The following is a 72,089-nucleotide window of genomic DNA, read 5'->3' as shown; positions in this document are numbered from 1 at the left end:
ATACCAGACACGGCTGAAAAATACCATAGTTAGTACTTTATAAACCTGAATGTCTAAATTCGGGTTAAGGAATTTTCTTCATCATATGGTTAACATTCAGTACCTTGAACTAAGCTTTGTGATGTTTTCTAGTATTTCAAGCACCTTTTAAATGATAAACATTTTAAAATAGCATTCTGTTGGTTATTGAATTACATGAAAAGAGTGGCATATGACAGACAATATTTGTAATTTCAATTTCTGGAGGAACCGTTCCAATAATCCTTTCTTTTGTGACTGTTCAAACAAGTACATGTTCTTTGTTCTCATTTGAGCAGGAGAGCTAGTGTTATTCCAATATCCTGTGTGACCAGTGGTTTGGGTTCTGGAGGTGACAACATCTGCAGGGGGTCGGAGCCCAGAGTTTGAAAACTTAGCATGTAAACATTGATTGATTGTTTCCTTTTGATCGTAATGTAGCAGAGAGGTGATATAGGAGGAAAACTGTTCTTGGATTCTTCTGTTCCTTTGTTCGGACAGGAAGAGGGAGAAGATCCTCCTGTGGGGCAAGTTTGCATTTCACAGTAGGAGACAGACCTTCTGACTCCATTGACTGGTGAAACTAGTGTCGTAGGTCAAAGATCAACTTGGAGGATTTGGTTCCCTACAATGTTATATGAACAGTTTATTAATGCACACATTATTACATATTATACGCTTTATAAAGTGTTTAATAATTAACAAAGGATTAGTAAACCTTGATTATGTTTTATAAAACATCTACAAACATTACAGACACATGGACCAGATATTTGTTAATGGTTTATAAATGTTTTATAAAGTATCTATTATCATTATTTGGATGTTATTATAGAGTTGGAACTGAAGATTGTAATCCCTTACTAATGCTTTATAAAGCATCTATAAACATGTTTTAGATAGATAATTCATACTTTACTCATAATTAATAATTGTTTTATAAACCGTCTACAATCATTATCTGGATGTTATTATAAAGTTGGAACCGATGTTTATAACACTTTGTAATAAATGGTGTGAAGAGCATTCATAAACATTAGTTGAATTGATCGTTATAAAACTTTAACAGTTGCTTTATACATGGTTTATAAACCATTTAAATATATGTTAATGTTTATTATAAAGTTTCAACTAAATCTTGTAATATTTATAACTAATTAGCCATTGGTTCCACTCTATCATGACTTGGTGTTCTGGTTAGGGGTTAGTTAGTTAGTTAATAATTAATTAGCTATAAATATTACACGAATTAGTTGCAACTTTATAATATTCATTAACATAAATTTAAATGGTTTATAAAGCAGGTATAAAGCAATTGTTATAGTTTTATGAACATCAATTCAACTTTATAGTGACCATCCAACTAATGTTTATAGATGCTCTACAGTATTTATTAACCATTTACAAAGCTTTACAATAACCATCTAGATAAGGACTGTAGAAGGTTTATAAACTAATTATTAACCATAAATAGGGCTGGGATAAACCATTAGTTTTTTAAACAATTAATCTAGCAATTACTTATTCGATGCATCGATTAATCTAACGATTTATTTTTCCAGTTCGATTCGACTCAATTTGACTATCGATTATCTCCCCATTATTGACTAAAAGTAATTTATACATGTTCGTTTACATATCTAAAATGAAAAAAAAAAAAAAAACATAAATTCCTTAACATTGCAATATATGTTTATTGCTCTTCAACTCAAAATTCCAAACAAAGTTCAGTAAGAATATAAAAGTACAAAACAATGCATTCAAAGTGAGAAAAGGCTTTTCCAACAAAAAATAAACTTTCCTTTTACCTTAAGAAATGTCCCAGTGTCACATACTGAGTTTACCGCCATACTGAGATTATAACCCTAACCCTAACATAATCCAATAAACAAATAAAATGCACGTTCATTCACTTTGAAAACAAAAAGTATTTATTTAGCAAAAATGTATTCCGGTAGTGCACATGTGCGCGTATGTGCATATACAATGGCATGACACCGTCTCTAACCATAAGTAAAGTAATAATTATCTATCTAAAACATGTTTATAGATGCTTCATAAAGCATTAGTAAGGGATTATAATCTTCACTTTCAAATCTATAATAACATCCAAATAATGATAATAGATACTTTATAAAACATTTATAAACCATTAACAAATATCTGGTCCATGTGTCTCTGTAATGTTTATAGATGTTTTATAAACCATAATCAAGGTTTACTAATCCTTTGTTAATCATTAACAAACACTTTATAAAGTTTATAATATGTAATAATCTGTGCATTAATAAACTGTTCATATACCATCAATTATATAGCATTGCAAATCATTAAAAAACATTATTAACTATCATTTCATTGTTTGTTAACAGTAAAATAACTATTTACCATTATTTACCCTTTATAGATGATGGTTATTATAAAGTGTTCCCTGAGTTCGAGGTGTCAGCGGAAAGGTCTGCTCCGCCCGAGTCCGAATATATGGATCTCTCCCGAGTAGAGTAAGAACTGCGCCCGCGAGATGAAAACACATAATTGCGGTGCAAAATAGGTAAAATGTGGCACCACTGGACGTGTTTTATTCCCCCCGAGTCTGAATATGTGGTTTGTTTTCAGCTAGGGGCCGAATCGCGCCCGCTAGAAGCCACAGAAGTTTGGTGTGGTTCAGCAGCAGGGGCGGGTTTATGCTAATGATGGCTGATGGGAGAGGCGTCTAAGGCTGCTGCTTGGTGGAGCGTTAGGTGAACTCTCACGAGACTTTGCGCGATATTTAGAAAAGGGCCACTGAAACAGCATTGCAAAAGTTGCTCAAACTGTGGAAAACTTCAATCTTTTAAAGGGTTAAGGAATCATTTATGAACATGTTTAAAAGTGGAAGGTGGCCAGAAAGTGAGTAGTACGCCCGCCGCCTACGCTTCTAGACATCACTGTACAGTGACGTGCAGTCAGGGTTGGCAAGGTAGGCAGTGCCTACCCAAGGGTGAATTGATATTTTGATTATTTGTTTTAATTATAATATAATTATAAATTACTTATTTTTTTCATTTCCAATAGCCTACAGTACTTCACTCCACTGTAAGGCAGGAGAGGCCACACCCCCTTCCAAAGACACATTGCTGCTCTGCCTCTGTTCTCATAACATGTTTTTATGTGTTTGCACATGCTCAGTCAGTTCCCCAAGATGAAAACCATTTACGACCAAAGGCAGCTCTCTACGCTGTGTTTGAACGTAACCGTGCTATGCTAAATGCTATACGTACGTTCACAGTGCATTAGTGAATTGATCCAGCATGGCTGCTGCTACGTTCTCTAGCTAGCGGGCGGGATAACACTACAGTCAGGATGACAGCGCTAGAGATGATAGAGAAACTTTGTTTTGAGGAAAAACAACAGCTTTTAAAAGATGGAGACCAACACCTGAGCTACCAGACCTTCAGCATAGATAAGGTCAGAACATTGTTGGTTCTTTCTACAGTGAATGGAACAAAAGGAAGGATTGACTTTGTGGATGCTCCTCACTGAGGATGTTCTGAGTTGTTGTTGTTGTCATTTTCTCCATGTTTCTGTGTTTCCAACACAAACAACAGATGTGCTGTCGTGTCATGAGATATATGTTGTTGGAGAGTATGGAGGCTATATTAAATAAGTGTTTATGTTTCTTTAATGGTGTTTATGATGTTGATTTTGTTAGATGATAAATACTTGTTCATGTGGCTCTTGTTGGGTTTTTTCTTTCTTATTATGAATTTTATATTTTGATCAGCGCATTGAGGTGACTTTGTTGTAAATTGTGCTATACAAATAAAGTTGAATTGAATTGAATTTACACTTGCCAACAGAAACATGAAATTGTCATTAGTGGTCTCGATTTGCAACGCCCTGCCTACCCAGCCCTAGTGGTCACGGCACGTCACTGTGTCTATGTGTTGAAGTGTCCTTCGACAACACAAAGAACCCCAAGAGTATCCCAGTGGATGATTAGCACCTAGCATGTTAGCTCAGTCCCATTGGTGTGTGAATGAACTGTTAATGTAAAGTTTTGGGAATTCAGTGGTTATAATACAGGTTATAAATCAGGTTCATTTACATATTTGATAAAGCGCTATATAAAATCAAGTCCATTTACCATTTGTACATTTCTGTGTCCTCAGGTATTCGGGTCTTCAGAACTGGGTCCACTCTGAGGAGGAGAAGTCCCTGCAATTGTCTAAACCTCACTAATGTCTCTCTTGGGAACAGAGACTGTAGCTCTGCCCAAACCAAGGGGTTAGAAAGAGAGCTTCAAACTTAGACTGAGGCAAGGGGCGAAGCCTAAACCTCCAGCCTAAACTGAGGCAGCAATGGGAGGAGCCTGACTTTGAAGCTCAGAGGATTATTTTTATGGTGCCAACAAGGGTATTTTATTGCCAAAGTATTTGATACGTACAGAGTTTATTTATGATCAACACATAGAAAAGGCAGGGGTGCCTACATGTTTTCTACACTTCTACTAATCAGCAACATAACAATTTCTTGTTGGTTCTGTTTTTCTTTTGGTCGTACCAAGTGTTCCTCTGTTTCGGTAACTTTATGTCTGATCCCACCACATTACTAACGTCCGTTAGCTTAACTCACAAAACACTGAGACATTTGTTTTACAGGAAAACATACACAAAAATGTGATATGATACCAAACATGGTTTAGTCCGTGTCATGCAGATATTTCATGTGATAATTAGATTTTAAACGAGATTATGGTGAAATTTGGCCTATTCATCCATTTGCTCAATTTACTGAATATTCAGTCATCTTCAGGGAAAAATAACATGTAAATGCATCATTTTCTCCCAAAGAATTCATGTTAGGCATTTCTGTGTAATATTAGATCCGGATTTTAAATAAAGAGAAAAAAAAGAGAAATTCTGCATTTTTTTAAATCACATATAACAGTCTGCATTTGAAACAACTCAGAATTTTCCAACCTCCTACTTGAAAAATTGACCTTGAATGCCACCTGAAGGTGGAGCTCCAACTCAGTAAATAAAAATAATCTGGTCTGCTCGCTGGGGGCGCCGGGCCCTGTCGGTGCCGTGTCTGGGCGGGGGTGTCCCGGGGGTGGGTCTTTGGGTTCGGCGTCTCGGGGCTCGCTTCCCCGCCGTCTGCCCGGGGACTGGCCGCGGCCCACCCCACCAGCGGCACCCTCAGCGAAGGCGCGCCCCAGGGAACCAGGCCAAGGCGCCCAGACCGGCCGGCGGAGCAACCCACGGCAACACCCCGCCACCCAACAACCCAGGACGCAATCGCCGCCTCCAAGAGCAGCCACCCCCAGCGCCACCCCCATCCCGGACCCCTCCGTCCCGAAGCCAGAAACCCCACCACCCCAGGCCCCCAGACGAGCCAACCCCCGAGCTACCCACCCGGCGCAGCAATGCCCGCCCCCCAAGGGAAGGCCACAGCCCCCCCACCAGCATCCCGGGCCGACAGGAGCCCCCCACGCCAAACCCAATGGGAGAGCAGGCGCTGAGTGAAGGCGGAGGAGGGGGGGAGGATGAGACAGGGGGACAGAGAGCAAGAGGAAAGAGTGGCAGAGAGACACGCAGGCCCCCATCACCAAGGGCCACCCAGACGTGCACGAAGGGGGCAGGAGAGCAACACCAAACCGCCCAGGGACCACGAGAGCACCCGAAAGAGACGCACGCCCCAACAGAGGCACCCAAAACACCCCAGCAACCCACTCAAGCCACCCAGGTCAAGGCCACCCTACAAGCCCATGGAGGTCCAGGGCAGTTAGATCAGTGTGTTATTAAAGAGTGGTGCTGGCAGTTGCTTGCAGGCTAAATCATCAGGCTAAAAATGAGAAATTAAGATTCAATGCAATTAGAAAAGGAGTCCAACGCTCCTCAAAGCAGGTTATTTTATTTTTTCTGAGAGCAAACATAAATTCTATGAGGAGATTTTGCCATTGGTTTATGCTTAACGATTTTTTCACTAATATTGTTTTTTTTTGCTATGGCGAGTGCCGCAAGGATGGATTGTGATTGGTTTGCTGGAATATCAAGCATAGTCAGGTCTCCTAACAGACATAGATTTGGAGATAGAGGAATCCTGCAGTCCAAAATGGAGGACAGTTTTTCAGTGATTAGAAACCAAAACTGTTGAACTGGCGAACAAAGCCATACGGCATGTAAATATGAATCAGCTGTTCCATGGGTGCACTGAGAGCAGATGTCTGTTGGGGAGAAGCCCATTTTATACATTTTCTGTTGGGTAATGTGGGATCTGTGGAGGACCTTGTATTGAATTAGCTGAACATTTGTGTTTTTTGTCATTTTAAAAGTATTACAACAAATTTCTGTTCAGAAATCGGTGTTCGTGGTGATTGAGAGTTCAGCTTCCCATTTAGCGTTTGGTAAGTGATTAGAGTTAGTGTTTAAGAGTGTTCTGTATATTTTTGAGAGTTTTTTTGTTTTTGTTGAGATATTTTTCATATATATGGCCAGTTCTGGAGGTTGTAAGGTGATTAAATCTATTGCCGTATTTTTCTTAATTGTCTCTGTTATTTGTAGGTATTGAAGAAAATTACTTTTATTTATATTAAATGTTTGGGTTAGATTGTTATATGTCCTGAGCTTATCATTTTCAAAGAGGTCTTGGAGATGAATAATTCCGCTATATTCCCATGTTTTTAGATAGAGCGGTGTTTTTCTGTTTCTAAAGTCAGGGTTGTGCCAGATTGGAGACAGCATGTTAGTTTTTAATTGAACATTTGTAATGTCCAGGGCTTTCCACCACGCAGTCAGGGTGGAGGCAATCAGTGGCTTTTTAAAGCAGTTATGACGTTTGAGGGTCACAGTGATAAAAGGGAGATCAGAGAGTTTAATATGTTTACAGTCTAGCTGTTCTATTTCTAGCCAGGTGTTGTGGTATTCTTTTGGTTTTAGCCATTCTGTTAAATATAGAATTTGGTTTGCTAGGTAATAATGCGTGAAATTAGGGGCTTCCAACCCTCCCTCGCTTTTATTTTTTTGAAGAGTTGAAAGGCTTATTTTGGGTTTTTTATTCCTAGCATAGAATTTTGTAATTGCAGAATCTAATCTTTTGAACCATTGTGTTGGTGGTTTCAGTGGATCATAAAGAACAGATAGTTTATTTTAGGTAAGATTTTCATTTTAACTGAGGCTATTCTGCCAAGGAGTGAGATGTGGAGATTGTTCCATCTCCTCAGATCTTCTGTGACTTTATCCAACAGTGGGTCTAGGTTCAGTTTAATTAATTCATTTAGGTTTGGTGATATATTTAAGCCTAGATATTTAATTATATTTGTGGGGGAGGGGTATTGTGGGTTTTGGATTGCTGGGTTCCATGAATTTTTCGTTAAAGGAAGGATTGATGATTTTGACCAGTTAATGGAATAGTCTGATAGTTTAGAGAAGCTGTTTATTAGTTTAAATAATTCTTCTAATGAAGATTGGGGTTCTTCTAAATAGAGTAAAATGTCATCCGCATAAAGATTAATTTTGTGTTCTGAGATGGATGAGTGGATTCCTTTAATAACAGAGTTCTGATGAACAGCTGCTGTGAGAGGTTCAACAAATATTGCAAAAAGCAAAGGTGAGAGTGGACAACCTTGTCTCGTTCCCCTCTGCAGTGTGAAGCTTTGGGATGTTATTTTATTTGTGGTTACTGAGGCCTTAGGTTTAGAGTATAGGGTGGAGATCCATTGGATGAATGATTCTCCAAAGCCAAATTTGCCAAGGACAGCAAGGAGGAACGACCAGTTTACTCTATCGAATGCTTTTTCTGCGTCAAGTGACAAGATTATTGTTTTCCTTTTAGAGTTCTGTGCCATGTTGATGAAATTAAACAATCAATCAATCAATCAATCAATCTTTATTTGTATAGCGCCAAATCATAACCAATGGTATCTCAAGGCACTTTACAGTAGAGCAGTCTTAGGGACGGACTCTTCATTTTATGGATACACACATATGCATATATACGTATATACACATACATATGTATCCCACACCCAACATGAATTCATCATGGCGGCAAGGAAAACCTTCTGTTAAGCAGCAGGTTTTAAGTAATTCCTCTAATCTCTCTAGTAGAATATAGTGATCTATAGTGTCAAAAGCTGCACTAAGATCTAATAAAACCAGCACTGAGAGTCGTCCTTCATCTGAAGCCCAGAGTAGATCATTATTTACTTTAACTAAAGCAGTCTCTGTGCTGTGTTGAGCTCTAAAACCTGACTGGAAGTCCTCGAACAGGCTGTTGTTTTGAAGGAAGTCACAGAGCTGAGCCGCCACAACTTTCTCAAGAATCTTTGAAATAAAAGGAAGATTAGATATAGGCCTGTAGTTTGCTAAAGTGCTGGAATCAAGAGTAGGTTTTTTGAGAAGGGGTTTGATTACAGCTACTTTAAAGGACTGTGGCACGTAGCCTATTGATAGGGATATATTTATTGTCTCCAACAAAGATGGGCAGACCAGGGGAACAACTTCTTTAAACAGCTTAGTTGGGATCGGATCTGAAAGGCAGGTCGATGGTTTGGAGGATGAAATAATAGAGTTAAGTTCCTGAAGTCCTATATGTGTGAAACAGTTTAGGTTAGGCCTATTTACATTTAATGGTACAGCAGGCCCAGGTGAAGGCAGGGAGTGGCTAATTTTATCTCTAATCTTGTGAATTTTATGGTTAAAAAATGTCATAAAGTCCTCACAGCTGAGGGCTAGAGGAATCATGGGCTCAATAGAGCTCTGACTTTGTGTTAGCCTGGCTACAGTGCTGAAAAGGTACCTCGGATTATTTTTATTTTCTTCAATTAGTGAGGAGTAGTATGTAGATGGACTATGTCGTATGGCTGTCATGTATTTACTATGGCTTTCTTGCCAAAGTATTCGTGACTCCTCTGTTTTATTGGAGCGCCACATTCTCTCTAATTTACGGGTTGTTTGTTTGAGTGTGTGAGTTTCAGAGCTAAACCACGGAGCTTTCCTCTGACGTTTAATAGTTTTTTCCCTCAATGGGGCAATTGAGTCCAAGGTGGATTTTAGTAGACTAGCAGAGCTATCGACCAGCAGATCCAGTTGAGAGGGGTTATAATTAATATCATAGTTATTTATTGGATGGTGCACTGAGTTTAAGGCAGCAGGAATGGCCTCTTTAAATTTAGCCACAGCACTATTGGACAGATTTCTACTCCTAACTATTTTATTGCACAGTGCGAGATCCTCTAGGATAATGTTAAAAGATATTAAAAAGTGATCTGATAGCAGAGGATTTTCAGGGTAGACTTTTAGTTCATTAATATCAAGGCCATATGTTAGAACAAGATCAAGAGTATGATTTAAACGATGAGTAGCTTCATTAATAGTTTGAAAAAAGCCAACTGAGTCTATTAGGGACATAAAGGCAGAGCTCAGGCTATCACTATCTTTGTCCACATGGATATTAAAATCTCCTACTATCAGTATTTTATCAGAACTGAGGACTAAGTTTGATATAAACTCAGAGAATTCTGATAGAAATTCAGAATAAGGGCCTGGAGGACGGTAAATTATCACAAATAAGACTGGCTGGCAGGTTTTTGATTTGGTATGAGATAAATTTAGAACCAGGCTTTCAAAGGAAGTGTAACTGGCCTTTGGTTTAGGATAGATTAGGAGAGAGGATGATAAATAGCTGCTACACCACCTCCACGGCCTATGTCTCGTGGCATATGAGTATTTAAATGACTGGGAGGAGTGGCTTCATTTAAACTAACATATTCATCTTGATACAGCCATGTTTCAGTTAAACAGAATAAATCAAAGTTATTTTCTGAGATAAGGTCATTTACTAGTAGAGATTTGGATCTCAGTGATCTAATATTTAATAGAGCACATCTAATGCTTTTATGTTTTGGTGTTTCTAGATTTGAGATTTTAATTTTTTTCAGATTTTATAATTGATAGCTCTTTTATTTGATTTTATGTTAAAATCATTGTGAAATATGGGTCGGGGGACAGACACCGTCTCCATAAAATAATATTCATCACCATCACAACAGTTGTCATGGCGATGAACACAGCTATCATAATAGCAATGGGAGGGAAACTGTCCTAAGGCAAGCGCAGAGGGGCGTGGAGGACTCCGCCTCTGTAACATGGTCTCATTCATGAGATGTCATAACAGTGACTGTGCCATGTTTTCTGATAGTAGAGATGCTCCCTCCAAAGTAGGATGGATTCCATCTCTTCCTATCAGGTTCGGTTTTCCCCAGAAGGATCTCCAATTATCAATGAAGCCCACCTCGTTTTCTGGACACCACCTCGATAGCCAGCGGTTAAATGATGACATGCTATAGGCTATACATGTCATCACTGGTCAGATTTGGTAAGGGACCAGAGAAAATTACGGAGTCCAACATTGTTTTAGCATAAGCACAAACTGATTCAATGTTCACTTTGGTTGCTTCCGACTGGCGACGTCGGGAGTCATTAGTGCCGACATGGAGGACTATCCTATCAAACTTACGGTTACTCTTTGCCAGCAACTTTAGATTTGATTCTATGTCGCCCGCTCTGGCCCCTGGGATGCACGTCACGATGCCCGCTGACTTCGCTAGCTTCACGTTTCTCACTATGGAGTCGCCAATTATCAGAGTTTGTTCCCCGGTGAGTGTGTTGTCCTCACGGAGGGGGGAGAACCTGTTTGAGACGTGAACATGGTGGTGTCCCGAGCGGCTTTTTGACCTTCGACTATGCTTACCACGGACAGTAACCCACTCATTGCTGGCCGGGGGGGAGGCTAAGCTAGCGCTAGCACGGTCCGCACCGGCTAGGTCCTGCTTGCTAGCTTCGGTTTTGGTATCAGGGGTGCGGAACCGCTTCTCCAGATTGTTGATCCTCGCCTCCATATCTAACAGTACGCTACACTTTATGCAACTACCATTGTCCCTAAAGGAGGACGAGGAGTAACTAAACATCTGACACACCGGGCAGGAGAGCGGAGGAGAGGAGAGAGAAGCCATAGGTGCTAAATTTAAGCTAAGCTAAGCTAAGGACAAAAGGAAGTTTAAAGGAGATTGCACTGCCTATAGGAGGCGAGATTGCTTTTTACTTAACCTTTGTACGTTTAACTGTACGGTAAAAAATTAAAACAAGTGTTTTCAAGGCTAAAATATCAATGACAACAAGTTTGATTAGAGTTAGCAGAACACAGTAGTAGAGCGCTGCAAGCAGTGGTAGAGTGTAAACAGGAAATGATCGATACGTCACCACGTCCCAGCAGTCTACTTTTTTTTTTTTTCTCCTTTGTCTGCACATGCTGTCGAAGGTTAACACTACAAGAAGTGCAATCTTTTAGCAGCAATGCTTATTTTATTATTGCATTTAAATAAATGTATTTATTTCATTGCATAATTGTGACCATCACCAGCCCTCCCTAGGGAAGGGTAAGAAATACTTTATTAAAGGGAGGATGTAAAAAAGAGAGGGCAGTGTTACACCAAGGTGAGGGGTTGGAAGGGGGTGGGGAAGTTAACAGGGAAGAGGGATAAATGGAATGGGTGGGGAGTAGTCGATAGGTTTCAAGTGATGCGATGTGAAATTGTGGTTGTGTATATTGTGCTTATTGTTGTGTTATCAAGCCAGTTTGGTGACCAGTGTGTGGTTTAGGAATAATGGTGGTGGCTGTGAACAGAGGAGGAAGTGAGTGGAAATTCCATAAAACAGGTATTTGGGAACAACGTGTCTATGGTTGAGCCCAGTATGAGTGTTATCCCACAGCCCGAGGCCAGTGCGTCCATGACAAATGTGATTCCAAGAGCCGCCACTGCAAAACCCACGAGCCGTCCCCGGGCCCGAGAAGCAGTCAGGCCAGCAGCAAGGGCGGGCAATCTAGGGGCCCCCGGCGACCACCCCACGGCCAAGCAGCCCCCCGAACGCCCCCAAGATCCCAAGCCGAGAGGCAGCCATCGCCCCCCCCATACACACCCGAGAAAGCCCCAAGGAGCCAAGGACCCAGCGCACCACGCCACCGATCCAACCCCCAACCCCCATATCATATCTTCAGGGTCAGGGTTTAAGTTTGATGAGTATAGGTTTTAATAATAATCATGAAAAACCTTATTAATGTCCTGAGGTAAGTTTAAAGTTTGACCTGAATTATCAGAAATTGCTGCTATGAAATAGTTTTCTTTGTTGTGTTTAAGCTGATTTGCTAAATATTTGCCTGATTTATTATTGTAGTCAAAGTTTTTGTACCGTAATTGCTGTAAAATAAAATCTTTTTTTTTTAGACAAAATGATATCCAAATTAAGTTTTGTATTTTGGAGTTTTTTCCATAAAAGTTCAGACGGGTTAGCTGCGTGTTCTTCTGTAAGTTTCTTAATTTTTTCTTCAAGTGTTTTTTCTGCTATCTGTTCCTGTTTTTTCTTATAAGAAGAGTATGATATAATCTTCCCTCTGATGACAGCCTTGCCAGTTTCCCAGAGTAAGGACGGTGACACTTCCAGAGAATGGTTTGTTAATAGAAAGTCCTCCCATTCTTTTCTTATCATTTTACCAAATTCACTGTCATTAAGTAAGGAAGTGTTAAAGCGCCACAGAGAGGATACTTTCTGATTAGAGTCACACTTCAGGGTGAGGGATGTGGGGCATGATCGCTAATGATTATAGGATGTATTTTAGAGGAAATCTTATGTGTGATGGAATTATTTGAGAGAAAAAATTCAATTTGGGAGAAGGATTAATACACAGAGGAAAAGAAGGTGTATTCTTTTTTAGTTGGATTGTTCAGTCTCCATACGTCACCTATTCCAAGATCATCCATGTAATTCATTAATACTTTAGCAGATCCAGATGGTTTTGTATTTGGGCACTTACTGGATCTGTCTAATGATGTGTTGAGTGTCAGATTGAAGTCACCTCCGATGATTAATGATGAGTCAGCAGAAAGGTCCGATAACTGAAAAAACTCTGTGGAAGAATTCAGGGTCGTCGTTATTGGGGGCGTAGAGGTTTAGAATTGTGAAACATTTATTGAGTGGCTGTGAAAGAAAAAATATGGTTAGTGGTTGGAGAAGAAAGAGGTGACATGGGGGGTAGAGAGTGTCCTGTGAAACTGTACGAGCCTATACGTGTTTACCAACATCTGAGCAAACATACACACACACACTTACGTATATATACACACATATCCATGATTTTATTTTATTTCTCTTTTGAATTATTTCAATTATTTTAGATGTATATATACATACATTTACATACATTTTGAATTGTTATTTTTTTTATTTCATTTTTCTGTGTTTTTTTTTGTTTTTTTGTTAACATACATACACATATATAGATATACATACACATACCTACATATATATACACACACACTTTACCTTTCAAATAGTGCTACCTTAACTACACCATGAGTGGAGAATTATCCTTTCAATATTAACTCATAAATCACCTGTTTTTTTTGGGGTTTTTTTCTTGTAATTTTTTATTCATTTTATTTTATTTCATTTTATTAACTGTTTTATTTTATTTAATTTTTCTTAGTAGAGCCAGGGGGTGATGTTAGAATCCCTAAATAGTTGGCCATCAATGTAAAGCTTGTCTACGACCAGTTTGGAATTACGGCCTCTCTGTCGGTTTTCTTTGAAGTTAGGATACAGGGTTTTTGGGCGTTCATTTATTTCTCGAGGGAATTAATCATTCATGCCGAATTGCGTACCTTTAAGTTCCCGACCTTTACTTTTAACCTGGATTTTCTGTTAAAAGTGTTCAAATTTGGCAATGATAGGGCGTGGGTGGTTACCTCTGTGTGGACCGAGACGATGGACACGGTGAAAGGTGATGTTTTTCACGGTTTCTGCTGGGATTTTAAGCACAGACGACATGAAGTTTTTCAGCAGAGCATGTGGGTCGTCGTTGGGGGTTTCTGGAATACCTGAGAATATTACGTTGTCTCGCATACTGCGAGATTGGATATCCAGTTATAAGTTTATTATTTACAGTTGTTTCAGAGCACCTCTTTCACCCACTCTGCTCGCTCACTGCGCACACACACACCGGTCAGGAAAACACATTTATCCTGATGAGCTTCTGTGCCACAGGATTGTCTCTCAAAGCAGCTCAATTGTAAATCTGTATGTAGCACTAACAAAGGCACCCCTGCTTCAGGACGTCATCCTAAACAAAATGAGATTCAAATTTAAAATGTTGGCGTTTGTTGCTTTTATTTCCTCACGTTGCTTTTCCTCCTCCAGACAGAGGGGTATGTGTGTGTGTGAACGCAAGAGATACAAGATGCAAATCCCGTTCAATGACGCAGTAAATCAGACATGGACAACAGGCGGTTCGGGGACCACTTGCAGCCCTTTGACTATTTCAGAATCAGAATCAGAATCATCTTTATTCGCCAAGTGTATGTTGTACACACGAGGAATTTGACTCGGTCAACTGTGCTCTCTCCAATAGTGAAACATTCAATAATAAACAATCAACTAGAAAAGATGATAATAAGTATAAACATAAGTATAAATATAAACAGTAGTTAGACTAGAATGTGCAAATAACAAGATGATGATAATAATAATAATAATAATAGTATAAAAAAAATAAACAAATACAAAATAAAAATTAAAAAAAAATAAGATAAAAAGAAGGAAAAAAAAATAATAGAAAAGAAAAGATAATAATAAAATATAATAATAATAAAAGGAAAATAGTGCAGTAGAGCATTGATAAGTAGTGCAGTAGAACATTTAAATTAAAGGTATGTACATGAACATTCTCAGTGTCAGATTGATCCAGGGTTGTTATGTTTAGTTCCAGGGTTTTTTCACAGAAACAGGTCTGACACTCTTTGACTGTTTAGTGTTGATCACAGTGACAGCCTGGGGGAAGAAACTGTTTTTATGGCGGGTTGTTTTGGCGTACAGTGATCTGTAGCGTCTGCCAGAGGGGAGGAGTTTAAACAGATTGTGTGCAGGGTGAGAGGGGTCTGCAGTGATGCTACCTGCCCGTTTCCTGACCCTGGACAGGTATAAGTCTTGGATGGAGGGCAGATCAACACCAATGATCTTTTCTACAGTCCTGACTATCCTTTGTAGTCTGTGTCTGTCTAGTTTGGTTGAAGATCCAAACCAGACAGTGATGGAGGTGCACAGAACAGACTGAATGATGGAGGTGTAGAACATGATCAGCAGCTCCTGGGGCAGGTTGAACTTCCTCAGCTGACGCAGGAAGTACATCCTCTGCTGTGCCTTTTTCCTGGTCGAGTCTATGTGGGAGGACCACTTCAGGTCCTGTGAGATTGTGGATCCCAAGAACCTGAAGGAGTCCACGGTAGCCAATTCCCTATTTAAAATGGTAAGGGGGGGAGTGGGGGGGGATTTCTTCTGAAGTCCACTGACAGCTCCACGGTCTTGAACGGGTTCAGTTCCAGATGGTTCTGACTGCACCAGAGATCCAGCTGTTCCACCTCCGTCTGAAGGCAGACTCGTCCCCATCCCTGATGAGACCGATGATGGTGGTGTCATCTGCAAACTTCAGGAGTTTCACAGAGGGGTCCCCTGAGGTGCAGTCATTGGTGTAGAGGGAGAATAGCAGTGGGGAGAGAACACACCCCTGAGGGGCGCCAGTGCTGAGTGACCGGGTGCTGGATGTGATGCTTCCCAGCCTTACTTGCTGCTTCCTGTCAGACAGGAAGTTGGTGATCCACTGACAGGTGGAGGCCGGCACTGTGAGCTGGGTGAGTTTCTGGTGAAGGATGTCCAGGATGATGGTGTTGAACGCAGAGCTGAAATCCACAAACAGGATCCTAGCGTAGGTCCCTGGGGAGTCGAGGTGGTGCAGGATGTAGTTCAGACCAATGTTGACTACATCCTCTACAGACCTGTTTGCCCGATAGGCAAACTACAGGGGGTCCAGCAGGGGTCCTGTGATCTTTTTCAGGTGGCTCAGAACCAGCCTCTCAAAGGACTTCATGACTACAGACGTCAGAGCAATGGGTCGATAGTCATTAAGTCCTGTGATGGCAGATTTCTGTAGGACTGGGATGATGCTGGAACTTTTGAAGCAGGAAGGTACTTCACACAGCTCCAGTGATGTGTTGAAGATCCGTGTGAAGATGGGGGCCAGCTGCTCAGCACAGGCTTTCAGGCAGGAGGGAGATACTCCGTCTGGTCCTGGAGCCTTTTTGATCTTTTGTTTTTTGAAAAGCTGTCACACATCTCTTTCATTGATCTTCAGGGCAGGTGGGGGGTCAGAGGGTGAGGTAGGGGGGGGGGAGTAGGGGGAGCAGGAAGGGCAGAGTCCAGGTGATGGGCTGATGCTAATGAGCTGGGGGGTGGGTGTGAAAACCTGCAGTAGAAGCTGTTCAGGTCTCTAGCTAGTCTTTTGTTACCAGTAGGGTGGGGGGAGGGTTTCCTATAGTTGGTAACTTCATGCAGGCTTTTCCACACTGCAGAGGGGTCTTTGTTTGAGAAGCTTTGTTTTAGCTTCTCAGTGTAGCACCTCTTGGCTACTTTGATCTCCCTGGATAGTGTGTACTTGGCTTGCCTGAACAGGTCCCTATCCCCACTCCTGTAGGCTTCCTCCTTAGCCTGACGTAGCATCCTAAGTTGAGGTGTGAACCAGGGTTTGTTGTTGTTGTATGTGCAGAAAGTCTTGGTCTGCACACACATGTCCTCACAGAAGCTGATGTAAGATGTCACAGTGTCAGTCAGTTCATCTAGGTCTGATGCAGCTTCAAAAACCCTCCAATCAGTGCAGTCAAAGCAGTCCTGTAACTCCTGCTTTGACTCCTCTGTCCATTTCTTTACAGTCCTTACTACAGGTTTAGCAGATTTAAACTTCTGCCTGTAGGTCAGGATGAGGTGAATCAGACAGTGATCAGAGAGCCCCAAAGCTGCACGGGGAACAGAGTGATATGAATCCTTTATTACAGTCTAGCACTGGTCCAGTGTGTTAGCCCCCCTGGTGGGACACTTTATATGTTGTCTGTATTTAGGGAGTTCATGGGTTAGATTTGCTCTGTTAAAATCCTCTAGAATGATTAGCAAAGAGTCTGGATGTTGTTTCTCCACGTCTGCTATCTGGTCGACCAGGTGCTGTAACGCCTCTGTTACACTAGCCTGAGGTGGGATGTAAACACCGACCATAACAAACGAGGAGAATAAAACGGTTTACAGTTTATAAAAAACTCTCCAGATTAGGGCTACACGTCTGTTTCAACACTGTGACATCTGTACACCAACCTTGGTTAATGTAAAGCATATTCCACCGCCCCTCGTCTTCCCACAGCTCTTTTACGTGGTCCGCTCTGAGGAGCTGAAAGTCCGGTAGATGTAAAGAGCTGTCCAGGATGAGTTCACTGAGCCAGGTTTCAGTAAAACACAGGGCGGCGGATCTGCAAAAGTCCGAGTTTCTGGTGTTTAGGAGCAGCAGTTCATCCATGTTATTTGCCAGTGAGCGGACATTCGCCAGGTGAATGGATGGAAGCGCAGTGCGTAATCCCCGCTGCCTCAGTTTGACGAGCGCGCCTGCTCGTTTACCCCGTCTGCGTCTGCGGCGTCTCCTGCAAATTCCATAGAGAGCTGCTGCTCCTCCGGTGAGAATCTCTGCATAACTTTCTGGTTCAATGAGAACCGGTGAAAAAAGATCAGCAGAGGACTGTCCTATGTTTATTAGTTCTTCTCTGGTGAAAGAGACCAGAGAAGGGGAGCAAGAAACTACAAAAATAAAGAAAAACACAACAACTACGAGAGAGCGCAGTACCGAGGCGACCATCCGCGGCGCCATCTTAAGCTAACGCTAACCCATTTTTGTGCAGTCTTTAAAGTAAACAAACAAAATTACTCCAAAAACATACACGAAATAACAATCAAATATACAGAAAATACACAAAAATAACTCAAAACACACAAAACGACTTCAGAAATACACAAAATTAGTCTTAACACAAAACATACAAAGAAAGTCTCCAAAAACACACAAAACAACAACATAAACATGCAGTAATTTTTTGTTGTTTCCTGTGCTTTAATTGGTCGTTATTCTAAAAGCTCTACACTCTGCTGTAAAGTAAGTGCACACTATTACACACAGACACACACCTTTAGTAAATGCAGCTCTATCAACACTATACCAACCAATGATTCAGATTATTGGCCTTTTATGTTCCTAAGTTTGAAAAAAAATCAGTAGCTGTTGCAGTTTTTGCACATATACTGGTCTACAATGTGGGATGTGGGATAAAACTCATACTGGGCTTAACTTTAGACACGTTAATCCCAAATACCTGCTTTAGGTACTACCATTCACTCATTCCCCCTGTTCACAGCCACCACCATTATAGCTAAACTTCACACTTGTCACTATACTGGCTGGATTACACAACATAATAAGCACAATATATTATACAACTTCACATCTCACCCTCACTGTAAAACAATCTATTCTCCCCACCTTTTCTATTTCCTACCTTGAGTTTCTCCTCCCTGATCCCTTCCCCCTCCCTCTCCACCCAGGTGTAACACTGCTCTCCCTTTTTATATCCTCCCTATAATAAAAGAGTTCTTACCCTTCCTTAAGGAGGGCTGGTGATGGTCACAATTAAGCAATAAAATAAATCAATGTATTTTAGTTCAATAACAAAACATGCATTACTGTCTCATAATGATTGCACTTCTTGTAGTGTTGACCTTTGACATCATGTGCAGACAAGTAGGAAAAAAAATTAAAAAAATCAGTAATCACTAACCCTCTGTGAGTTGTTTAATGTGTATTAAGTTTAGTATTTAAATTAGATTTATTTGTTAAAAATTTAGATTTTATGGATTTTTCTTCCAAACTGTCTTTTTAGTTTCAATCTGCCTCAGTTATATCTGATTAGTCTCATTGCTTACGTACATGGTTGTGCTAAAGTCAATCTTTGACTGTCCATGAGAAGCTGTGTTGTTCTTTAGATGATCTTGGAGCCCATTCCATTCTTTGATGCCTGTAAAGGAACATTCTAAGGCTAAACACAACTGTTTTATGAAGCTGAAGCCACGTTAAGTTTTGATCTTTGATTCTGAATAATATTCAGGTTGTTTTGTGTTATTTATTTCAGAATTCCTTGTAACATTTTCAGTTTCTGCTGGTCTCAGGTAAATAAACTGGTAATGAAAGAATAGAATACTTAGTGTTTCAGTCAGATATGTATTTGTAAAGATTAATACTGAGCAGAGTTTAGTTCTGTTAATGTAAATGATTATAAACTGTAGGGTTTGATACAATAACATTTCATTTATCAGAGGCTTTTATCCAAAGCAATGTTAATACAGTAGCAGTAGGAGGGATTCAAACCTCTGACCCTCTGAGTCAGCTTCATTAACCACTGTTCCTCCACCACAGAGTTGATCAACAGTGGATTCTTTTCTGATACAGCGCTGATATGAAGCTGTACAGACACAGATGACCCAAAAAATAATGCATTCTTTAAGAAAAAGTAACTCAAAAGTTACTTTTTCATGTAACTCATTAGTTTTTGGGGTAAGTAATCAAAATAGTAACAGTTCATTTGTGAATGAAGTAACTAGTAACAGTAACTAGTTATGTTTTTTCAGTAACTAGAACAACACTGGTTGTGACAGAAGTGTGACTGAGTTCAGAAAAATTATTGTACCAACGTTTTTATTAAGATTTTTTACTTGTTCTTGCAGCTAAAATTCACCAGAATGCAGGAATTTGCATGTCTTTTGTTAAAACATTTCTGGGGGGAGGACCCCCATGACCTTTCCCCTCAATTCTAGGAGAGGCTTTAACATGTAAATGAAAATGCTGTGAGCTACACATGTAAATCAGGGGAACTTCTACTGCTTTCAGTACAAACCACATCTTCATCACAGCTGTGAAGAGTTCAGCTCAGACGTGACCGATTAAGATCAAGGAGGGAAAGTGTTATTATATTAGATTTGTTTTTGGTCAGTGTGACTATTTTTCATGTGTATTAGTGTTTTTTTTCAATGCTAACAAGCATTGGTCTAATCTGAAGTCACATGTTCAAAACTCTGAACACGGTCTGCAAATCTCTCAGTCCATGTGGAATAAACTGTGACTCATTTTTCATTGTTTTCACTCAAAACACATTCACTGACCACAGTCAACAACATTCATCAACTCTTTTCTCACTCACTAGTTTTTATTATTAATAATGATGAGTTATTATAATTAGTTCACCACCTGCAAAACACGAAACGTTTACAGCACATTTTTAAAATGCTTCAAAACACATCAGCTAAATGAAATATATTGATTATAGTATTTTGTGTTTTATATAACTGAACCCTATAGATTATTTTTTATATTTTTTTGTGCAAAGATCTTATTTTGTATTAAAATACTGATGTACCTGACAATGTATTGCTCTTTGTTGTTAGTATTTAGTAGTTCAGTGAGCTCAGAGTGACTAGATGAGATTATTTGTTAGTGTTGTGGTTGAATGAGCTTCATTTGAGACGTGTATGAAGTGTTTTGTTGGTGAGAAACACTTTTGGAGATGAGAGTAACTGTTGAGCTGAGATGACTGATGGATATGCAGGCTGTGTTTAGAGTTTTGAACATGTGACTTCAGTTTCAACCAATACTTGTTAGCAATAATAGAGTGGAAGGGTCCCAACCCACAGGTTGAGAACCACTGGTGTATTGCATGTCGAAGAATCCATGTACTATGGCTAGATTGTAAGTCCAAGCATGTATTTATGTCTGTCCTCTACATTGCACACATTTGATCACCACTGTATTTCTATCCATACAGGGCTTGGTCTGTCATACATATAGAAGCCTCACAGAGCTGCAATGGAAGGTCTAGCCAGAGGACAAGTATGTTTTTGGTCTTTTTCCCTCTGAATTGCCACTGTTTGTGAAAATTACAAAACACAGTTAGTTGTAACATGTTTTGCTGAATGATGAGTATCTTCTACCTCCACCACCACCACCACAGATTCTGTTCTGATCACAATGAAAAAGTGACCATGGCTGTGATGGGGGCCATTTAAGATGCTGAGCCACACTGGGGCACAAGCCAAGTTAGAAGTAAGTCTGATCACATTCATCTGGGGACCTAATTTAATGTATTTGAGTGATCATTATCCTTTTCAGATGCCTTAAAATAATACATTTAGTATGAATTCATGACATAGTATTTGTGTTGTCATTTTCATTCACTAGGAGCTGCAACATGGCTTTAGAATCCTACGAGGCCAGTGAGGAGCAGGACCTGAATGGGACCAAGGAGGATGTAAAGAGTAGGAAGACTCTTACCTCCAGGAGATCCAGTGTTATTGCCGTGCTCCATACTGCTGCATTTATTGATCATGGTATTTATCAATCACCTGTAAACAAAGTGTATACAGGCTATTTCTAAAGTGACTCTTTAAGACATTTTAATTTCCTGTGACAAGCTGTTGAGCTAAGGTTAATGCATCAGTAAACCAATTGGAACAACAATTAATAACAGCAATGGATTTGTTTCTGTTATCATTTATTGTCATAATTTAAGGACCCATAATTGTTTTGTTACATTGTGTTAGCCAAGAAATGTATGGGATTAAATATTTAAAGTGGGTCTTGTGTTCATGTTAGGACAGCTGAAATAAAAATGCTCAGGATACTGACCTCTCTTCACATTTGTCACACAGCTTTTCAAGGAATGGGTCAAAGTGGGACAGAGGATCCTCTCTCCAGAAGAAAAAACTATTTATAAATCTGCCTCTACCAAAGCCACACAGCTGTCAGAGATGATGGAAAAAGCACTGGACAATAACAGAAAAAAAAGTGTTGAGCCAAGATCCACTCACTTATGCACAGACTCTGGACACTTTTCAAAAAGGCTCCGCCCTAATTCAGATAAAACATCTATCTGTCTGCATGTGAGTGAGGTGGAAGAAGACTCAGATAGAGATGTTTAAAATGTTGTTTGTGTGATATATGTGTGTGTGTGTTTCTTTTTCTAACTCATTCTAATTTTATTGTGATAGAATAAAATGTTATGTGCACTGAGTGATTTTTGTTTTTAATATTTATCTTGATAGTCTCTATCTTCAAAGTAGATCAGCCATTTTTGATGAGACAATTGGTTCAGAGGGGAAAAGGTTTAAGTGGACCTAGTATAGAGTTAGGGACACTGCATTTAACTGTCCTGGGTTAGGGTGAGTCACCCTATGGGCCATGAATTGTATACTGAAATATGCAAACTGCTAAAATTATTTGTAGGACTTCAAATATGACCGGGGAGAGTATCCGGGAAGAATTGAACTCCGGGATATGGCAAGTATAAAAGTGTTCCAAACTACAAAACTATAAAACATGAACACATCACCTCCACAAATGCTTATTGAAATTAGGAATGTGCAATATTTTATCATTTATGATTTATCGTAAAAAAAAAAAGAAGAAGCCCAATGCCAGATGCAAATACATTTGAGCCACTAAAACTTACCTTGGTGAGCACTAACAGTGAATGTTACAAAGATTCTTGAGGACAATTTTGTTCCAAAGTATCACATCAGTTTTGTTGAAGTTATAAGCAAGTAACATGGAGAATACAAAGCCAACTAAAAGAATCATAGTGCTCACAACCAAATATAAAATTAAGAGGAAAACAATTCCACATAAACAAGCATCAGTTACAGTGGAGAAAAGAAGGGAAAAAACCTCACTTTTTTAATAAAGCTTTTATTGTCAACCATCTATTCTTTCACAAAATACCAGGTTTTGACTCTTGTCCACAATTTCTTCAAGAAATTGCTCCATGTCCTCCATGTTATAAAAAAGAAACTTGAATGGCTCCAAAATCAACTCTTTTTCGTCGTCGTCCATTTCCTCGTGTAGAGTCATTGAGAAGCTGAAGAGCATATGCCAGCTCCTCCTCCTCAACCTGCAGGGTCGCTGGTACCTCCACCTGTGCTGCAAGCTGGTGTTTATTTTCCACAACCCACTGTGCAGCTTTTCTGCCGTCTGCCACAATCCTTTGCTGTGAAGTCATCTATGTAAACAAAGGGAATAAGCCTTTAACACAACAAAGATACACACTTCAGTTCATCTTAGCACCCTACGGGGCTTAACAGGGTTCTGATTCTACCTCCTCAGTAACCGCTTCCTCAGCTTGATGTTGAAGAGTCTTGTTCTTGTTGTTCCTGTTCCAAATAATGTCTTGGTCAATGATTCAGATCCATGATCAATTTAAAATGTTCCTATTCTTTCCCATTTATTTCAGAGCAACTGAACAATTTCTTGAACACAATATATTTCTCACAAAAACAGATGTATCTAATACAAACGCACACAGATGTAGATATTTACAGAGATGTACAAAATATATACATGTAAATGACAAACCTCAGAGCTGGCTTCCCCTCTTTTTCAGTCTGAAAACTGGTTTCACCCGAAACCCTAGAGAACTACCATGAACAACCCTAACCCTGTTATTACAATCTACTGCTATCAAAATTAAGCCTTGCAACTAAGTTCAATGGTATGACATAATAGAAAGCTTTACAATTGTACCTATTAAAAGAAAAATAGCCCACGTTAGCTCGGCCTCATTTAAAAAAAATGCTTTGTGCTAAAGTTGTGATTGTATTTTACATCAACAGATCATCTGAAGAAACTAATAGTAACAGTCTGCAGCTGGACCCTCTCGTCTGAACACTGTGAACGTTGAGGATTAATCATTTTATCGATAATTTAACATAAAACTTTTTACTTACCATGTTTAGACTTTTTTTAGACCTGTGTCCTGGGTATGATGGGTTAACGCCGGGAATAGTACTTATTCATGTTGGCAAGTCTAGAAATCACACAGCAACTCACCCTATCATACTCGCTGTGGTCCGTGCCAGAAAATACCACAGACCAAGCCTTTGCACTCTTGTCATAGCACTCAACAAATTTGTTTCCTCTCCTACACGAGACAACAAAGATCCGTCTGTTCATCACTGCAATGTCAAAGTAATTGTGTGTGTGGACCATTTCAGAGACATTGTCCCAGGTGTTGGTCTTTGGGTTATAAGCCTCAGCAGACCTCAGAGGTCTGAATCCACATCTGCCTCCAACTGCAAAAATGTGGTCCATATATGCAACGACCCCAAGTCCACACCGAGGTGTTCTCATAGGAGTGATCAGTGTCCACTGGTTGGTGTCTGGGTTGTAATACTCAGCAGTATTCAGTGATCTATTACTCCATCCTCCACATATGTAAATCTTGTTGTTCAGTGTAGTGCAGCTGGCGTTGCTCCTCCTTTTATTCATTGATGCAATGAACGTCCACTGGTTGATGTTGGACTGGTAGCGTTCAGCAGTTCTTAGTGAGGTACGATTCCTGAGGCCTCCCATAGCGTAGATGCATCTCTTTAGCACGGTAACACTCACAAAGCGCCGTGATTCTTGCATTGGTGACATCTCCTGCCAAGTGTGTTCGAATAGGTTAAAGCTCCACACTCTGTTAAAGGGGTCAATCCATCTTAAACCACCACCAACAATGTAGAAGCATCTATCAAGGAAGACAGTGCTGTATAAGCGTAAGTGAGTCATTATATCCAGACTGGGATGATTGTGAACTGTGATCCAGCTGTTAGTGCTGTAGTCAAAGGCCTCTATGGTTTTAGAATATAATCTAAACATCAGTAAGATGGCGTTTGGCAAACGACGGCAAAACAAGGTGTTGATGATCCCAGACTTAGAGCAGAGTAACCAAGGTTTAGACATGACTTGAAGGGTCTCATTGACCAATAGGTGGGACTCAGGGTTTGTTTTTACCACATCATTCTTAAGCACATTGCGTCTGACGTAACGTTTGTCCATCAGCCCCAGTCGTACCTTTGGTAACAGAGTAGAAATGTCTCCCTGTCGTTCCTCAGGCTTGTATTTTATCCATCTTAAAACACTTTCATAAACTTCGCTCTCCTGGGTCACATTAAGGTCATCCTGACCCAGAATATCAGCCAGCTCCTCCTTCGTAAGCTTCAAAAACTCTTCACAGAGTGAAACCTCCTCAAAATTCTCACAGATAAAGTGAAAGGCCTCATACTTCAGTTGAAGAAAAATGGGAATATACCAGAATTTTGTAATCTGCCACAGCCCGATGCATTTGGCTGGGCAGAGATGATCCTTAAGGAATTCAAAGCATGTTTGTTCCAGACTCTTTACATTGAACTGATGCACTTCCATCATTAGATCAAAAATATAACTGTTGTCAGAGAAAACGTAAAGTCACTGAGTCCAAGGAGTTTGTAGGTTATAGTGTTTCTCTCAGAAGGGTTTCCCTCATTAAAGGGTACTCAATCTGCTGCTGAGTCCTTTGATGTGTGACCAGCTCCTGATGATGTCATCAGCAGAGTGTGTGATGATGTCACACTGACATTCCATCTGCTGGCTCCTGATTGGTGGATGGTGTTCTTTTTTTTTCCGTCCAGTAGCCAAATAGGGTGAGTTTCAGCTCTGCATGCTGTAATGTTGTTTCTTGTTTGAACTGGGTGTGTTAATTAAAATGATCATGTGTAGGGTTTCCTTTGGTCATTCATTTCAACACAATTTTGCATTGTACGGTGTAGGAGCCATAATTTATTTGTCAAAATACCTGTTTAATATGTTTTAGCATTTTACCTGACCTGTAGATGGGCGGAGCATGCAGGCTATTTAGGTTGCCCTGGTGATCACACACGTGTGGTCAATCAGGGGAGCAAACAGTTTTGAACGGTACTCAAAGGTATGCAAGATTAAAGAGTCAAACACCAACGGACTATTTTGTCGTATTCTTTGCCGGGAAGTACCTGTTGGAACAACTATCCCTGCACCACCAGAAGTGAACCTATAGTTAAAGGACTTGGGCGCTTCAATTAAGTTCAAAAACTGGCTTCGGTTGGAGGGAGGATTAAAGCGTGCACTGGTGAGAAAGCGCTGGAATAGGCCGGCGCTAAGCATTCTTGGTCAGCAACCCTGTCTCGGCCGGGCTATTGGAGCCACTCAAACGGCAAAGTGGGCTATTGGAGCTCACACAGCAGGGAGGCGGCTGGGAGACGTGGTCTCGCCGCAGCGATCGGGCTCACACAGCGGCTGAGAGACAGGGTCTCGCCGCAGCGATCAGGCTCACACACAGCGGCTGCAGAGGAGCGGTGCCTCGCTGTGAGGAGCGAGGCCAGCGCATCGAGGTTGCAGCAACGCGCATCGGTTGTGGAGCGGCGCCGGTGCCAGCTGAAGCCACTGCTGCATCGGGCTTCGGCTATTGGAGCCACGGAAGTGGCTGGCTGGAGCCACAGCTCCAGAATAGGACTCTGAAGGCAGAGCATCAAAGCCCAGCCAACGCACCATTGTGGTATGTGGTTTGGATTGGAGGTACGTCAATGACAATGTGTGTCCGCTCACAGCAGTAAAGAAGTTCAATGCACTGATGGGAGATAGGCACCTGCTTTAGGAAACTGCGCGTCAACACGTGCGCTCATTAACATTGGCGTAAAATATAAACTATTGTAAATAAAGCATCGACTAAGAGCCGACATGGCTGAAGATGAACAGTGTGTGGATGAGATGCTGCAAGTTGAGAAAAGGAACAAGCACGAAGTGAAATTAACACTCAAAGCTTTACTAGAAAAAATAAGCAATTTAGAAAAAGAAAGAAAGGTTAAAATAAATAAACTCTCCAAAGAGAAACAAGCTATTAATGTACTAATGGGTGACAAAGACAATATAAATGAGGTAAAAAGTGAATTTAACAAATATGTGGGTTTGTTTGAAGAAATAAGTAAAGTTCATAACATTTTGTTGGGTTTGCTGCCTCAAGAGGAAGCAGAAAAGCATGATATTTGGTTCCAAGCTAAAATGTTGAATGTCAATAATTTTATTGCTGTTACAACAAAGTAGATCAATGAAGTGCAAAGTTGCCCAGCTGCTGTGTTAAGTTATGTTGTGCAGAATATAAATGAACAAAATACAGCAAAGGTGGCTCAACTAGAAGAGATCAACATTGAACCACATGATAGCATTTCGAATGTTGCTTCAAAATCCTCGAGGAAGGATTCCTGCTGTAAAGGTTCCGCAAGGACCTGTTCATCCTCCACCAGTATTCACTCAACAGCTTCTGAACATTTAAGAGCAGAGGCAGAAAGGGCTGCACTCTTAGCATGTGCCGCTGCTTTAAAGAGTATGAATGCCTTAGAAGAGCAGGAACAGGTTTTAAAAAGAAAAAGGGAGCAGCTTGAGTTGGACACAGAAATAGCAGCCGCTAGTGCTAAGTTAGCAGCACTGAACCCAACAGTCAGCTGTAAAGGAAGTGTGGCTTCAAAACACTCTGATGGGATGGAGTCATATTTTCTTAAAGAATCAAAGACTAAGTCCACTTCTTTAAAGCCACTCGCTTCTAAATACGTGCCTCATCTTTCACTGCAAAAGAATCCGGAACCTTTGTCAAATAAGGAGGTTGCGATCAATTTAAATGCAGATCACTACAGTCAGCAGTTGGAGCCCACATCCAGTCAAGTTCAGACCAACCTAAACCCTACAGTGTCTCAAAGCAATCAATCATCGACAGGAGATCTGTACAGTGTACTACAACAACAAAATGAGATTACAACTCTTCTTGTCAAAATGCAAAATTCCCATTTGTTGCCACACCGAGAGATTCCAACTTACAATGGAGATCCTTTACAGTTCAATTCATTTATAAAAGCCTTTGAGCACTGTGTAGAGAGAAAGACTAGCTGTAAAGGAGACTGTTTGTACTACCTGGAGCAGTACACCACTGGACAACCAAGAGACATTGTAAGCAGCTGTCTTCACATGAATCCTGAAAGAGGTTATGATGTTGCCAAAGAACTATTAAAGTTCACTTTGGAAATGAGTTACATGTAACAGCAGCTTATATAGAAAAGATAATCATCTGGCCAAGTATTAAGTCTGAGGACACAAAAGCACTGACAGCCTTTGGGCTCTTCCTACGTGAATGTTACAATGGAAGAGTTACGCTATTTAGATGAGTTAAGCATGTCTGCTAATATGAAACTTTTGATTAAAAAATTACCCTATAAACTTAGAGAGAAATGGAGAACTAAGGCAAATGAAATTTTTGAAAGAACTGGTGATAGGGCACAATTCAGAGATATCGTTAACTTTATTGAGTGGCAAAATAGAATCACTTCAGATCCAGTTTTTGGTGACATACAGGACACACATCCTGTGCAAAGGACATTAAGATCAAATACATCCCAAATGAAATCTCAATTAAAAAGAAATAGCTTTGCAACTCATGTTTTAGTTAAAGATAATTACAAGGTGATTGATAATAAACAGCAGGACACTTGGAAAAATGATGTTTCCGCTGCTGAGACGAGCTTTTCTTGTTTGTATTGTGCACATGATGGACATTCATTGGAGCAATGTCACCAACTGTGTAAAATTTCACATCGAGAAAAGTTAGCTTTGAAGGAGAAGGGTCTATGTTTTGGCTGTCTAAACACAGGGCATTTAAGTAAAAGCTGCGACAGGCGAAGCATTTGCATGCACTGTAAGAAGTTGCATCCCACTATTTTGCACATAAAACAAGCAGAGGTTGATCAAAAGTACAAAGAGCAGACAAAGAATTCCTCTCAACACTGCACAACTTCTTCCACCTGTGGTCATACAGGGGCTGGCCACCATAATGGCATTCTTCCCATCCTGCCTATTCAAGTTAAGAATTCTAAAGGAGATAAAATCATTAAAACATATGCATTTCTGGACCCAGGAAGTACAGGCACCTTCTGCTCGAAAAACCTCCTTCAAAAACTGAACACTCAAGGACGCAAAGCTAAGATTCATCTCCGCACGATGGGCCATAACAGGACAGTTACAACTTTGATCGTTAATGGCCTGGAGATTGCTGAATTAACAGGCAAGCAATTTTATCAGCTTCCTTGTGTGTTTTCACAGAAAGAGATGCCTGCTTCTACAGACAACATCATAAGTGAAAGAGAGAAGAGCAAATGGCCTTATCTGAAAGATCTTAAAATTCCTTACATAAATGCAGACATTGACCTGTTAATAGGCACCAATGCAGCCCAGTTGTTGGAACCTTGGGAGGTTATCAACAGTATGGGTGAGGGGCCTTACGCAATAAAAACTCTATTGGGGTGGGTTATAAATGGGTCAGTGCATGGACGTGGCGACAAGGAACCTGTGTATCCTCCAGTATATGCCAACAGAACTGTAGTTGACAGAAAAGAGGAGCTGTTGACGAGTCAATACAATTATGACTTCATTGAAAAGTCAGGCACACAACAAGAAGAAATGAATGAGGCCAAAGATGGGGAGAACACAGCTCCTAGAAAGCAGAGGACCGCCACGGACGGAAAGAATGATAAAGCAGCTGACGGTAAAAAAGAGAAGAGACGGTCTAATCGATCTAAAAGTAAAGAGGACAACAACGTTGAAAAGGGTGAGAAGCAAGGGAAACACAAGACAAAGAAAAAGGATAAATCTCATAGTCGCAGTAAAAGCCGAGAAAAGAACAAACGATCAAAAAGTAGAGACAAAGGTCACAAACACAGAAGTGATGAGAAAAGAGGGCGCTCAAGAAGCAAAGCCAAAGTAAGGGTCAGGATTCAAATAAAAAAACCAAAAAAAAAAAAAAAACAATTTTCATGCCTGGAGATGTTGTCATGGTTTTGGACTCCACAGCACCACGTGGGTCATGGATACTTGGAAGAGTATTAGAAACCTTTACAGATAAGAACGGTCTGGTACGTGTGGTGCGTCTTCAAACCAAAACCAGTGTGATCGAAAGACCTGTAACAAAATTATGTTTGTTATGTGAAACTACATTTTGAGGTACTGTATTTTGTGTGCAAACATGTTTGTTTTACATACTGATGTTTTTGTTTTGTTTACTTGGATATGGCTCCATTAATATTCAGTTTGGTAATTACTTTGTCTTCTGCCAGTCGCAATTAGGGGCCGGTGTGTAGGTGCCATAATTTATTTGTCAAAATACCTGTTTAATATGTTTTAGCATTTTACCTGACCTGTAGATGGGTGGAGCATGCAGGCTATTTAGGTTGCCCTGGTGATCACACACGTGTGGTCAATCAGGGGAGCAAACAGTTTTGAAGGGTACTCAATGGTATGCAAGATTAAAGAGTCAAACACCAACGGACTATTTTTTCACATTCTTTGCCGGGAAGTACCTGTTGGAACAACCATCCCTGCACCACCAGAAGTGAACCTATAGTTAAAGGACTTGGGCGCTTCATACGGTACAATGAATGTATCTGTCTCTAAAAAGGACTTGGAGATAATACTCCTGTTTGACTTTTTACACCTTCATTTTAACAAACTACCAAACTGTGCAACATACGGGAAACCAAACAATTAAATGTTAACCTTGTAACGACTCATTTGTTCTCAGAGTCAAGGAGGAGTCACATGACCAGTTAGAATGGTGTAAAAACCAAACAACGTAGTTATTAATTTACCAAATGGAGCAATAAACCAAACTAGTGGAAACAATGACAATACTTTGTAGGGAAAAAATAAATAAAACTGACACCTAGAAACTCAACTAAGAAATGTAGAAGGTACAAAGTACGACACAAACGGTCAAACAGAAACACACAGCAAAGGAAATTGGATTCAAATGAAAAGCTCTAACAATCAAAGGGGAGTTGGTTATGATCAGAGCAGTTAGTGTTACTGGATCCTCAGTGGAAACTGGTTCACGTCCTCATTGAACCACTGACGCTCTGCAGTCAGTTAACAATAATCAGCACAAACATTAGGTTCACACTGTCTCTCAATCATTTATTTCTCCTCTTCTTTTGCTTTATTTAGTCATTTCAGACACGTTTATTCATATATCTATTTATTAATTAATTATGTGTATTTTTTTATTATTAATACATTTAGTCCCCCTGGTCTCACCTGAAGAAAGATGAAGAAAGGCACCAGCAGCTGAAAAAGGAAGTTAAATCAGACTGAACCTCTCCTGTTTCAGGTCAGTTAAAATTAGCAAAATGATTTCATTTTGCTAAATGCCACAAAAATGAGAGATAATTTCTTAGATCATTTTGTATTATTTTTGCAGTCTACCCCAGGTGTAGACTGTGCAAAGAGGCCAATGAGACAATCCAGCACATAACTGCAGGGTGTAAGATGCTGGCAGGGAAAGCTTACATGGAGCTCCATAACCAAGTGACTGGTATAGTGTACAGGAACATCTGTGCAGAGTATGGGCTGGAAACCCCAAGGTCAAAGTGGGAAACACCTCCAAAGGTGGTAGAGAATGACCGAGCCAAGATCCTGTGGGACTTCCAGATACAGACGGACAGAATGGTAATGGAGAACCAACCAGACATTGTGGTGGTGGACAAAGAGCAGAGGAAAGCCGTTGTGGTTGTCATAGCAACACCGAGCGACTTCAACATCAGGAAAAAGGAACACGAGAAACTAGAGAAATACCAGGGGCTCAGAGAAGAGTTGGAGAAGGTCTGGAGGGTGAAGACATCAGTGGTGCCCGTGGTCATTGGGGCACTCGGGGCAGTGACCCCCAAACTGGAGGAGTGGCTCCAGCAGATCCCAGGAAATACATCAGACATCTCAGTCCAGAAAAGTGCAGTTCTAGGAACAGCAAAGATACTGAAGAACCCTCAAGATCCCAGGCCTCTGGTAGAGGACCTGAGCTTGGAGAAGAAAGAGAGAGAGACCGCCCACAGTGGGTGAGGAAGATATATATATATATGTATATATATATAGAGCACTTTTCTAGTGATGTGCCGTGACCACTAGGGTTGGGTAGGCACGTTGCAAACCGAGACCACCAATGACAATTCCATATGTTTCTGCTGTCGTGTTAATCTAACAAAATCAACATCATAAACACCATTAAAGAAACATAAACAATTATTTAATATAGCCTCCATACTCTCCAACAACATATATCTCATAACACGGCAGCACATCTGTTGTTTGTGTTGGAAACACAGAAACATGGAGAAAATAACAACAACAACAACTCAGAACATCCTCAGTGAGGAGCATCCACAAAGTCAATCCTTCCTTTTGTTCCATTCACTGTAGAAAATACCAACAATGTTCTGACCTTAGCTTTGCTTAAGACTCCAATATTATCATCTGACTTGTTTGGTAATTGTTTACTCCAACTTGATTTGTTTTCCTGTATCTTATGTACATGTTAGAATATTTTCTGGGTGTATTTTAGGTCTTAATAGGTCACGTGACTGTGTTATAAGCTGTGGTAGACTGTGAAATGTGTAGCTAACTTTATTCAGCTTTAAACTGTATTCCTGTGTGTTATATTGAGGTTTACACATCTTTTATTTGTACTGCTAGATTTCATTTAGCTTCTGCATCACGTCAGACGCACCTAGATGTAATTAATACTCTCTGTTCATGCGCACTTCAGGTGATTGGTCCATGTGGTGCAGTCGCTCCTGCCTCCACTAGAGGGAGACAAAAACCACTGAATCATCTAGAATCCTTTCATTATCCATTAACATACCTGCACATTGGCTGTTTGACCGAGTTTATTTATTTTGATGGTTTGATTCATTCTTTATTCTTGAATTACATATTTTTATACATCTGTACAATACAATCTCTGACCCAAAAACATCTGTAAATGCAAGGGGGCAACAGTTCCAATTCTGCTGTTTCGTCTACGCCATGAAGAAGAGAAGCAGAACTCTGGGTGCATGTAAATACAGACAACCAAGATCTGCAGAATCCTGGTTTCAAGCAATATAAAACTGTTAAATGTTATCTGTCTGTTACTGTCAGTATAGCTGTCTTTATTTTCATTTGTGTTGTTTTTAACTAAGAAATACAAAAACACTGACTGTAAAGTTTGAACCCACGTCATCAAAATGGTTATAATCTGTTAACTCGTTGGATTGAAAGAGTAGACACTTTGAAGTAGGAAGAAACAGTTTCTGGCAGAGGTGCAAATCATTGATTTAATGAATCAATGGTGTAAGTACATCCCAGAATAGTCATATTGTAGTGAATTCATGCAAGTTATGATGTTTAATTCATTCTCTCAACCAGACATTAACACACCCTATATGGGCAACAAAAAGAACTAAAGAGGGTCAAACCACCACAAATGTCATCTTTGCAAAGGGGAAAACAACATACTACAATTTCAACTTTCTAGGTTTTAAGTGCTACATTTTTGCCCATTATGAATTAGGGAAAATCATGTAACCAGTTAGCCTGGGGTTCCAGACTCAGTCCGCTGGTACAGTGGCTGAGTCTGGTTCTCTGGGCACCGAGTCTTTTTTCAAGGGTGGGAAAACAGGAAGCAGCGTGAACCAATCAGAGGTGTAATGCTGCGCTCACACCGGATGCGTCACAAAATGTGTGCGCGACCAAATTACATACAAAGTCAACGGGGTGGAAGCGGTAAGAGGCGAATTCTTCTCATGTTGGGCGGTGTGGTTTGATCAGCGCGGCAAGACTGTTGCGCGCTCCTGATTTTTCGTGACATTCGTCATTCGCTTGAGTTGAAAAATTGAAAATATTAAACTCCAGCTAATGTTTTGTGACGCGCAGGCCCGAAAACCAATCAGAGCCCTTGTTGACAATGACGTTTTTATTTTTTCTTTCACCGGGACCGGACCAGGAAGGATTTGGTGCAGCTCCTGAAGAAAACAGTGAAACTCACCCAGTCGGATGTGTCGCTGGTTAACCTGCTAAATCCAGGAACGCCGGTGTCAAGCGTTTTGACGGCTCTTCAACTTCCACAGAAGGTGAAGAGCATCAGTTTTACTGGTGTTCTCCATAGTTGATGGTGAAAACAAAGGGAGTCTCATTGGCAGAGTCTGGTTGGCGGCGCTTTTCGCTTCATGAAGCATATGAAGCGAATATGGGGAAAACGTTTTTCGATCCTGCGGAAGCTTTCGCAAGGTGCCCGCATCTCTAAAATTTGTGCCTTGTCCGGTGTGAACGCAGCGTAATGCTTCGTTCACACCGGACGTAGCTAGAAGTTCATGCACGGCAAGCTTATCGGCAGCATCTGGGTGGCCCAGTGCGCGCCCCGATTCTCCTGCAAACCAGGTGAGGCAGCAAATCACAGTCCTTGTCTGAGTCAGACCATCTCTGAGGAAACCGGCCTATATGGCTGACAAGCTGTGCTGCTGACCAAGACCAAGAGAGCCACCAAGCTTCAAAGTCAAATAACAAAACACCTTCGCAGCTTTAAGAGCCACACAGAGACAGACGGCTTCCTCATTAGCATAGATTAGCATAGCTCCGGTAGAGTGATGAGTACAGGTTCCCGGCGTAGGCCTCTGACACGGACAGTCGGGACAGCTGTATGACACAAAAGCCCCCGGAATGACGTTAGCAGCCCCAGCCGCTTCTTCCCACTCACCGGGGCTTTGCGGCTTCACGCTGCAATGCAGCGGTGAGGAGAAGCAATGCTGGGAGAAAGCTGGCGTTTGGTGCAACTCATCGCTCGGTCTCCCCGGGGATTCTGGGAGAAGCACTTTCTCATGTTGCAGGGAGACCAAGCAATGAGCTGCCGACAGATTGACAGCGACAGTGATCAGTTAATTTTTTTCTGGGTGCAGTTGGTTAATATCATGTCATTTTCGAAGCCTGTCAACCTGTGGAGACAAAAAAGGAACATATTTTGGGGGGATTCCAGTTTCAGTTGTCCAATCAGGACCGATTATTTGGTCACATGCTCAGGTAGTGAGCTGCATTCTAGCCTCAGTCGGACGCTGCAGAGGAGGAGGTAAATATAACTTTTATCACTTAAGCTACGCTGTTTTATGTTTAGGGGGTCGAAGTTTAACGGGCACGTACGTAAGACATGTCTGGGCATGAGGTGCCAGGATAGCTTCTAGCTTTTATTTAGCACTTGTGTCGTTACTGAATGTGACTGTACATGTAATGTAAAGTTTATTTTTCAAATCTGAAGGAGGTTTTCATGTTGTATTTGTGGAGAATATTCTCAGACTGTAAGGTCATATGTAGCGCATTGCAAACTGCACCGCCATCAACCTCATGTTATCTTTAAATGTGTTAGCACTGACTGCAAACGGGTGTTTTCTCGATATGAGGCACTGAAGTCACACTTCTACCACCTCCATCATGGCGACAGGTTTTCGTCTGCCAGTGCCACGTGTTCAGCTACTTTAAAATGTGCTGCATCGTTGTGTGAGCGTCAGTGTAACAATGTAAAATATCTCTATTATAAGTCTTTCCTTTTGTATCTTTGTCATGAAGGTGTTTCTTCTCTATTAATCCTGAGAGAGGGACTGAAGTTGAATGGAAAAAGAACAAGAAAGTACTCTCAGAGGGCTTTTCCACCAAGAGCACAGAGTTTTTTCAGAGCTGGGGTTGGTGCCAGAGCTACTTCAGAGCTCCTCCTGTTTAGCTGAAGAACCAGTTTGGTTTTCCACCGCAGCTGCGGCAAGTTGGAGCCACGTCCTTGCGTCGCCAGTCGTCAGTACGTCACTGATTACGTAACAGTTTACCCATGAGCACTTGATGAAGCCCATGTTTTGACTGTTGACATCGTATGAAGACCATCTTATCCTACGTAAAGATTCTGCTGAACAAATGTAAACGTCTTCATCAGAGTCACAGGAATCTGCAACAACATTAGTGAACACAGGTAATTATCAAAGACGTTTTATTGCTTAACAATGACCGTGTTAGCATTTGCTAAGCTACGTAGCTTCAACTACGCCTGCATAAGTTCAGCAGATAAAGACAATAAGTTGATTTTGATATGTTTGTTTATCATTATAGATGCTCTTAATGCTGACTGTGCACGTCTGTGACCATGCTGTTGGTGGGACTCAATACGAACAGAATCAGAACAAGTTTGTGTCAAACTAACGAGTCCTGATGTCATTTCATTCATACTGTATATATTTGGACCAAGGACTTACTGTGTGTGACTGAAGAGATGCTTTATTAAAATGTTTGTGTTGTTCAACTTGTGTTATTAATGATCAATGACACCTTATTGATCCAACATGTTTTATATCTATTGCTGCTGTTTGATTTGTTTCAATACATTTTGAATTGAAGAAATCTTAATTACATTCTATTTAAATGTCCTACTTAATAGGTGAGTGTTATATGAACTTTTCAATTCTATAAATGTATCAAAATAAAAAATACAAACCTAATAGTTTGTGTTACAGCAGGTTATGTTTCTATCTTTGGGCAAAAAAGTGGATGTAAAGAGTAATTAAATGATCTGAATAGAAATAAAATACATGTGTGTGTTTACAAGTACACAACACACAAAGTCCTTGTAGAATACAAAATAAATAACTTTATTTACACAAAGTAAAAATAGATTTACAAATCAACTCAATATATATTAACATTTACTTAAATGATAGTGAGTTTTTTATTAGAAAGGACCAAAGTCTGATTTTATCTCCTCCAGAATCAACACCAGTGCTGAGGAGTTCATCATGAGCTGGAGGTTATGGACCATGGACCTGGTCCTGGTTCTGGTCCATGAACCGTGTCGCTGACTGTTCCATGAAGAACATCTGCATTAACATCTTCCTCCTTTTTTTACTGCATAGAAGCATTAAAATAATATTTAATTTATTATTTATTCCAGCATTCTCCACAATAAGAAAATACAAAAACAAACACTCAACTGTGTAATCCTTAAAGTGTGTAGTTTGAAGCAAAGCTTATACAAACCTACCTTATCACAATAAAACTAAACAAGGTTCTCTAGATAATCACACACACAAAATATTTAGCTTATATTACTATTTTAACTATTTATTCTACACAAGTTTTATATACAGTGTATACATTCACATCAAACACATATACACATGAATGTATATATGACATGTACTTGGTAATTCTTATACTTACTAACAATATATGATTTTAAAGAACTTTTTAAACTGATTTATGTTATGTTTCATCCCTGATATTGTTATATTCATCCTTTTGACTGTTGTTCTAGTATTTTTCATCTTGAAAGGTAGTTCTCTTAAATTATTTTCCACTTCTCTCTCTAAAAATCTTTTCTGCAACACTTTTGGAAATAAACCTTGGCTTGTTTTATAAATCATTTGGACAGTTTAGAGTTTGATGAGATCTGGAGTTTTAAATGTGGTGTTTTTAACAATAATCCATGTGTGTGTCTCTGTATCCAGCGTTATGTCTGAGTGTCACAGCCACTACAGGGAGCACCAAGTAGTGGTACCTTCTCCTTAGGTGGGCGTTTACCTTGGCTGCTGCACATCCTTAATCAGTGGATGAGACACACCTGGGAGTGAACTGCAGCAGGAGTCATTGGTCCTCACATAAAAGCTGCAGGCAGTGTTTTCTGGTGTCAGACTGTTAACAACTATAGAGTCAGAACGACTGCTGTTCTGCTGCCAGCCTCTCACCTCATTCTCTGTGTCTCCAGTTTTGTTTCTCTACCCACTTGCTTGGAAACTGCAAGATCATCTGCCAGAGAAACCACTGCTTCAAATCTCCCAGGATCAACTCCACCATCTGCCTCTGCTTCTCCTCTGGACTGGACTTCCTCACACGGCTCTGCTCAGCCATCATCCTCCACTACCTCAGTCAGCCTGTTTCCTGATCCTCTGTCACCATCTCTCCATCACCCAAACCACCAGCTCTGTTCCCTATTCTCTGCGGGCGCAGATAAGTAGTTTTAGTTGAGTTTGGCACGTTAAGATTAGTGCCCAGTTCTGTTTGTGAGTTTATATCTGAGTTGAATTAAATACTGCAAAGGATCATTGGTTGTCGTGCACTTGAGCCTCTGAATACTGGCCGTGACACTGAGTCTGAGTCTGATGGATCTTTTTTATGAAATATGAATAACAATTGGATGTTTGTCATGTATGTATTTCCCCAAACCTCTAGATAATATCTCAAATATAGTAAAAGAATTGTACAATAAAGAGTGTGCAATGCTTTTTGATTAAGAAAGTGCCTGGTTTTGTCCAAGAATAGAAAACAATATTAGTTATTAATAATAGTTTCATTTGTTCATAAACAAATGATATTTTAGGATGGACCAACAGATCATATTGTACATGTTTGCATAAAATAAATAAATCTAACTGTGAAATGATCAGAAACGTTGTTACCACATTAATATTATTACATAATCATTGTGTAACAATAAGATCAGTTCTGAATCCAGATCAATGATGTATTACTGCTGCTTTCAGGAATATTAAAGCATTGTTATGGTTTCCTAGCTAACCAGAGGCTAACTGACTAGCCTGCACCACGTTAGAGGTAACGTTCATAATATTGATGAGGGAATATCGTAGCAAGTTAATATTGGTAGTAGTTTAATAACAGGTGAAATAAAACTTACCATTATTAACAGTTCTACAGGACCAGCTCCTCCATGGCTGTAGTTCTGTTCAGTCCGTGGGGCTCCGCCCACTTCCCCTGACCCTCTTCAGACACCCACAGAACCAGGAAACAATGTTCTCCTCCTCTGACCACTGCTCTGTCTTCTTTCACTCACTTTGGACTCACTTTTAAATGTTTTTTGTCGGATTTGCGCTAACGTGACCAGCTGCTCGCCAGTTTAAAAAAATTGCTGCTTTTCATTTTTGGAGGACCGTGGATAACCCCGCCTACCACCCGCCCACTTCAGAGCTGAGCTGTAGCCCAGAAGCTATGTGGGGCTAGCGTAGCCCTGGTTTTTGGCTCCAAGAGCTGGTGCTATGTTGGTGGAAACAGAATGGCCCGGAGCCAAAACACGCGCTAGCTCCAAGTTAGCACCAGCTCCTGCCCGGTGGAAAAGCCCTAACAGTCAATCCCAGAGTCATAACTCTGATTACAGACCATGAATGGATTTAAAAATCACACAGAACCAGACTTTTCATACTTGGTGAATATAGATAGGTGTTTTCTATACATGTTTTCTATATTTTTGGCTGGCACATGGTTCACCCTTAATCAAATGTGCCTTATGATAGTGCTAAGTGTACCTTATAAAGGTGCATGTTCATACACTGTTAAGCATAAACACATGAGCGTTTTGCTGTTGACATCAATTGATAGAATGATTTAAAACACAGGTACTTCCAAACTGCTAACCACGCTAAAGTGATATGGGATCGCGATTGTAAGCGGAGAGGAATTCTTGGAGTCTCAAAGTGACAGCAAATTCAACACTTGCTGACAGACTCAAACTTGGATTTTCTGGCTCTGAGTGAAACATGGCTAAACGCTACTCAAATGATTAAAATCCCAGAATATGCTTGTTTTCGCAAAGACAGACAAACAGGAAAAGGAGGAGGTGTTCTAACATATGTGAAGAAAACCCTAACATGTACTGAAATCAATGTGAACACTAATAACCTAAAATGTCTAGTTTTAAAAAATGTTTTATCACCAAGAATGAATTTTAAAGTTGTTATTCTATATAACCCACCATCCTTCAATGTGTCTTTTTATTGTAACTTGGATGAAATGCTTAAACAGTTAAAAGGTGATAGTGAAATTATTGTGCTTGGAGATTTCAACATGAATTGGTTCGATAAACATGGAAAACTAAAACTAAAAGCAATAACATAAAAATATAAATGACATCAATTAACAGAGGGTTTAACAAGACTAACAAATACAAGTCAAACTCAAATAGACCTAATGTTTACAAAAAGGCCAAATAATCTTGTTACTGGGACTGAGTCTGACCATAATTTGACACTAATATCAAGGAAACTGACTAAGAAACGGCTGCAGTGTCTCACTCAAAATTCAGGTACTAAAATAACAAAAGGCATCAGGAAAAATGATGTGCCTCATCTCGACAATATGTGCAATATTAATTGGGAGCCAGCACTTAAAATGCACCATTTAAACAATTAATGCAATATGCTGACAAGTAATGTAGCCCAAGTAATTCAAAGCCTATTAAAATTAGGAAAAAAACGTCAGGCATTACCATGGATTACTAGTAAATTATGTCAATTAATAAAACAAAGAGATCTCGCTCGTAAAAAAGAAATCTCAACAAAACTAAACACAGATAATGCAATTTTTAAAAGCCTTAGAAATAAAGTGGTAAGTGAGATGAGAAAAGCTAAAACTGCATACTTTGTGCACTTGATGGAAGAATCCAAAGGAAACAGTGCTTGTCTTTGGAAACATATTCATAGACTGACTAAAAATGATTCCAAACAAGACGCCAGAGCCAAAAAACAACTAAATATCGATGGCAAACTGATTACTGACCATATGCAAATGGCATCTTTGCTCAATACCTATTTTGTGACATCAGTGGAACAAATAGCAGCATCTTTTAAATTAATAGAGCTCAATGAAATACATTCTCTATTGCACAAACAAATGAGTCTAGTATTAAACAAATAATCAGTCATCTTAAACCATCTAAAGCCAAAGATGTTTTCAGATTAGACTCTGACTTTGTCAGAAAGCACAAAGATTCTTCATGTGGCCCCCTGACCCATCTGGTAAACCTGTCAACCACTAGTGAGACATTTCACAGAAATTAAAACAAGGTCTTATCAGCCCTGATCAAGCATGTAATTACAGGCCAATTTCAATTCTTCCAATTTTCTCCAAGGTACTAGAAAAAACAGTTGGAAATCAATTAAACGATTATCTTGAATAGAATAATATTCTTCATCCAAAGCAGTTCGGCTTTAGGCCAAAATATTCAACAGAAATAGCGACTTGTTATTTAATAAACACCATTAAAAAAGACCTGGACACAGGGAATGTGGTTGGAGCAGTGTTCTTAGACCTTCGTAAGGCCTTTGACACTGTCAACCACCTTATCCTCATGCATAAACTAAAGCACTTTCATTTTTCAGAACAAACTCTGAGCTGCTTTACATCATATTTGGATTCCAGGACACAGAGTGTGAAAATCAGTAGCACTATATCTGCACCTCAGGAATACAAAATGGGGATACCACAAGGTTCTATCCTGGGTCCCATCTTATTTTGTCTTTATATTAATGACCTTCCAGCCATTTGCACTGAGGCTCGTGCCAACTGTACGCTGACGACACTGTCATCTATGTCTCAGCAAAGACGCCACAGAAAGCTGCAGAGCTGCTAAACAGACAAATGATCAGGGTCTCAGTGGCTGGAGGATAATTGTCTGTCTTTAAATTGTTCTAAAACAATGTCTATGTGTTTTTCAAGGAGGCAAAAGTCTATGGACAGCTTTCAGATACAAATAAATAATAAAAATATTCAAAGAGTAGATGAATTCAAATATCTTGGAGGACTCTCATCTTAAATTTGGAGCTCATGTAAAGAAAATAACTAAGACTATTAGGATTCATTTGAATTGTTTTCGTCTAATAAGATCTTGCCTGTCAATCAGTGCAGCCAAGTTGTACTTTCACGCAATGATCTTGTCTCACTTTTCATATTGTATCAGTGTGTGGGGCCAAGCTAATCAGTCCACTCAGAAAGGTGTGATCTCCCTGTACAAACAAGCTTTAAAAGTGCTTGATAAAAAGCCCATGATGTGGCACTATTGCAAAATTCAAGAGAAGCAAAATCTTTTAAGTTTTGAACATTTTAAGAAGTACTCTATTGTGAAATTTGTTTTTAAATGTGTCAACAACCTCGCTCCCGATATCGCTGCAGGGATGAGTGAAAAATGTGCAGCTCACGGGATCGTCACTAGGGGGCGCTGTCAGTGGAGACTGCAGACCAGCCACATGTAAAAGAGCTTTTGGACAAACAGCGTTCACAGTACAAGGGCCACAGATCTGGAACACTTTACCTGCTGATCTGAAAACGAGTTTAAAAGTAAAGTTAAACAATGGCTCAAACTGAATCAAACTTGTGGACACAACAGACGTGTATAATATTTTATTGCCTTTTGTAATTTGTGTTATTTGTAATGGTTCATGTAAATGAGTTATGTATTTTTATGTCTTAGGACCAGGTCTGCGAATTAGCTGTTAGCTATATGGCCTATGAATATGGCATCGGTTACTTGTAACAATGCTTCTTGTTCTGTCCCTATCAAATAAACATATATATATAAAATAAAAATAAAAAGATTCTTCCTCAATAAGCACAGTTCTTTTTACAGTCTACAATTTTAAATAGTGTTACAGTTCAGTGTTAGTTTAAAATGAATAGACATGAGAGTACTAAGAGATGGTGGTCTTCTAATGGCCACTTGAAGAACTGACCTGGTGAGTGTCAAACATTCAAAACCTATTGAAAGTGAATTATTTATTGCTTATTTTCCACCAGGCGGAGCCAAATGTGTGTTGGTTCTATAACTGAGCCGTCGGTTCATTTGTAATCTTGGAGTCACCTTGTGAGGTAAGATTTATGACATGTTGGAAACATCAACTGTTCGTTGTGCTCAAAAAATAGCAGAATTTACAAACGTATCCTAATTCTTTTTAGTTAGGCATCAGCTGTTTCACTGGGGTGTTCCCTCAGACAGGATATTATACATGTTCTCTCACATGGAGAACAATAATCAGTGTTGGGGAAGTTCACACAGATAAAAGTCAGCTAGTTTATAGTTCACATGTCATTTTGAACTAAGAACTTGGACTCCAAAAGGAACTGTTCACACACTGTAAAAAAAAAATGTTGATTTTACGGTAAATTCCTGGCAGCTGCGGTTGCCGAAAATATACCGTAAAATTACGGTATAATATTTTCTCCATTTACAGAAAATAAATGTATTATGGCTGTTGTTTTTACGATTAACAAATGTTATTTATTCTATATGTTGCTGTAAAAAACAAGGTGTATCAATATATATTTTTATGTCTTAGGACCAGGTCTGCGAATTAGCTGTTAGCTATATGGCCTATGAATATGGCATCGGTTACTTGTAACAATGCTTCTTGTTCTGTCCCTATCAAATAAACATATATATATAAAATAAAAATAAAAAGATTCTTCCTCAATAAGCACAGTTCTTTTTACAGTCTACAATTTTAAATAGTGTTACAGTTCAGTGTTAGTTTAAAATGAATAGACATGAGAGTACTAAGAGATGGTGGTCTTCTAATGGCCACTTGAAGAACTGACCTGGTGAGTGTCAAACATTCAAAACCTATTGAAAGTGAATTATTTATTGCTTATTTTCCACCAGGCGGAGCCAAATGTGTGTTGGTTCTATAACTGAGCCGTCGGTTCATTTGTAATCTTGGAGTCACCTTGTGAGGTAAGATTTATGACATGTTGGAAACATCAACTGTTCGTTGTGCTCAAAAAATAGCAGAATTTACAAACGTATCCTAATTCTTTTTAGTTAGGCATCAGCTGTTTCACTGGGGTGTTCCCTCAGACAGGATATTATACATGTTCTCTCACATGGAGAACAATAATCAGTGTTGGGGAAGTTCACACAGATAAAAGTCAGCTAGTTTATAGTTCACATGTCATTTTGAACTAAGAACTTGGACTCCAAAAGGAACTGTTCACACACTGTAAAAAAAAAAATGTTGATTTTACGGTAAATTCCTGGCAGCTGCGGTTGCCGAAAATATACCGTAAAATTACGGTATAATATTTTCTCCATTTACAGAAAATAAATGTATTATGGCTGTTGTTTTTACGATTAACAAATGTTATTTATTCTATATGTTGCTGTAAAAAACAAGGTGTATCAATATATATTTTACACAGTTTTACTTAAAAATGTATCTGAAAATACCGTATAAAATAAGCTTTTTGCCATGACATATGACAGTTTTTGAATGGAAAATTAACGGTCAGATTTAGAAAATTACAGAGTTATTCTGTAAAAATCACAAGAAATAAGTGAAAATATTAAGACCCAAAAAATTTTTTTTGTTTGTTGTAAAAACCACTTCTTCTTTGGTCTATTCCCTTCAGGGGTCTCCACAGTAAATCAGTTTCTTCCATCTAGACCTGTCTACTGCATCTTTTTCTCTGACACCAACTACCTTCATGTCCTCTTTTACCACATCTATAAACCTCCTCTTTGGTCTTCCTCTAGTCCTCCTACCTGGTAGTTCTAAACTCAGTATCCTTCTATCAATTTGTAAAAACCACAATAAACCAAATTAAAATGTTTTAATACTTGTTCTTTATTTTATTTTTTTTATCTTTGAGGTTCTAAACAAACAGAATTGATACATGTCACAAATCAATCATGACTTGTAGGAACAATTCAATACATCAAAAAATGTATTTTAAATATCAGACCTGGAGTCATTTAAATGACAAACAAAACATAAAAAAATGCTGAAAAACTCAATAACAGTGTGGTTCATATTATTAAAGAAAAACCATCCCTGAGTAGGGGTAACATCAAGCTAAAAAAAAAAAGCATCATTTAGAGGGATCCTCCACTGTTTTTACAAATGTGACCTTACAACTGACGTTAACAGACTTCTAAAACTCTAGAAAGTTACAGATCAATCAGTCAAAAATAAAAAGCAGATGAGCAGTTTGAAGCAACAATTTTTGTCAATTTTGTTATTTTAACACTGAACCTTATAGATGTACTTTCACTCGAAATTTTACACTGTCAATTCAATAACTTTTTTTAAACAAGATTTTCACCCAGAAACAAGCATGCTTAAAGTGCATAACCAGAGCAGGAAAGCTCAACACGAACAAGGTCTAACAAACAAGTTAGACAACAACAAAACTGCTGCACATTACTGAACAGAAAGTGTACCTTTCAATCATCACTGGAGCCAGTGAATAACAAAGTCTTACAATGATGTACCGATGGATGAGGAGAAAGAAGAAAACACTTGAGGAGCATGCCAGGATGGAGCTTGGGTTGATGGATCTGTAAAAGCACAAACAAAATGTGCACCGTTAAAAGCAGTTTTATTCTGTAACACAATCCAGTCCAGTGATTGAAAATCCTTGTAATCTAGAAGGCCCTCAGTCCCTGAAGACTTATCATTTTTGCATTATTTTCACTGACCTCTTCACTGGTAGGTCCACTCATGGTCAGCGAGGTCGGTTATTAGTGTTAACACTCGAGGATTGACTGCAAACACTTTTTTTTTTTTCCACTCCACCTTGGTGCCTTTCTCAGGATTTATTGAAAAGAAGCACCTTGAAAACAAAAACAAACAAACATAAACTCAAATGCTTTGCCATTTCTGGGAGTATAACAAAAATGCATTTTACCGTTGGAGGAACTCCAGTGTTGACCGTAGTTCCACTGGGTAGTGTATGTTGAAGCAGTAGTAACTTCCAAACATCAAGCAGATGGCATATGTGAAGGAAGTGATGTAGTTGTTGACAATCTCTCGGTCTATGCTCAACATATACGTTTCAGCAGCAAAGCAGGAGGAACCTAAGAATAAAGAAATGAAGAGAATATACTTTAAAGGGGATTTCGGGTTGGACATTTAAATAAGTAATATCGGGTGTATCCCAAATCACATCCTAACACACTATGCACTACAAACTCAACAATGAGTATATAGGTTTGTTGGTGTAACCTACCACAGACAATAAGGCAGGGTGTTGGTGGCACGTTCTCCATCTGAATCTCCTCAGCAAGACTCGTCTTCTCCACAAAATGAAACAGATGCTCTTCCTTCTCATCAAAATGGGCAAGTAAAAGAAGCACCATCTGTATTATTTCCCCTGAGCACCCAGTAGACTTAACGTTTTCAGTTTGCAGTTTTAAAAGTCCATCCAGAACTTTTTTCCGTTTATGTGCATCAACACATTTGAAGAAGTTTAAGAGGCGTGACCCTTTTTTATCCACATTAGTGAGGAAGGACTCGATCAAATTAATACCAGTAAGGTCCTGGAAGTGTGCTGCCATACCAACTTTCTCAAACAAAAATGGCCATTCCTGGGATAATTGCTTGATACTTGCACCTTTATTGATCTCTTTACGCTGTGTGAAGTAGGTGGATTTGATTAATGCTTCCGCCATGTCAGGATTGTAGTTTAGTTCTTTAAACATCTCCTTCATTTGTTCTTTTTTCTGTAGCTGACTCTCCACAGTCTCAGGGAGGGGCAGATATTTCAGCTCCCAGTTTATACAGCCATACATGTCTTGAACACTTGCTCTTTGTTCTGCGGATATTTCATCAGTGTCATCATCTGATGGTGCTTTGCGTTTTGTAATCTTCGGGGTGTCAGGTCGTTTGACGTTTTCAACTCTTGACTGGAGTTGCTTTACCAACGAATGGTATCCAAGTCCAATAACATCCCCTTCGATTACATCTTTAAGAGACTTTGGATACTTGGCCACCATCCTTCTGGCAATCTCTGTTGTATGGCGTTTGGTTGGATTCTTGCATATCTTCATCATCTCGGAGACCACAATCCTAATCATTTCTCTGCGTAAACGTGGACTTGGCCTTTTCTCTCTTTCTAAAATTTGTACCAAGTCCTCAGGGAGCTTCTGCCATGGAATCTGAAAATTGTCTACCCAGTTTGGTGCAACTAGATAACAGCTTCCTGACGGTGGTGATGTAGCTGGTGAGCGAGAGCTAGGAGATGACGACGAAGTGGATAGGACAGGTATTGGAGAGGAGCATGCTGGGGATTGAGAAGGAGTGGTTGAGTCTGTATGAGCAAAAACATTTGGTTAGTACAAGTTTTGACCAAAAACAATTGTAGGGCTGCATAACTTATTAAAAATTATTGTGTTTACTGATTCTATAATTCTTTTTTTTTATATAATTCTAATCAAAACTTTCATTATCAAAAAGTATTCTTCAATATCATGGTGTGTGTGTGTGTGTGTGTGTGTGTGTGTGTGTGTGTGTGTGTGTGTGTGTGTGTGTGTGGTGGGGTTACCCAGCTATAAATCAAGATTTTATTGCCAGCACTCTACTTTTTTGTTATCTGAATATTACATCCAATTAATTACATAGGGATTTCCATGACTTCATATGACATCAAAATTGTTCATTGTTGAGGTAACACATGCTTACTCTTCTGGGCCCAGGCGGCTAACAGTCTTCTGGCTTGTATGGGTTTTAAAACAGGCAGCAAGTCTGTCTCTGTAATGTATTGGAAGTCATCTGCTGTTGTTGCACCAAGTGCCTTCAAAGCTTCTTCTACTGACTTGACTACTTCAGTCGGAAGATCCGGAAGCACTTCTGTTATAGCATCACTTATCTTTGTTATCTGTACCTCTGCCATATCTGGAAGACAAAAGAAAGTTTAGACCGTGGTACAGCCAAATAAAACATTTAGTGTGATAAGAGACTGTGCTTCAATGGTACAATCTTGCATTCATTTTGTATGTAATATGTTAAGGGAAAAATGTCAATAAGTTCACCGACATGTCTGCATTGTAGTCTTCCTGTGTCCTTTACAGAGTACATGTGGTAGTGTGAAAGAAATTCACCTTCATACACTCTCAGCAGAAAATGTGGTACAAAATCATCTTTCACGAGAATAAGCATGATTTCTCCAAACTCCACTGAATCCTCAATGTTATTGACAAGTAATTGTCCTTTTCTGTAAGTTATTCCATTATACTGCACATTAACGTGAACTTTTGTATTCCTTCCAGTGAATCCAAAATGGAGGATTGTGCCTTTAACTTGCTCACTATAAATGTCTGGGTAAAATGGCGAACCATCTTTTGTTTGCAAGGCTGGAGGACTCACCGTCCCAGCGGACAGAAAGGCGTGAAACATCTGATGCCTCTCTGAAAGAGTCAAGCACAGATTTTTGAAATTTTTCAGATGCCTTGTACATCGTTTGAAATAACTGTGTTTGCTCTCAAAACGCATGGTCCACAGCTTGATGAGTGGGCCAAATTTTAGGATCAGGCCAGGATAATGCCGCAAATAATGGTGTTTAGGTCTCAGCTTTATATCGGGAAATAATGTCTTTCTGGACTCTAAATATTCTTGGATCAGAACATCTAGATAGGCTACTTGAGCTTTGGAAATTTGCTGAGCACAAATCAGATCAACAATGTCCTTAAGCTGTAAAATTAGCTGCCACACATGATCTTGGCTGTCTTGTACCTTTTCTCCAATTATCAACGGCAAAAGTCTCAGAAAATTCCAGTTTTGGACTGCATTTCCACTCAATTTTAGTGTTTGAGGACTTACCTCACATGGTTTGGAGCAAGCATCTGTTGCTTTGTATTTTAACTGTTTGATTCGCCTGTTTAAAGTTATATAGGTAAACCATTTCTTTTTGTTGATGAAGTATTTGAGAAAAAGAGCAACATCATATGAAAGGACACCCTCAAAAATGTCATGGCCGAGACAAGGGGGCAATCCTGGTGAGCAAATGTCAAAATGTTGGAGAGTATCAAATACAGACCTGAACTTTATCCCTTGAACTTGGGGAGCATTCTCTTGATCCAGTTGTTCAATGGCAGATTTGTATATTGCTGGAGTTCGTTCCAGTCCACAGATGTTAGGATCAGCACCCTGAAATTCAGTTCGAGAAATCAGACAATACCTGCAAAAGTACTCAGATGTACTAAAGTTTTCTGTAAATCCTCCAATGGTGTGGGAGCCCAAGTTGTCTCCAGCAATACAGTAGAGAGCTCCCTTGACCACATTTCCATCATCCATTGCTATCCCATTTTCCTCCAGTTGTTTCAGATCATTAAGGAGCTCATTAAAAACCTTGACATGGCCAAATTCCTTAAAATCCTTATCTCTACATAATAAAACCAGCTGCATATGATCAACATTTGATCGTACATGGGGAGCCATGTTAAGTAGAGAAAAGTAAACTGCCAAAACTTTATGCTTCTTTTTTGCTGAACCCAATGGGTTCACCACTTCGAATGCATCCTGGTATAAAACGATCTTAAGACAATTTGGGTTTTCTTGATAAAATGTCTTAGACATGTACACTTTACCATCACAACTGTCTGTGAGAACATCTGTTTTGGGAACATCATTGAGATCCACTGACATTAGGCCCTGCCAAAAACTGGACTCCAGCATACCTTTTAATGTTTTTAGAACAGGAATATAATAGGCAGACCGCTCTGTTCTATTCTCATCTCTGCCCAATAACACTTTTTTTGGCTCCACATACTTGAACATGTTTTTAAAACACTGAGCTCTGGAGTAAGGTGTTCGCATGGGTCCAGTGTGACACGCTGCAAACAAGTCAGATTGTTTTAATGTGTCATTTATCTTTGCAATGTCTTCATTTGAAACAGACATCTCTTTTAAACATGAGTTAAGTTGATTTAAAGTATATGTCTGTCCCAACTCATGTATATTCTGAATTTCTTCAATGATGTTTTGAATGGTAGACACAGGAAGTAGATGTTGTCCCTGTAGTTTCATGTAAAACATGCAAATGTTTTTGAAATATAGGTCTTGGAAATTAGACGCGTCCCCAACACTGTCTTCAGTATCTGACAAACTGGCAGCTACCTGTGTGTCAAGACTTGTAGTAGGAACGTCACACTGTGCTTCCTGAATGGATGTAAAAATCACATTTTCTGACCAGTCTCTGTGCTTTCTGGACATATGAGAGGTAAATGACGGTTTAGCACTGAACACACTTTGGCATTCTCTCACTGGGCAGGCAACATGGCGCCCTTCTGCTATGTGCTCCTTTAAATGAGCAACCAAATGTTTGGCTCCCTCACACTGTCGTTCACAAAGAGATACAGTGCATTTCAATGACGTTAAGGTCACATCCTGAGTAGTTGTTGGCGTCCTGTTATGGTGACGATAGAAATGTGACTTTAAAGCTGTATAACCAGAAAACACTTGCTTACAACTGGTCCCAATACATTTGAAAATAAGTCGGGGTTCATTGCGGTGCAATCTACAGTGTAACACATATGCTTTCACAGACTGGACGCTTTCTCCACATATATTACAAGAATACATTTTGTCAACCTATAACGTGGCATTCAAACATAAGCAACCTGGTTAACTTCGGGCTTCAGCACATAGACGGCCCCGCTTTAGCTTGGCGCTCGGCGGGAAAACCTACACTGTGTTACAGAGTAGTGCAAAACACTTTCTTATGACTCCTGACTAAAGAAGAACACAAATGTATCTTCTAAAACAATGCCAACTTGAATTAATAGGCTTTCCCAGGCTGTTATAAGAATTGTATACCCATAAACGCAGCTAAATGTCATTACATAAGGTTTACGGACTACAGTGTAGCGTCTTCAAAGATGTGTACTGAGTTACTCACCAAGAAACTCAAGACGGCAGGTGAAGAAGCTCTCGGTTACAACCATGGACTTCAAATTGCAGCGTCAGGATGTGATGTCCATGTCCATGTCCAACGGGAACGGGTCACTCCAGCCGACTCCACTCACTCGCGCTGTAATCACAATCAGCGCATGCGCGGGAGGCTGACTGTGTCGGTTGCCGAACCGGAGACAGAAGCAGTGCACTGATTGGCCAGTTCAAATTCAGCCGCGTTAACTGTGGAAACTTGTTTAATCTTTTAGCATTGTTGTTACATTTGAGATGCTTTTAAAAATCATGTTTTAAGACCGCAGGACTCCTTTGAAAAAGAGGTTTTTAAATTCAATATGACTTTTCTTTAAAATCACTAAATTAGTTTTAATAATATATAATCGATATTATTTAAAGTTAATATATATTAATAGTAATTGCATATTTTTTACTGTTGTGTCTTGTTGCACTTTCACATTGACTTTTAGGTGTAATTAAAAAATAATTGCAAAATACAGTACTCGAGTGCAATATGTTATACGTATTTTTTTCAGTTAAAAAAACGGTGCAAGAGAAAGGGAATGTATATTTTAAAGAGAAAAAATGTAATCATTACAGTTTTTTCATGATTAACGAGTTTACTATGATTTTAATGTTATATAAACAGTAAAAACCCATTATTTATATTTACAGTTTTTTACTGTCATGGTTTCACAGTTTTTACCCGTAAATTTTACAGATTTTTTTTACAGTGCAGTTCATTTTTTCTGTGCTTTTTAAAGGGTACCTCTATTGTCTGGGCAATTATTCAAAATCAACATTTACAGCCAAAAATCATTGTAAAATTGCCTTTTCAATTATTTCAGTTTTTTTTCCAGCTTGTAATTCCCTCTGTTTCATCCCCTTAAAAGACTGGTTGTATGGTTGTACGACCAGGTGTTAAAATGACTATTTTCATAAGCTGAAAGTTATTTCCTACATTAACATCACTTGCAAATAGAGCTGTAACTAACCATTGTTTTTGTGGTCGACTAATCTATCCATCATTTTTTCCATTAGTCACAATAATTTTTCTGTTTTGAATCACATATTTTGGATTGCATTTTCAGAGCACCTGCTTAAATCCTTCCACCTGTGAACTGTACTGCAGTACTGTCGTACTGTGACACATGTTTTACAGAGAAATGAAAACAATGACAGAAAACATGTCTTTGCAGTGTAGTTGTTATATTTAACACATAAAATATCATTGAAATTACAATAAAATCATGAATATATTAAATATCACAAACTTAGTGTAAGCTTGAACAAAGTAGTAGTAGTAAATAAAAAGTCAGTGTAAATAAGTCACTTTAAAAAGCTGGAGATAATGAGGTTTAAACCAATCACAGAGTTCCTTTTACTTAAATCAAGTCTATTAAATAAAAGAATAAATAATGACATCTTGTTTGAAAGAATACTTACAAGTTAAGAAATGTCTATTTAATGTTATCCAAATCACACAGTTGGTGATAAATTAAAGACATTTACTGTATTGTTCTGTATTTTATGTGTTAAACCTGAACAATGTCGAGAGTTATTGTTAATGAGTTGAATAAAGTTTGACTTATCTGACTATTTTGTTTTGCATAATGTGCCCTAATAATAATAATAATAATAATAACAAACCTTATGTATGAAAATAGACCCAGTCAGACACATTCATTGATAGCGAGCCTTATAATCCAGTGCTCCTTATAGTCTGAAAAATACAGTATTTCAAAGTGTGTACGTCACTAACTCACTGAGTGCAGTGATAAACATGCTTTCAGACCTAATCCTATGAATTCATACCTAACAAACACATTAGCATGTGATTAGAAATGAAAGATTGGGCAAATATCAGCGATAGTGATGTCACTTCTCTCTGGGTCCGTGTACAAACCGGAGCTTTGCTGTGTTTCAGTTTTGAGCTGATATTTGGAGCCGATATTACTTTTTCTCCCTCAATTTACATCATATAAATGACACAATAATGAAAACAAATACTACAAGTCTCAATTTTTTTTTTTTAAAAAAGGAACATTTATTGAAATTAACAAAGGTGAGGTAGAACGACACCAAGTCAAAAATATGTTGACTTCAAATGTCTCATTACAGTTCAAATATGAACATTTACCTTCAGGTTTGAATGAATATTCAAATTTGAATTAAAAATTGTCATCCCTACTGTTCCGACAGTACCTTTGCTTGTGTTAAATAAAGTTGAAGTTTATTCAACCATTGAACACACAGGGTACAATAAAAGCTACTGTACTGACACAGGCAGTATTTCCTCAATGTTTCTTTAGGAAAATGGGGATGTTCTTTAAAAAAAGAAAAACCTCTGAAAGCTTGGTTTTTCTTCTATTTTAATTATACATTGGCATGTTTTCATGTACAATGTGCTATTTATAGGAAATGTGTTTTGTCACCTGAGCCACGGGCGACCGTGGCTCAGGTGGTAGTGGGTTGTCTTCTGATCGAGAGGTTGGGGGTTCGATCCCAGTACCTGACTATGTGTCGAAGTGTCCTTGGGCAAGACACTGAACCCTAAGTTGCTCCCAGTGGTCGACTAGTGCCTTGCATGTCAGTCCTGTCCCACTGGTGTGTGAATGTGAGAGTGATTGGGTGAATGAGCTGATATGTAAAGCGCTTTGAGACTGTTTCAGTGGTGATAAAGCTCTATATAAATCATGTCTATTTAACATTTACCATTTATATTTTGTTGAATTTGTAATTTCTAAATGTAGGCTACTTGCATGATGGAACAATGTCATGTTTTTAGAGGGTAACTGGCTTAGGGGCTGATATGTAGGCCTATGTAATTGTAGGGCTCATTGTGAGGCTATTGTTGTGCCAATGCAATTTATTTTTCATGTGTAAGCCTTTGGGAATAATTTCAAGCAGCATATTCATGTGTTTGGTCGTTCTGGCCGAAAGTGTAATTCATTGAAAAAAATGTGGCCCCCTGACCAGTTTCACCCTGGCCCCCCTGTTGTAAAGGATATGATTGTCTAAACTGTGTGAAATGAGGTGTTCAAACACTGTTTAAAGTATGATTTTATTAATATGAGTGTGTTTCCTCAATAACTAATAAAAATTACGAGACTGATATGCTGCCTTGTTATGTAGCAAGTGATGCTAATGCTAATGCTAAACCACTTTAGTTAAACAAAGTAAAAAGACTGTGTGACTATAAGAACATGTCAGACCTTTTGTTTGATGGCCATTGCTTACACACGTTTTTTTAATGTTTGAAAAGTACACTGACTTAAATGATCTTTTATCCCTTTTTTTTCCATTTAGGGCGATGATTTTAAGTTGGTTTGTTTTAAGATAAGATAAGATAATCCTTGATTAATCTCACAATGGAGAAATTCACTTGTTACATTCAGAAAGATCACTCAGGGTGTGCAGAATAGACCAGAAATGTGCAGACAGTTAAATAGTAAAAAGAGGCGTCTTATGTACAATAAGTAAAAGCAAACATATGGAGTTATAACAATATGGAAATAAGAATAAATACAAATAGAAACTAAAGTGGCGCTGAAAGAGATTATTGAACGTAGTTTTGCAAAGGGGGGGTTATTGCACATGTTACTTTAGGGTCTTGTTGTACAGTCTGACAGACATGAAGGCCTTTACTGGTAAATAATGATTAATAAAATAGTGTAAATGATCTGAATGAAAAACTCGTGGTATGATTTTTCCCATATCGCCCACCTCTAATTCAGAGCCATAAATACAATGGGACTCATAATTTGCATCATCATGTCTTTGGGTTTTTGGCCTTGGCTTTTTCATTTTCGGTTTTGGCCATAAGTTTTAATTTCAGTGCATCTCTATTATTATTGGATACTTACCAAATAAGAAGAAATAATGTAGCTGCGAATGTGCATTAACTTCACTAAAATTAAATTATTGTCATTTTATAAATGAATATTAATGCTTCAAAGAATACATTAATTTAAAAATATTTTTTTAGCACTGACATTCTAACAAAATATATGTTTTGAAATAAAAACCTAATAATTCAAATAACCTTGACCACATTCTTGTAAATCTTAAATAACATTGTACAGGCCTATAAGTGACTGAGCTGCTGAAAGAGAGTCAAATAAATCTGTTGTCATAGAAACATAAAAGTTCTTGATGAATAGAAGCTTCTCTGCTTTATCACAGTGAAGTCTGTAAAAGGCTTGTACGTTATTAATAATGATAATATAATAATGGCTTGGAATTATAGAGTTCTTTTTACGAGAGCCCGACCGACTCAGTTTTTTGAGGTTTCTTTTCCCAAACTCACCTGTTTCCAGAGTTTTAGCCTCTGAAAAGTCACTTTCTGAACAGTTCTATAAACAGACTGTTTTAGGCCTACTTATGCATATTCATGAGTGGGCGTGTCTACAGTGTAGACGCTTGCTGATTTGCCTGCATGCCTGCCTCGCTCTTTTATGAGGGTGATCAGTGATCACCAAAGCGATTTCATTGTGCTATCCACACACTGTTATTGTTTTCAGCTAAAAAACTGCACATTACAGTAAAACACATGGATATTTAACACTAGAAGTCCCAGGATTTTCCAGACCTCCTATAAGTCCAAGCAATGGGTCAAAAGACCCTCAGCTCAACCTGACCTAACAATCAGCATCCTTTCATTTGTAAATGAAGCAATGTGACCATTGCTGGAGGACTGAGCAGGGGAGGGGAGATGAATTTTTCACACTCTCGCTCTGGTTCAGTACTTCAGCATTAGGCCTCCAAAGTAGAAATGATGAGTTAGCTGCTAAAGCTAATGCTGCACACAAGCTAAAACAATCAATCAGCTAAACAGTGCTGTTTCACTTATTGGCCTGTCCATGTTTGGCACTATATATTATCATTTTATATATCTTAATAAAAATAATCATGGACCTGGTTAGAGAATGGTGAACCTCGTAAATTTACCTTTTCAAAGTGAGAACTCATACTGTGCTTTTCACACTAGATAATCTAGCTTTACTATCAATAATAACAATACATTTTATTCATAAGCACATTTCAAAAACACTTTACAGTTGTTAAAAAAAGTAAAATTAAAAAAAACTATCAACAATAAAAGTAAATAGAGAAAATGCAAGAGTAGGAAGCAGAGGAGCTCTAACTATAATACTGCTTCTCACATCAGATATGAGTATCATCAACTGTAATGCAGATTTCACTTGTTTGTTGCTCAGTTGTCTGACTGTGGCACAAAAAGAGGCGTACAAACAGGGGAGTTTTGAGAGGATCGTTCATTTATGACGAGCAGAGGACTCGATTGACCATTTCTCACATTGTCATGTAGGGTCACCGGCCAGGTGTAAATGGTCTGAATTTGCATATTTATAGGAATAGCTTATAGCTTGCCCTCAAATGAGAATTCATTTCAGCTGGTCAACAAACCTGGGAAACCCACGGATCATTGCAACTATGTCCAGAAACCGCTTCCAAGACATCATGCAACACCTACGTTTTGATGACATGTTCACACGCAGTGAGCGACCGGAGACCGATAAGTTTGCTGCAATGTGTGGGGATCGTTTGTCACCAACTGCATCACATCCTACAACCCTGGTCGACACATCACTATTGATGAACAGCTTTTCCCGTCAAAAACTCGCTGCTGTTTCCTGCAGTACATTGCAACAAAACCTGACAAGTTTAGGATCACATTTTGGGTGGCTTATGACTTGAAATCCAAGTACATCTGCAATGTCCTCCCATGTCTTGGCAAGGACCCCAGTCGTCCTAGTGGGGAGAGACTGTCAGAGAAGTGTGGTGATGAGGCTGATGGAACCATTCATGAACAAGGGCCGAACTGTCACCACCGACAATTTCTTCACATCGCTCTCACTTGCACAACGACTGCTTCGCCTGAAAACCACCATCAACTAGACAAACGGACTGCATTGAATTCACCACTCAGGTATGTTGCAGGTCTTTTTTTCATCAACACCTGTGTGTCATTGTGTGTGCTGTGAAAATAACAATTTATCTTATTTATTAGGTGTTTTCAACCACTGGTGTCACGCTGACAGTGTATGCGCCCAAACGGAAGAAGACCGTCTACGTTCTCAGCAGCATGCACAGCGTGGTTGAGACTGAGGATGACACCAAAAGGAAGCCAAACACCATCACCCAATACAACACCACAAAGTGCGGCGTAGATGTGATGGACCAGATGGTGCGGGAGTACAGTGTGCGCACAGGAACACGGCGATGGCCAGTCGCAGTGTTCTCCAACATGATTGACATGGCAGCACTGAATGCATATGTGCTTTATCAAACATGCACCGGGAGGCAGGAGAGACGGATAGACTTCCTGTTGGAGCTTGCAACAGAGTTGTCTAACTCTCATGTGGGTGCGAAGAAGGCAAGGAGCAACTTCTTCTTCAACAACCTCCTACACCTGGTCCTGGGAAAAGGGCTAAGTGTCAGGTCAACCATCAATGCAAGAAAAATTGTGCCTCTGTACGATGTGTTGACTGTTACAAATACACATGTGGCAAATGTAGAAAGAACATACCATGGCAGTGCCAGGTTTTTTTTTTGTTTACTTTTTTGTAAAGAAAGTACAAGATTTCAGGGCTAGCATCACTCCTCCCTTGGTTAGCTTGTGCAGTGCATCAGCCCCTGTGAGCTCATGGTCCTCCTTCACTCCTGTCAGCCTACAGGATGTTCAGGTTTTAGTAGAAAGATGAAACCCTCATCGAGCTCTGTAGACATTGTTCCTGCTTCTCTGCTTTTAAACATTTTTGATGTTGTTGGTCCTTTGATGGTAAAATTAATAAACCTCTCACTTTAAACATGTGATAATAAACCCCATTCTTAAAAAACCCAATCTTGATCCGGGGGAGTCTATAAACTACTGACCCATATCTAAGCTTCCCTTCATGTCTAAAATCATGGAGAAAATGGTTGCTAAGCAGCTAACCTCATACATGGAACAGCATGATATTTATGATAAATATTAATCTGGTTTTAGATCAATCCACTGAAACTGATCTTCTGAAAGTTTCTAGTGACGTGATGATGTCACTGACTCTGGTCGTTACACAGTTTTAGTTTGACTTGATCTGATGCTGCCTTTGATACAGTAGATCATAGTATACTGGTTGATCCACTTACATCTGAGATGGTTTTTCTGGTGTTGTTCTTCAGGGCCCAGTTGTTCAAAGGTAATCCGATCAGATTTTGGATAATGGATTGGTTTAAATCTTGAAAATGGGTTGATCAAAACCAAAAATGGATTCTGAGATCGGATTAGATCACGTAATCCAATCTTGGTTTTGATCTGGATAAAACCCTCAGTTTGGGTTGTTCAAAACTTTTTAGTAGGATCTGGATAACTTTGATCCAAAAAAACAGGATTATTCTGATCCCAGCAGTTGGGAGGATTGAGGGGGGATTTCAGGAACAAAATGCAATTTTAATTAAATTCAAACTGGTCAAATAATTAACATTCATCGTGTAGTAAATATACATTTATGTATTGATATTTTTTAACCTAGTTTTCAAAGTTGACATTTTATACTACTTTGCATCACAGACCAGTAATGTAGAAATAAAATAATCCACTCAATAGCTGTCAAAATCAAACAAAAGAGTATTCAATTCTAATTCTAATTGGAAACTTAATATTTACAGACACATCCAAAAATCATTGTTCAAAAATAGTTTCTGACAATGGCATCCCTTACTGCATGACCAGTCACTCTCTCATTCTGAGAACACGTCGGAGGTATGTCTTTGTTTTCAGCTGACTCAGCAGGTGCATCATTAGCCTCATCACAGAGAGGGACATTCCGCTTTGTAGCAATATTGTGCAGGACAATACAAGCAAGTATTATGTTGCCTCCTTGGGGTTCCACTCGCAAAACGCCTCTTCAGAACTCCATTTAGACGCTCAATGGCACACCTTGTTTTGGAATGAGCAGTGTTGAAGCGTGCCTGCTCAGGTGTGTTCGGTGCAAGAAAACGGGTCATCAGCCATGGTAGGAGCGGATAGGCACTGCCCACTAATATTATGCCATCTGGTCGGTTGGTCTGGAGCTTTCTGTATAGAGCGCTTTCCCTCAGGATATGTGCGTCGTGGACAGACCCAGGCCACTTCACGACACAGTTTGTGATGAGGAGGTCAGCATCACCCACAAGTTGTATGTTTATGCTGTGCCTTCCCTTCCTGTTGATGTACTCCCACTCTCTCTCATGGGGGGCTTGTATACACACATGAGTGCAATCAATAACCCCAATAGTATTGGGCATGTTCCCCAAGAGTAAGAACTTGTGGTTGGTCTGGGAAATCTGGTCATCCCTTGGAAAACAAACAAACTGATTGACCAGGCTGGCCAAAGTTACTGACACAGCTTTCACCACCTTACTCACAGTTGATTTGTCCACTCCTATACTGTCACCAACAACTTGGTAAAAAGACCCAGATGCATAGAAACGCAGAGCAATGAGGACCTGCTCTTCACTGACATACTGTGACTCCTTCTGGTTCTGCGTTGAAGCTCTGGCCTGACAAGGTCTGCAATGTATTTAATATCAGCATTCCCAAACCGAAACCGAGCATAAAGCTCCTCATTAGTGTATTGCTCTAGTGGTTTTGAACGCTCAACATACACCCTTCTACTGTCGTCTCTCCTTCTAAAATGATAATGGTGATGGACTATACCTGCCATGTCAGTGGCCCTGTGTAAGTCCTCTGAGAAAGGTTAAATACAATGGCTGTCTGATGAGCTGATGTGCTTCACCTTGTTCTCAAGGTGGAATCATGGACTCAAAAAGGATCTAATTTCACAGTGGCAGAAACCCATGCACTGCTAGAAGGTGTAAGGCATCATTATGCCTTAATAGTAGGACGTTTTAGTTCCACAAAGGGAGGAGAACTGACCAACAAGAAGAAAAACGATGTTTGGGCAGAAATCACAAAGAATATAAACGCCACAGGATCTGGCCAGAAGAGGACGACTGATCAGATCAAATTTAGATGGGAGAATCTAAAGGCCAAAGCAACAAAGGACCACTCAGAGGCAAAAAACACTCAAACAGGCAACAAGCCCTTCAAGAGAGGTGAACACACTGACTATGTTCTTGACATTATTGGAGGGGAGCATTCACAAGCTCTACATGGGATTCAAGGTGTTGCAGGCGATGGTGAGCCCACAGCTGAAGGGAAAGGTGAATCAGATCCTACTGATGCAGAGGTAACGGTGATCCTTGATCTCAGTACAGTTACTGTGGAAGAAGTTGGAACAAGGAGAGACAATTACCACTGCAACAGGAAATCAAAGAGGCTTAAAACATCCTTTTCCAAACAAAGATGATGATGATGATGCATACAGGGCACTTCTTAAAAGAGAAACTGAAGGAGCAGAGGTACAGATTCGCCTGGCAGAGGAACAAATTACTTGAACCAGACTGCAGCAAACCAAAGCCAAACTTGAGATTTGTCTTCTGAAAGTAATTTTTCTTCCTGAGTCTGGAAGAGTACAGACGTGTTTTCAGGGGCTCTCCGGGAATGCAATACTCCTGTCTGATAACACGACCTTGAGATTAACAGCGAGCAGCGAACAGCTGCATCTGAAGGGAGCCAAAGAAAGCCTGAGCTTGGGAAAACTGGGCCCAGAACATGACTACAAGAAAAAAAACCAAGTCAAATGCCACCACCGGATCCAGAACCTGATCCGGCTTTGGAAGAGCTTAAAGAAATGATTAGGGACATGAGACATGATCTATCTACGAAGATAGAGACCGTGATGAATGCCCTGGAGAAATCACTGAAAACCGTGGAGAGTGACGTCAAGGTATTGAAAGAAGAAAATGTGAAGAATGCTGAAAAGATAAAAATGCTGGATGCGAGGGTTGAAGATTTGGAAAGAAAAGAAAAAGAAAAGGATGTCATCATCACGGGCCTAAAGATTAGGCCAAGGAGCTACGCCAGTGCAACAAGACAAGCAGAGGAACCGACCATCGAAGACACAAAATCGATTGAAGAACAGGTGATTGATTACCTGGACTCGAAAGGCATTGAAGTGAACCCTGACAACATCAACTACTGCCAGCTGCTGCCAAAACGCAAAGATACCAGAGATGTGAAAATTACATTTACCAACGTGAAATATAAAGGAGAAATCATGAAGCAAGGCAGAAAACTTCAGGGAACGATGGTGTTTATGAACGAGAACCTGACGAAGCAGAATGCAAGTATCGCATGGAAGGCACGACAACTGAAGAAAGGAGGAAAAATTGTGAAAACTTGGACCAGAGGCTGCAGGATTTACATCACATCCCCAGGAGGAGAAAATGGAAAACCCATTCTAATCGAAAGGATGGAAGACCTGGAAAAATACGAATGAGGTGCCTAAAAGACAAGAACACTGATAGAAATTATGGATATGGAAAGAATCACTAAAAATCATCCGCAACATCATCAACATCAACAACGGGAGATTAATCAAGTAGACGAAGTGGACCCAAACAACTTTTCACACTGGAAACAAGACACGAACTGTTATTACTACACAGAGAATGAATTCAAAGTGGAAACAAAAAAGGAAAAAGGTCTGTCACTTATTCACTGTAATTGTCGGAGTATGTATGCAAATTTTGAAGACATTAAGGATTACATCTCCACATTGTATAAGTTTGACATAATAGCACTGTCAGAAACTTGGCTGAAAGAAAAAAGCTCAGCTCATCAACCTCCAGTGCATAAAGACCAGACTCTACCTCCACTCAGTGCCGGATTATTATCTACCCCAGTGGTATCGTACCCTCAGCTCTCAGTGGAAGTATCTTTTCCCATGATCTTTGTTCTCACCTCCTCGTGTCTCCTTATTCCCCAGTGTTCTGCGATCCTGCCTGCCTGCCTGCTACTCTTCTGCTCCACACTCACCTCACGTGTTTGGGACTTCGGGATTGTGACTGGGATCACCACTCACCTCACCGCTCACTGAAGAAGGACTCTGCACATTCACCTCACTTGGAAATTAAATCACTTGTTCACTGTTAACTCTGTCTCTGAGTCGTGTGTCTGGGTCCAAAACATTATACACACAGTGTGTATCATAACAAAACTAGCCCTAAACGTCAGAAAAACAAAATAATAGGAGAAATAAGACTGAAACTAAACATGGAAATAATAGAAGAAGTAAAAGAATATAGGGTACTAGGAGTGTGGATGGACGACAAGCTGACCTGGAAAAAACATATACAAATAGTTAAAAACAAAGTTGCCAAAAGCAGTTACATCCTATGGAAGCTTCAACAAATCCTACAAACCAAATCACTTAAAACAATCTATTCTTCACTCATAACATCACACTTAAATTACTGCTCTGAAATATGGGGAAATAACTACAAAACGTATCTTGAACCATTATTTAAACTAAAAAAAAAGCTATAAGAATTTTACATAAAGTACCACACAACACACACACAAACGAATTATTTGAGAAGTCAAAATACCTAAAACTGCAAGAAATAATACACTACAACACACAAATACATGCATTTAGGGCTTCATCAAAAAAACTACCACATCAAATACAAAAACGTTTCACATACAATCAAAATTCCTACGACTTCAGACATAATAATGTGTTTAGACCAGACAGGGTTAAATCTAACGTTGGGAAACATAGTACTGTGTATAGAGCCATGAACCTCTGGAATAACCTTGATGCAGAGACACAACAATCCGTTTATCTGACAAGATTTAAGGAGAAAACACGGAGGACATTACTACACACATACAGGTCTCATGTCAACTCTTCATTGAACTCTACAGCGACAACATGGAACTCATCAACTGGTCATTGAGCGCCATCGACTCAATCCTCAGGAAGAGACGATCACTACAGCACGAACCAGTGTGTCCTAAGGACACATACCCAAGTGGATATGTCATGGAGCCTGATGCTCTGTCTCTCCCTGCTGACAGTGGAAGATGTGGAGGACATCTATCTGCTAGGGGTCATGATCTTTGGCCTGTTAATGGTGGGCGTATGTGCCTTTCTGATGTATCATATGCTGAGACGGCTTTCTGAGGATATCAAGGTACTTCGAAAGAAGAAGAACTTCTCGTTTGGAGAGCTGGAGGAACGTAAACAACGTCTGGAAAAGAAAGCCCGAGGGGATACGGATAACAACGAGAGAGAGGAGGAGTAACAACAGGAACAATGACTGCAGATGAGAACACATCCAACACACAAAAAAAAAAAACATAAATGAAAAGATGAAATTGTGGTATGAAGAAGATAAGAATGTTTGACCAGGAAGGAAACGAGCTTTGATGTAAAATTATCTGTGTTCAAAGCAGGGGATGGATTTAGAGAAGCAAACTGATTTTTTCCGTTGCCCTTTCCGGCCTGAAAAAAGACAAAAAAAAAAAAAAAAAAAAAAAAAACGGCGACAATGCGATTTCTGCTCTGAATGTCAAAGTGAATTTCTGTGATTGCAACCATGTCGGAAATGAACTGAATAAATAAATAAATATTGAGGGTAGATGTAGAAGACCACACAGACCACCAATACCAAAAATTGTGTCACTAGGTGGCGCTATATTTGCAAACACATTTTGGCCTTTAACTTTCACAATTCTAATTTACATCTTCATGAACTTAATATATCGTATTCCCTACATAGTCACATCTTCTGACATAGGCCACGCCCACTCCCAGAGCACTCTTTGTAAGTCACTATGTTAGAACATGTGCGCGTGTTTTACTGTCTGGGTGGCTGGCAGTTATTTTCCTATCCTCTGTCAGAAGGAACTGGAACATCAACGATGAGGAAGCCTTTGATGTAATTCCAAACTTCTTTAATGAACTCTTGCAGTGGTTACATGGGGTTTGAATAGTATTATGTTTGTGTATGTGTGTGTGTGTGGTGTGGTTTTCTGGAAACAGTAGAAAGGAGGTAAACATAATTAGGATATGCAGGTAACAAACCAACAGGCAAACAAATGCACCCTGAACAGGCCAGCGGTCTGAGGGCCAATGGCACCACCTTTTGGATGTATCAATGTACTGCACTCAACTATTGAGGCTGCAGTCGATGCAAAGGAGTGCAATATAACATTAAACACAATGGAAAAAAACCCACAGTTATAATACAGTGAATAATAGTCACTTTGATGTATGTTATGTTCAGGGAACCCTTAACTGACTAGCCACGTGTCAGGCTGCCTCTAAGCTGAGTGAAAGACTACACTTAACATGCAAACTATGCATAGAAACATATACACATATATTGCAAAACACTAGGCTACATGGCAAGTATAACTAAAAGGCAACAATACTGTAACACAGGGGGACTTACTTGTTATTGACGCACACAGATGCAGCACATGTAACAACAACGTAACAAATAGAAACTAGTCCGGGCTTATACAGGTGGAGTGGAATGTACCATTGCAACGGGGGAACATGGAACAGTCCAAACGACACCGACCTCAGGGGGTTTTCTACACACTACACATCAAAAACCTACTTTTTTTGAATTCCTCTTTGGGGTTTTGTCCAATCAGCGACTTCATCTAAAGTTCAGCAAAGAATTTTGTTCGGGTAAAATTTTTTAGCTAGCTATAAAAAAGGATTTAAACAAAAACATCAAGCAACATGAAAGTTGATCAGATTTACGTGGAATTTGGCACATTTTGCCCTGAACTTTCACAAATGAAATCACATCTTCATAATAGAGTTGTATCTTCTGACATAGGCCATGCCCACTCCCACAGCATAATTATCTTTATAAGTGACTACACATCAACAATCTACATTTTTGAACTCCTATATGGGGAGAGATTTATCTAAAAAATATTCACAAATATATCCACAATTTTTTTTTCAGATACACAAATGTACAAATGAAGCAAGGGTTTTCTTAACTATTAATTTTCATTTATTTGAACATCATTTGAAATGTTACACATTCAGGTCAGTCAAACATTTTTCTGTTAAAATACTTAAATGTTTACTTCATCCCAATTCTAAGCAAAATACAGTAAAGCATATAATCTATCATTTCTCATAAACCATTTCACCAAATGAAATGCCGTTTGGTACATTCATCACTTCAACACATGGAACATCTTTATATGGTTTTGGTAGAATTTGAATCAAGACTTTTGGAACGTGTTTTTTTTTATTTATTTATTTTTCATTCATCCTATTTGTGTAAGTGCTATTTGTATGAACTTTTACACTTACAATCTCCAGGGGCCGTATTCCTAAAGATTCATAGTGCAAAAAGTTGCTCCTCGTGGCCAAATTCTAAAAAATTTCTTAGAATCATGATATTTTCTTAGAATTTTCTTTGGAATTGAAGAGTAAGTCCTAGTCAAGATAAAAAGTATTCTAAAAGAGATTTAGCTCTTAAGAGAACACCTTGCTTCTCTCGACGAGGACAGTCGCACTCTCTGTTTCTCCCTCCCTTCCGTTCTTATCTCTCTCCCTGCTGCTGCTTTGTCTGGTCCTGTGAGCCTAACAAGAGCCTCTCTCTGCAACTCATCCAAAACCGGAACAATGGAATTAATTAGTTGGTCTCTCAGTGCTATCGACCAGATTTTTTTCAACAAACAGAACCGAGGGTGGTGAACCCGTATGTCCAAGCGCGACGTTTGCGGCTGGATACGCACTTGACCCTTGAAAAGTGGCGAGTTGTGTGTCTGTCCATCCTTTCTGTGGAGGACATCTACATGATTGGAATAATGATAGTAGGCATGCTGCTGATCGGAGCTGGTGGTTTCCTAATCTATCGATAAGTCCGTACTACGCTGGTGACTGCTTTGGAAAAGCTGCCAGTGATTTCTGAAGGATGTAGCAGGGCTCTGAACACTCAGACTCATGTGTTGATCGATATCAAAAGCTTTTGGATCGTCTACGCGTTATGGATAACAATTAGGAGAAGCTGGAGACCCGGCTTGGAAGTGGAAACTAGGTCACTCATTGATTACAGCAGAGAGACCCAGGACAGAAGGCTATTGGAAATTGACATAGCCTGTATTAAATCACATTGCTTATCTCCCTTTTGGCTCTCCAGCTAGCCAAGGCTAAAGCCAAGGTTGTCTCATCTCTTATCACCAGGAAGTTTCTGCAGACGGCGGCTCTTCTTTTTGAATTGAAATAATGTCTCATTCATTTTCATTTCTTTATCAACAGAATTCTACAAATTAACCCCGGGAACAGACATCTTTGTTTAACTACTAATCTTGCTTTTGGTAAAATAAACATATAATTATCTCTTAGGCTGTTTTTGCTGGTTTGTAGTGAGAAGTATTTTTGGACACCTTCTGGAAGAGTATTAATTTAAACAGCTTTAAACATTATGTGTTACTTTAGACTCAAAGGAAATTGACGTCGAACTCCACCTGTTGGTTACTTTGTCTTCATCAAGCCCAACTGGTGTGGCATTCTGAAGACCAGGCACTGTACATGTGAACTTTGCTCTTAATTTACTACCAATCCTTTCATCATCAAATTTCACATAAATACATTTTGGGAGTTTGTTTTCATCAAATTTTACAAGAAACAGTGTCAAGTACTCCATTAACAAGTGTTACGGCTGAATTTACGGTTGACCTCATTTGGAGACATGATTTATTGCTCTGGTTGAATGATGGAGTCCAGGCGAAGCATTGATGGTTTTAGAAAAAAGGTTTATTCTAAAACTAAGAAAAAAGGTACAAGATGGAACAAAGTGAAACAAAATTAGCGTCCGTCCAGGCGGACGTCCGAAAGAAGTGCCGCTCCCTCTAACAGTTTCAGCTTAAGGTTTTATACAGATAAGAAAAGGTCCCAACAGTGAGAGACAAAAGGGAGGGAGTCAGATGCTCCCACAGTGAAAATGTTGGAGGATGAAGAAGACATGTATAAAAGTGAAGAAGATCGGGCGCCACTCTTATCTGTCCTTGATAAGTGTGTGCGTCAGTGTATGTCTGCATGTGAGCAGAGACTCTGTGCTGCACTGAGAATAATACGATCTGTACTGTTTAATCATGATTCAGCTGTTCAAAAGTGTAAAGAGTAATGCAGTCGTCATGTATTAAAACATGACAAATTGTACACATGAACATACATTTGACGATATGATGATGAATATAAAAATGACCATAACACAAGACCATCTGAAATGTCTATGTTTTTGATGAGCATGACACGAGCATTTGGACCGACACTCAACAACTTATGTAAATATGTCTGTTGGTCTAAGGTATGTGAAGTAGTCTTTTTTGCAATTCTTCCTGTTTGAGGATTTTTGTCAAAGTCTTGTGCTTTTATCTGCACAATATCAGAACATACCTGGTGCAACATTTTAAAGTTATGGGTATCAACGTCACTGTTTGTTGCAAAAATGTGAAGGTCTTCTGTCTCATCAGCCATACCAGTCTCGCATTGTTCTAACAGTTTTTCATCCTGGGCATCAAGTTTGTCTCCTTTTTTATGTTTTCTGATACGATTTAGTGTCATAGCAAAGTCTAGATTTTTCTGTCGCACTATTTCTGTTAGCTCTATGTGTTTAAACGTATCGGCCCATAGGTTGGTTCCTGTTTGGTCTGTGTAAAGAGTTCTTCCTTTTACTGGTGGAAGTTGATAAAAATCTCCAACAGCTATTACAGACACTATACCAAAGGGAGAAACATCAGCACACTGTTTAATTTGTCTCAGTCTGCCATGGATGTATGTCAATAATTTGTGATCAACCATTAAAATCTTGTCTATGATTAATATTTGGAGATCTTTCAGACTGGCTCTTAAAGTCAGCCAACGTTACTGTAATGTGCTGGTGGCTGCTGACGTGGTGACGTATCGATCATTTCCTGTTTACGTTCTACCACTGCTTGCAGCGCTCTACTACTGTGTTCTGCTAACGCTAATCAAACTTGTTGTCATTGATATTTTAGCCTTGAAAACACTTGTTTTAATTTTTTACCGTACAGTTAAACGTACGAAGGTTAAGTAAAAAGCAATCTCGCCTCCTATAGGCAGTGTAATCTCCTTTAAACTTCCTTTTGTCCTTAGCTTAGCTTAGCTTAAATTTAGCACCTATGGCTTCTCTCTCCTCCCCTCCGCTCTCCTGCCCGGTGTGTCAGATGTTTAGTTACTCCTCGTCCTCCTTTAGGGACAATGGTAGTTGCATAAAGTGTAGCGTACTGTTAGATATGGAGGCGAGGATCAACAATCTGGAGAAGCGGTTCCGCACCCCTGATACCAAAACCGAAGCTAGCAAGCAGGACCTAGCTGGTGCGGACCGTGCTAGCTCTAGCTTAGCCTCCCCCCCGGCCAGCAATGACTGGGTTTCTGTCCGTGGTAAGCATAGTCGAAGGTCAAAAAGCCGCTCGGGACACCACCATGTTCACGTCTCAAACAGGTTCTCCCCCCTCCGTGAGGACAACACACTCACCGGGGAACAAACTCTGATAATTGGCGACTCCATAGTGAGAAACGTGAAGCTAGCGAAGTCAGCGGGCATCGTGAGGTGCATCCCAGGGGCCAGAGCGGGCGACATAGAATCAAATCTAAAGTTGCTGGCAAAGAGTAACCGTAAGTTTGATAGGATAGTCCTCCATGTCGGCACTAATGACTCCCGACGTCGTCAGTCGGAAGCAACCAAAGTGAACATTGAATCAGTTTGTGCTTATGCTAAAACAATGTCAGACTCCGTAATTTTCTCTGGTCCCTTACCAAATCTGACCAGTGATGACATGTATAGCCTATAGCATGTCATCATTTAACCGCTGGCTATCGAGGTGGTGTCCAGAAAACGAGGTGGGCTTCATTGATAATTGGAGATCCTTCTGGGGAAAACCGAACCTGATAGGAAGAGATGGAATCCATCCTACTTTGGAGGGAGCATCTCTACTATCAGAAAACATGGCACAGTCACTGTTATGACATCTCATGAATGAGACCATGTTACAGAGGTGGAGTCCTCCACGCCCCTCTGCGCTTGCCTTAGGACAGTTTCCCTCCCATTGCTATTATGATAGCTGTGTTCATCGCCATGACAACTGTTGTGATGGTGATGAATATTATTTTATGGAGACGGTGTCAGTCCCACGACCCATATTTCACAATGATTTTAACATAAAATCAAATAAAAGAGCTATCAATTATAAAAATCTGAAAAATCTAGAAACACCAAAACATAAAAGCATTAGATGTGCTCTATTAAATATTAGATCACTGAGATCCAAATCTCTACTAGTAAATGACCTTATCTCAGAAAATAACTTTGATTTATTCTGTTTAACTGAAACATGGCTGTATCAAGATGAATATGTTAGTTTAAATGAAGCCACTCCTCCCAGTCATTTAAATACTCATATGCCACGAGACATAGGCCGTGGAGGTGGTGTAGCAGCTATTTATCATTCCTCTCTCCTAATCACATGTGGCTCAGATGAGCAGTAAACGGGTTTCTGTATTTTACCTCCAGGTGTTTTAATGTTTTAATGAGACTAAAAGAAGGAGGCAGCTCAGGCTAATGTAGGACAGCGTCTCGCTAATGTTCCCAGTCAGGGTAGGCGTGTCAAACTCAAGGCCTGTGGCCCAAATTCAACCCAGCAGAGCTTTCACTTTGGCCCACGGGAGGTTTCGTTCACTAATTTACAAAATGAGATTTAATGTGTGTTATCACATTCATTCTATCATTATGATCTATAGATGTTTTCAAACAGATTTCTAAGCAAAATGTTGTAGTTGGACAAAGGGGTGACTTGGATTCAGTAATAAGAGAAAGAAGGACTAGAACCTAAAAAGTGTAAAAACCACTGGTCTATTCTAGATAACTACAAACACTTTCAACATCTAACCTTTGTACATCCTGAGAAACTGAGAAGTCACACATTTTTTGGCTTGAAATATCTCAATAACATGATTTGAAGCTTTCAGCAGAATCTGATGATAAACATGTTCATTTTCTAGATTTGTGGGTTAATTTAGAAGATTGAAAACTTTCTACCTCACTCTACCAGAAGGAGACTGATCACAACTCCCTCCTTTTGGCCATCAGCTCTCACCCAAAAGCACTCGTACAGGGTCTATTTTATAGACGTAGACATACAGTATCTGCAACTCCACTGAGAACTTAGTGGGTCGTGCCTCTGACATGAACCAACACTTTTTGACTAGAGGTTTTTCCCCTGAAAGTATTATTGAGGCCTACAATACTCTCTACACCACGCTCTGAACTTTAACACAAAAAAAGTGTTAAAAGAGATAAAACGTTCTCAGGGTCATGTATCACCACTTTCTCTCCAAAAGCCTATATAATTAAAAATACAATCACTGGCATTTCATTTCAAATCATCCTTTACTCAGCAATAAATTCAAAGACAAACCACTTTGTGTCAAACCTCAGTAACAGGGTCAGGGTTAGTATACATAGTGCTCTAAGTCAGACCCTCATGGCACCTTTGAAGAATGGTAATTATCCATGTTGTGTCCAATGCAAAAACACTGACAAACCTTTTAACTTTAAACATCTCAGACCTGTAAAAGTTGGCCTGTGACAGGCTGTGTGTGTGTAGGTTAAAGTATTTAGTCTGAAACAGAGGAGAAACCAAGATAAAAGCTCCATCAGACGTGTTGATCCTAACAATCCAGTGCTCATCCATTTTAATGCTCTACATGTATATTAACCAGGAAGGAGGAGATACTGACATAATAATGTGTCAAAAAGAAGTCTTTTGGATTCACACACCAGACTGTCTACGCCCAAAGGGCTTAAATGTAGATTTTGTTTTATTATAATTTCTTAAAAGGTTGTAGGCACTGCATTTAATGAATGTCAGCCTAATGTGTAGGCAATGCCCTCATCCTTTAATATTATGTATTTTTCTATTTGCATCCTGTTTATGAATGTATATAATTAGTTTAGTTGTCTTTGTGTATATATTCTGATGGATATCTATTATGCTTCCTTTCTTTCCTTTATTCATTGATGTGCAGTCAGAACTACAAACTCCTCCTCCTGCTTCTGAACTACATCTCCCATGTGACCAGGAGTGGTGATTGCCTGTATTATATAAGCCTGTTCATTGTGACTATGCTGTTTGTGAACCTGATGATGGTCCTCTGACCCAAAGCTTGGGGAGTTATTTTTTATTATTATTTTGCAGATGTATTTTTCACACAAATATTCTTGAAGCTCTGGCATCTTGGCAGGTTTGGTCGTGAATGCAGTGATTCTACGTCTCGTTTTTTCCTAATAAAATAATGATATTTAAAACATTTTCAAACAATAGCCTCGGCCTCTTCACACTTATTGAAGCTGACTTTTATTTGAAGTTGTAAATCTTAATGTCCTAAAAGTAAAGATGTTCTGTGGTCCAGTGTATAAAGACTAGTTTTATTTTATCTGTCCCATTACCATTTCATTTAATATCATTTGAAGTTATAAAGCGAAGTTTCTCAAATGGGGTACGTGTACCCTAGGGGTACACAATGGCACTACAGGGGGTACTTGAGAGAGAGAGAGTGGAAAATGAACAAATTAAGGCATTAAAAATTTGGGGTAAACATTACCAGCAACACACAAAACGACAATAAATAGAGAAAAATACACAACATCACTACAAAATACACAAAAATAACAGAGAAACAAACAAAAACAAAGTACACAAAATCAATATAGATATTTTGATTAAAACATGAAATGAAAATACAATAGTGACTCTTGGTTCCAAACCATGCAGCAAATGATAAAAACAATAGAAATAAATCTAAATACTATTATATTTCACTTATTTACAAAATTAGATGATATAAAATGTGTGTTATCACTCATTCATTCCATTATTATGATTTATAGATGTTTTTTTTAACAGAATTCTGAGCAAAATGTTCCAATAGTGTGGCTGGTTGGTAGATTTAAAGGAGTTAATAATTGTTAGCAATTGCCGACAACGCCACCTAGTGTAAGCACTAGGACTTAATTTATATAAGGCAGGTTCGTTTTTACAGGGAATGAGCAGTGGAACCAGAGATCAATAACGTGATTAATTTATTATAACAAAACATTAAAATACATGGCCTAATTCTAAAAAGAGTCTAAAGAGATAACAGATTAAAAATAGAGGCTGAGCCTGGACGGGAGGCGCAGCCGCCACTGCGCTGCTCTGGGTGTCGAGTCTCCGGCCCTCGGCCCCGCTTCCCCGTTGGGCTGGCCCTGGTGTCCAGTCCTGGCGCTGCTCGCTCACTCGGTTACCGCGTCAGCTCCTCGCCGCCAACCCTGGTTCCGCCGTTCCCTCCTCACGCTTCGCTGTCGCTCGGTCCGACCCTAGCGGACACAACACAGCTGCCAGTGGGAGAGAAGTGATCCTGGCTCCGCGTGCCTCCCCCCCCAGGTGTGCGACTCACCGCGTCTGGGCGGCGCTCGAATGCAACCGCCCAGTATAGAGTAAACAGGCCTTGAATGTCACACTCCACCGCGTCTCCGCGTTCCACGTCCTGGCGCTGCTCACTCGCTCTGCCTCCGTCGCCGCGCCCGTTCCTCGTCCTGGCGCTGCTCACTCGCTCTGCCTCCGTCGCCGCGCCCGTTCCTCGTCCTGGCGCTGCTCACTCGCTCTCCCTCCGTCACCGCATCCGTTCCTCGCCTCCGACCCAGGTTCCGCCGTTCCCTCCTCACGCTTCGCTGGCGCTCGGTCCGGTCCTAGTAGACCTGTCGATGGCTGTTGCTGCCACCACTCACACACACATTGTCTCGCTGCCGATGTCCTTTTAATCCCTCATATGAGGGCCAGTTACGGCCCTGCACAGCTGCGCTGATTACCAGCAGCTGTCCAAAAGGTAGTGGGTTGGCCTATGCTGATTAACAAAAAAAGTTTAACAAAAACACAGCAAACACACAACACAACTGCAAATAAGGAGCTAAAACAAATCAAAATACATTATAATGGCCACATGCCCACACCCCCCCGCACTTTAATGGTGCCAGTCC

General features: G+C 39.7%; 3 long non-coding RNA genes and 1 pseudogene across 3 annotated transcripts; 1 reads left to right on the top strand and 3 right to left on the bottom strand.

The window, feature by feature from the left end:
* Window positions 1-20,801: 20,801 nt before the first annotated feature.
* LOC114470619 (uncharacterized) lies at window positions 20,802-21,340 on the top strand. The gene is made up of 3 exons (XR_003674897.1): window positions 20,802-20,853; window positions 20,975-21,066; window positions 21,202-21,340. It is a non-coding gene; the product is annotated as an uncharacterized LOC114470619 (long non-coding RNA).
* Window positions 21,341-22,903: 1,563 nt separating this feature from the next.
* Window positions 22,904-23,787, bottom strand: LOC114470660 (uncharacterized). Its single transcript, XR_003674904.1, has 3 exons — window positions 23,742-23,787; window positions 23,114-23,168; window positions 22,904-23,017 (listed from the first exon to the last, which is right to left on the bottom strand). It is a non-coding gene; the product is annotated as an uncharacterized LOC114470660 (long non-coding RNA).
* A 127-nt stretch (window positions 23,788-23,914) lies between these two features.
* On the bottom strand, window positions 23,915-25,286 carry LOC114470822 (kelch-like protein 10 pseudogene; annotated as a pseudogene).
* Window positions 25,287-44,656: 19,370 nt separating this feature from the next.
* LOC114470541 (uncharacterized) lies at window positions 44,657-45,266 on the bottom strand. The gene is made up of 3 exons (XR_003674887.1): window positions 45,124-45,266; window positions 44,915-45,048; window positions 44,657-44,773 (listed from the first exon to the last, which is right to left on the bottom strand). It is a non-coding gene; the product is annotated as an uncharacterized LOC114470541 (long non-coding RNA).
* Window positions 45,267-72,089: the final 26,823 nt, after the last annotated feature.

Source organism: Gouania willdenowi, chromosome 10, assembly GCF_900634775.1.
Source record: "Gouania willdenowi chromosome 10, fGouWil2.1, whole genome shotgun sequence".
NCBI lineage: Eukaryota > Metazoa > Chordata > Actinopteri > Blenniiformes > Gobiesocidae > Gouania > Gouania willdenowi.
Note: the sequence above shows the minus strand (reverse complement) of the source record. Positions and strands in the feature narration are given on the sequence as shown.